Here is a 72,089-nt window from a genome sequence, read left to right on the forward strand (position 1 = left end):
TTTGGTATTGAAACAAAAACTCGACTATACTTGGAATGATTTGAATTCAACTTTAAAAGGTCAATCCGAGATCAAACCAACTCAATACTATATATATAATTTTTGAAATTTATTTATACCTAAAAAAAGTATCTTTGATACAATTCATAAATATTTCTTATATTGTTTTCATAGTTTTTATTTGTTAACAAAATTTTTCATAGTTTTGCATTGATTTAGAAAATTAAAATGCATAACATAAATTTAGTTTTGCTTTAATATTTAGTTATGTAACTAATAATTATTACACTTATTTTAACATGATTTAGTACTTTTAAATTACGATCATTTACATTATGAGTCATTTATTTCCAATATTTATCTTATGCAATTTCATTAGTATTATTTGTTAAATATTTTAGTATCATCACTTATATTGTATTTTTTGTATTTTCTTAAGAAACAACTTAGATTGTTATATTTTGGTACACTACAAAAGGAACCTCAATTACCAACAAAAAGTTCATTGGTAAATTGATCAAATTAGATGGCAAATTGCGTTACCAACAAAATGCCAACTTATATTAATCCGTTGCTAAAAAGATCGTTGGTAAATATTACCAACTGATTTTAATTTGTTGGTAAATTTACCAACTAAAATTCAGTTGGTAATCACCCAAAGATTTTGTAACAAAATTTTGAAATTTGGCCCTGAACTTTTCGTTGGTAAATGTACCAACTAAATTTTGGTTAGTATATAGTTAGTGTAACACCCTAAAATAAACTAAGGTGAACTAAAGCTTCGTGATTATTTCTTGAGTTAATGTTAAGTTAAGATGAGTTATATTGATGTTCTTAGGCAGTGTGTGAAGTTTGGTTAAGTTTGGAGGTCAAACGTTCGAGAACGTCCATGATGTTCGCAAAGTGTGCCTTAGAAAGTGCTTGTGTGTCTTGATGTGTTTGAATGAGTTTTACGTGTTCATTTTGTTTGAAATTGGTGAGAATGTTCCTAAGACCTAGAAGACTATGTTTAGGGGTTTAGCATCCGGGTACGACCCCACTTATGACCCACAAGGGGTCCTAGATAAGGGCCCAAGACTTGGACGCAAAATTGCCTAGGCAGTGTCCACCAAAGAGACCAAATGACCGCCAGTGCTCTAACCAACGGCTCATCTACTTGGTCCATTTATTGGACCTGCAGGTCTTCAGGTTTGTAGGGTTGCATACCCAACCAACAAACCCCCATTACGGGGCGTTGGTTGAAAAACAGTCCGTCTATTAGGACTCGTCGATGATGCCTGTGAAAGCTGCACTTTTTCTGACAAGGCTTGGGGTGTTTGGTAAATTCACCCCAAGTCTTTTGTGAACCTTGGATGTTTATTTTAGGGTTTACTATGTATATTAAAGTGTTTCAAACCCTAAGACCTAATTGTAGACTCCATTTCCTAAAACACAAAACCCCTCCCTCTTAAAAGACTCTCTCAAGTCACCACGAAAGCTAGAAGTCAAGAAGGAACTAGTAGGGTTGTTGGTCGAAGTTTCTTTATCAAAATTCATTGGGTTTTATTCTATTTGAGTTATGGTAGTCATCCTTGAACTCTCTTCCATTCAAGGAGCCTTTATAAAATATTTCAAAAAGATTGTTCCAACCCTAACTTCTTCTATCTTTCACTCTAAATATGAGTCTTGCATGAAAACGTTTTAAATGATTCAAATATGATGTTTCTAATGTTAGTTGGTGATTTTAATGCTAAAACTTCAACGAAATCATGTTAAAGTTTTTTTAATCAAATTTTGGCTTAAGAAATGGGTTGAATGAGCATGATATTGTAGTCTTTGAGATTTGGTTTCCTTTTATTTATATTGTTGTTTTGCTACTACCCTAAGGTCTATATTATTATGAAATGTTGAGTAAAATGTTATAAGTGATAAAGCTTGGATTAAAGGGTAAGTTGGTTATGTTGTTTAGCTTTAATTATGAAATGCTCTTGTGTGGTATGGTACACCTTCTTGGTGGCGGTGTTTACTTGAATTTAATGAATGTGTAGTTACTTGTGTATTGTGAATGATTCCATGAAGGCATATTATATTAAGAAAGATGAAAATGGAGTTATTCTTGTTAATGTGCTTTTATGAAGCTTGTTATGAGGAGTATGCTAAGGATTATGTCTAAATGACTTATATGATTATGCGAAGCATGTAAAGTGTGTGATGTGATGAATGAAGGTCTAAGTATGTATACAAGTTAAATGTAAATGAAATTATGCTTATGTGCAAGGTGTGCTCACATGTACACACACTCATACTTGAATAAATGAATGAAGCCAAGTTAAGTCAAAAAGGGGAATTTTGAGGTGAACACTCTTCGTGAGTTGAGATGAAGTGCTTAGTAGCAATCTCACTACATCCTAAGAGCTTTCTAAGATAGGTTGGAGGATGAATTCCCTTCGTGAGTTGAGATGTGGTGCTCATTAATTATCATTAACCTATAGTTTATAATATTGAGAATCCGTGGGGATTTATGCCTAGCACCGAGAGGATATGAAGAAGAGGTGGTTACACTTCGTGAGTTGAGATGTTGTATTTCAATGTACCTCTTGCGATAAGTACTCCTCGTTAATAGAGAATGGGTTACTTAGTAGCAATATCCTTATCCCTTAACTATGCGCCCTCATAGGTGTAGCTATTGGGAAAGCCATGTAAAAGCTAAAACAAAGTAAGACCTCACCCTAGGCAAGTGAAGGGACCCTTCTCCGATAAGGGAAGTAACGGAATTCCATGTTTAGCTCTCATGGTCTATGTCAGTTAAGTTAACTCGCACAAAAGTAATGAAAATGCTAAGTCTTCTAAAAGAGTGTACTACCTTGGGTAGGTAGTGGAATGAGACGCTATTTATCCATTGCACTAGGTAGGCATTCCGAAAGGGGAGTCTTGGTGAACCTTGTAAGAATTGAATGGACTAAGTTTCGTAAAAGAACGTACTACTTAGGATAGGTGGTGGAATGGGACACAATCTATCCATTGCACTAAGTATACCTTCCGAAATTGGAGTCTTAGCGCTAAGCCTTCTAAAAGAGTGTACTACTTAGGGTAGGTGGTTATGGGAGGCTATCTACTCATTGCACTAAGTAGGCATTCCAAAAGGGAAGTCTTGGTGTCTTATTTTGTTCTCCCGAGGTGAGTAAGCCAAAAGGGGTAGTCTTGAGGATCACTTTGGTGTGTACTGAAGGACGTGTATGTGCATTTCCTTCATGTCTTACTTAGTGAGTTTTAGGATAATCCTTAGTTAGGGAAACTCATAATGGAAATGAGTTCACTTCCTATTCGTTTGGCCTTTGAAGTTCACTATTTTTGGAATAGGATAGTTCACTGTAATGTTGAAGGAGCTTACTGTAAAATTTGGGTACTTCACTGTAAAATGCTTTTTTTTGCTTAAAATTATGGAAATTCTTCTTTAAGTGTTAAATGATGATGATTATGTTGTTTTACTTCTATATTCATGAATGATTTACTTAATTGGCATGAAAGTGTATTTATACTAAAATGTCTCTTTTTGCATGTTTCTGCATATGCCATACTTAGTACATTGTTTTGTACTAACCCCATACTTTTCTATACTCTATAAGTATATGTTTGGAAGCAAGGTTGAAGTCTAAAAGGCAAAGCTTGGGAAAGATTCTCTCAAGACAAAGTATGTCCTCATATATTCAAGGGCATAGTTCTTAATTCTTTAGTTTTATATAAGTTCTTATTATGTATTTCTTTCAAATGTAAAGGGTCGTGCCCCTATGATTTTGATGTCGTGTCTTTAAGATGGCTTGTGACAATGAGACTTTCTTAGTATTTATAAAAGATTCCGTTTTATATTATATGTCGTGAAAAGTTTTAATTCCGCACTACTTTTCATGTCTTATTTAATGAGCGATAGTTAAAAGGCTTGTACAAGACCCCAAAAGGTCAAGTACGCCCTGTCATGACCCAAGGGTTCTCCCTAACTTCTAGGGGGTGCTTGCGGATTGTGACAGTTAGTACCTTTACTAACGAATTGAAAAGGAATTGATAAATTTTTTTCTTCATTTTTCGATTCATACATTGATAATTGGTTGGTAATTTTAGTAATAAAAATTTTGTTTTTGTAATTTACCAATAAATTTTAAATATTTTTTTTAAATTTTTTTTTGGTTTTTCAATCGGTGTTCGTACCCACCACATTGGAGCCCGACTAAATCTGGATTCACACCGAAAAGTCTCATATTGGATGGTAAAGCACTCCCCAACAAAGATGATTATGTACCCAACGGGAATCGAACCTAAGACCTCTTGGTAAACGATGCAGTAGTACTTACCACTACACCACAACCCTTGTTTGTAATAATTAAAAATACTTTAGTAGGATTATTTGTTTTTCTAATAAATTTACTAATTGATTAGTAGTTTATTGGTAATATATCATTCAAGTTCAATGTTAGTTTAGTAATTGATTGACAATATGTCAAAATATTATTAACTGAATAATTATTCAATACTAAAATATTTATTAATTTATTGCATTTAAAAATCTAAGAACACAAATATAAATCCAAAAATATTAATCAATTTTGTAAATCATATTTGAATGAATCAATGCAAAATCTATGATAACAAGTTAAATTAATCTCAATATGACACATATCACTATATCAAAAATTTAATTTGAGCACGTTTACAAAAAATATTGATCAAGTATAAGTTTTGGCCAAAAGTTAAAACGCCTGACAAAACAAACTGAAAATGGAAGTCTCAAAACCTGAAACAACCATCTTGTTAGATATAAAAATGACCTTTCAAAACTAATCGAACTGACAGAATTTTCATCAAAGCACATTTATAAAAATTCTAAGCAAATCAATTTTTTTGCCAAAAGTTAAAAGTTAAATTACCTAACGGTACAAACTGAATATGAAAACCTTAAAATCTAAATCAATCATCCTATAAAGAGAAAAATGATCTTCCATAGCTAACTGCGATGACGAAATTCAAATTTGAGCATGTTTCCCAAAAAAATTGACCAAATTCAAATTTTAGCCAAAAGTGAATAGTTAAAACGCTTAACGACACAAATTGAAAATAAGTCTCAGATCCCGAACCAACCATCCTATGATATCAAAACTGAACTTATATGAATAATTGCGGTGACAAAATTTCAATTCGAGCATGATTACCAAAAATATTGACTAAAGTTAAATTTTGGCTAAAACTTTAAAGCTAAAATGCCTAACGACATAAACTAAAAACAGAAGCCTCAAAATCCGAAGCCTCTACCTTATTACATCAAAAAGGATTTTTCGCATCTAACTGTCTTATCTGGGTACGTTATCAAATATATTGACCAAAAATTAAATTTTTGCTAAAATTTATTTCTTAAACACCTAACGACACCCAACAAAAACGAAAGCTTTAAAACTCAAACCAATCATCCTACTAGATAAAAATGACCTTTGGAGTTAATTACGCTAACGAAATTCTCATCTGAGCACGTTCACAAAAATATTGACCAAAGTCAAATTTTATCGTAAACATAAAATCTAAAACACATAACGGCACAAACAAAAATGAAAGCCTCGAAACATGAACCAACCTTCCCTTAGATAAAAATCTTTCAAAGCTAATGACACTGACGGAGTTCTAATCTGAGCACGTTTACAAAAAATATTCAACAAAATCAAGTTTTGGTTAAAATTATAAGTTAAAATGCCTAATGACACAAATTAAATATGAAAGCCTCAACACTAGACGCTGATTTACCAAAAAATTAACTTCAATTGGTAATTTATCAACTATTAAAATATAAGTTAGTAATTAATAATTTATCAATAAATTTTATCAGAGTTGATAATAGTTACTATTCAATTAAACATTCATATGTAATATTACCAACTAATAATTAATATGTTGATAAATTTTACCAATGGATTAGTAATCGGTTGGTATATTACCAACTATTTTAATGATGTTAGTATTACTAACTACAATCTTATTTGTCGGAAATTTTTTTAACTAATTTGATGTTGGTTGGCAAGTTTACCAACAAATTACATTTCGCTACTAACTTACCAACACATTTATATTTGGTTGATAAATTTAGCAACACAATCTTGTCGTTGGTAAATGTTTGGTTAGTAATTCATTGGTAATATGTTAATAAATTATATAAATAATTTTTGTCATATTTACCAACCGATACATACTTCGTTGGTAATATTACCAACAAAAGGTGTGCGTTAGTAATATTTCTGTTGGTAATCCATTGATAGAAGGTTGCTAAATTTGGCACAATTTTTTTCCGCCGTATTTACCAACTAAAATACTTAGTTAGTAAGATTTATTTTGGTAATTTGTTAGAATTTCGTTGTTAAGTTTTAAAATATTATCCGGTTAAAAATATGTTGGTAATTTGCTAGTAGTATACTAACCAACTCAAGTTGTTAGTAAAATCCATTGGCAATTAGAGGTTTTTTTGTAGTGGTAGCGACAAAGAAATATTTGAAGTACAAGTTAATTATATTCTACCATACAAAATTGAAAGAATCTGAAAACTCAAAAAAAGAAAGTAAAACAAAATTAATTTTATTAATTTGATTTGATTTATAAATTTAAATCCAACATAAATAATTTGATTTTGTATTAAAAAAAAATCTGAACCAACTTTATTCATGTACACCCCCTAACACTATAAATGCAAAGAATGTAAGTCTCAATAATATTAAAAATCTAGCACACTTCATGAATATAATTTCACATTCATCATAAATAGAGAAGAAATTTTTTTGGGAAGAATCTTAATAGCATTAGTTGAATACCTAAAATTTCACCTTGTTGGTGAAGATTCAATTTCCTACATTGTAATCACTCTGTTGTTTTCCCTTGCTCTGTCCCCATTTTTTAAAAAAAAAAAAATAAATAGAAACATTCTTAAAATATACATTTCATTCACAAATACAATTAAGACATGTCACTCTACCATTGAAATGTTACATGAGTAACACAACCAAAAATTTATTTTACCAAATTAGAATTGGTTCAAGCATTATACAATATGTACTGAAATTACATAATCCTTTTGAACTGTAAAAAAAGAATGACGTTGACCAAGAGATGATGAAAAACAAACAAAGATGACCACTTTGAACTTGACAATTAAAAAGTTGTTAAGGTTCCAATGAATGCATCAAGAAAATTAAGTTTGATGTTTGTCTAGTGGATTTGTGATCCAGGATAAAAGTCCATTTTGAAAGGAGTATTTTTGAAAATGAAATGTGTTGATGTGGTGGCCTTCATATCTCAAATTTCTTTTTTCCTTTCTAGGTGAAAGGATGAATGCTTAAAACAATTAATCTAAGTGTGTTTGAACTTTTTTGTTGGTGATAAAGAACATCAGCATGAGAACATATTTAGATTATTATGTATATAGTTGAATATGTAGTGATGAGATATATAGATCATATTTCACTAATAATTAGTGGTATCTTGTAAATAAAATAGGTATAATACATAAATATATGTTTTCTTTAAGTTGTTTTTAGCTGACATCGATGTCTTTCAAGTTTGAGAATGCACAAGACGTACTTTAATTTATATAAAATTGAATAACTTAACATATTTTATAAAATATCAAAAACCAACTATAAATGAATGGGCATGAAATTTCGCGGGAACTCGTTACTGAGAGGTAATTAAGTTTCTCATGGGTAGTGGTGTGGGAAATGTGTATAAATAGGTACATATGTCAAGGCCTATGGGGTTCAATGAACAAAATAAATAATTAAGAGATAATTATTAATATTATTTAAAGAAAGTTATTTAAATATTGTCATGCGGCTTACTCGTGAATAAATTGGAAAAAATATTCCTTTTATTTTTGGGTTAATTTTATAAAAAAATTCAAGAAAATTCACAAGTAATTTACATGTGAAATTTAAATCATTAGGTAAATTAGTTGGAAATTTTGAAATTCATAGAAAATAATTACCTACGAAGATTTTACCTTTGGATTCTTTTATATAGAAAAATTCGTATGAAACTTATTTCCCTACTAATTTTTTATATGTAATCCCCAGAAAAATTCTCATGCAGTTCAGATTTTTCTTGTATTGTTCATTGTATGTATCATTATGCATGACAATTTTATATCCTATCCAATATCTTATGTATATTATATCATGTAGGATATATTTCTATTTATTTAATTTTACACAAATTAAAATATATATTTATATACATCCAAAATTAAAATAAATATATAGCAAACTAAAGTTGAATTAAAGGCAATCATTTAGATTGTATTTAACAATTGAATAAAAAGAATTGATTGGTTAGGCAACCACTCCCTTGGAATTTAGCAATGCCTATGAGTAGTTTTGTGTGGATAAGTCAAGTAGAACATTATACATTTGTCGTTAATATGTGATGTGAAGCCTTACCCCACCCCACCCACATCACCATTCCTTTAAAGATGGTTGGCCCAATATGTAATGCTCAATGCCATAAAAGGTAGGTAGTTATGTCCAACCTTTACTTGGCAAAAACAAAGGCTTGGTTTCTTCCACGCCTTTCCGGTCTTCTCTTTTTCTATATATATATATATATATATATATATATATATATATATATATACTTTTTCTTCTCTAGTTTAAAAAAAAAAAACTAAATAAATACTATTATTTTATATTTATTCTCTACTAAATAATTACAATATCTATCCCCAATTAATTTCCCTTAATTGATATTATGAACTTATTTGTTTGCATTTAATGGAGATCTGAAACTTAATCATTCATATTTATCTCATTAAGTGTGTTTATTTTTAGGATTGAATCTTAATTATTCAGATTTAGTGCATTAAATTTGTTCATTTTAATTTCTTATAAGTCTCATAATGAGTATGAATAGATCTGAATGAATCAGAATTGTACACAACCTTATCACCATTCAGACTCAAAAGTAAGATTTCTATCTTAATTCAACTATATCATAACAATTCATAAAAGTCACGTTGTTTTATTATTTAGTTAATCTTAATTACATGCCTACCGTTATAAGTTTCTTTATTCTTACATCTTAATATACACCTTTTACTTTCGTAAATTATTCAATATATTTGAATTGATCAGCACTATTATGGTATAATATTTGCATGGTTTTAGAAAATAAGAAAATATTAACTATTTGATTCATAACAATAACATATATCTGTTAGTCCCTTCGTTTAAAAAAGAATGACCATATTTCCTTTTTAGTTTGTTTAAAAAGGAAAAAAAACCCTTTCCTTTTTTGGCAACAATATAACTTTAACTTTTCATACGACATGTTTAAGACCACAAGATTAAAGGGCATTTTGGTACTTTCGACATAACTTTAGTTTATAACCACAAGATTAAAAAATCTTCTTTCTTTTCTTAAACTTCATTCCAAGTCAAACTAGGTCATCCTTTTTGAAATAGAGGAGTATAAAATAAAATGTTTACATAAACAATATATTACTACTCTATATAAACTATTTTGCATTGTTACATAAAATATTCAACATATTATTTTCAGTTTAAAATAATATTTTACTAAAATGAATAGCTTAAATTTCATATGCATGCATATTTAGATTGAAACAAACAATCCTAATAATTTAATGTTCAGTTTTAGATACAACATCTTATGTGTATTCAGATTTATGCATCTAGATCTTACTGTACATCTTAATATTAAAATGTTTATTCAGATTCATAGCTCTTAATCTTAATAAAAACAAATAAGGCCTAAATCGATAGCATATATTATATTAATAAAAAATGAATTCAATCAAATATGATTGAGTAAAATGATTATAACCCATTTTAATCTCCTAAACCAAAATATATTAAATCAAATCTATATTGTTAATACCTCAACCACTGCTACTCCACCCCACCCCCACCCACCCCTATATTATTATTATTATTAATTTTTTTCTATCATGTACCCCACCCCACCACCACCACCTCTCCACCCCCAAAATATCTTCCAAAAAGAAACTTAATTTTTATAAAAGTCTATATTTGTATGAGCTTGTAAATAAATTGAAGTTCATATCTAATTATTTAAGAAAATATGAGTGATTCATTTAATTTAATATAGGAAAAATTAATCAATTTTACTTAGATGGGCTTAGTTGAGTTGAGATTGTTTTTCAGAGAATGAGTATTTGTTAAATTACTTTGAATTGAGATATGAACATGTAATTACTTTGAGTTTTATGATCCATTTATGTAGTTTTTTGTAATGTGTTTTTTCTTTGTTAAATTTTTTATTTTTATTATATTTTATCTGTACCAAAAGCATGAGATACACTTGTTGCACATGCGTTCGAGAACTAATTCACAAAAATACATGCAGAAATGCAATCACAATATATAATTAAAGTCAAGGTTGATATTCAAAACAATAGTGTCTTTACTTCATTTTGAGATCCTTGCTTTTGTCGATCACGGCAAATGTACTCAATACATTTTGATATCCTTTCTGGTCTTATTTTGCTGCGTCCATGAGTTGATCATTTCAAAATTTAGATTTTGCAAATTAACCTTTAAAGTGCTTCACATTAAATTTATGTGGAATTATGAATTCAAAGTTATGTAACTTTTTTTTCCTCGAGTACTAACTACAAACACTTGCATTTTCAATATTAATTGGTCATTGATTTAATTTTTTGAAAAAGTAAAATGTACATAATTAGAAAGTAGATAATTGAAAAGTTTACATTTCAGTTTAGATTATTGCCAAGAATATTTCGAATTTTTTTTTATAAGTATTGTTTGGTAATATAACTTGTCATTATATTAGTAGAAATATGGAGTATATATTTTATAAGGTCATTCAACTTATATTACAAAGTCATTTAACTTTATTTTATATCAATAAATCACTTTTTTTTTTCTTATAAAATCACTCACCCAAGGTTAACATTAAATAAAATCACATAACAAAGTAAATTTTTTTTTTTTAATTTCATATATACATCAATCTTTAGTTTGACAAATGGTCCCATCTAAAATAAGATTTCAACTAAAACAGAATTGAAGAATTTATTTTTTCCTTCAAATAGCTAGTCTCGAAGATCTGCAAACTGGAGCAAAGGTCATGATGATATATTGAAGCCTTGATGGTAAAATTGCCTGTTTTCTAAAATAAAAATAAAAATATAAGGTTTACTGAATTTTATTTTGTTATAATGTTAGTAATAATAATTTATAAATTTTAAATTCTAATCCATTTATGTATATAATAATAATAATAATATAATTTTACCGTTGAGCTCACTAATTTTCATTAGTCAAAAGTAGTAAATAGTTATTGAGGCAATCAAGAAAAGTTAAGATATGATATTGAAATGAGAAAATAAAATAGGAATGTTTGAAAGTGAATAATAATTTTAATTATGAGGCGTAGAGATTTAGATCTCCAAGGGTTGGTAGCTTACGAGTTAGAATCTAAAAGTTGTGTGCCCATGGAAAGTGTTGGTGTGAGAGATAACTTGTCCTACAGATAGATCTTGATTGTTAGGTTGAGGAGAATCAGAGTCTTTAATTTTCCCTCTGCTCCAATTGGAGTTCCTATTTTGGATTCATTCATTAACTATTCTCATATGCGCATGTCCATTTCTTAGCCTCTATATCACTCTCCTCAGTTTGTGTGTTTTGTTACATATCTTAGAGAAAAATATGAAAGGTTGCAAATCAGGTGGCATTGCTAGTAGCTACGGTAAAACTATTCATAGTGACAGACTAAGTTCGTCCTTATGCCCTATATCAAAATTTAGTAAGTTAAATCTAGAGTTTTACTCAATGTTCCATGAATTCTGAGTTCTAATTTCTTATTATTGAGATTATACTACTTTATGCATTTTGATTTTGAATTGTTGTTCATGCCTATTTATTCACATGAATCCTACTTAGTTGATAAATGTTGAAAGCTTTTCCATAACTATTTTCAGTCATTGATTTTTAAATTAAAGTAAATTCAAGCATTTTAAGTGATCATTTTTTAGAAGAATTCTAAGGGACACCAATGGTTCCAAATGCATTATTTTGTATTGAGAAAAACATTATAAATTTAAGAAGAGCATATATAGTTTCAGAAGAAGTTTCAATCAGTAAAGTAGAAATTAGTTTTTCCCAAAGAGGCCTTTGAATATTAACTCAACATAATTATTATTATTATTATTATTATTATTATCAGGAGCACAATGCATGTTTTGAGAGTAGTATTAAACATCTATTTAGGTAAGAGCTTAAGACAACCAAACCCCATAAACAACATTGCTAGTGTATATAGGATTGTGTCGTTAATTTGGGCAATTCCTCACAAACCTCGTAGAGGAATTTTTAGATGGATTCATAAGTTGAGTTTTTTTGTGGTTCCGCCAACGTGGGCAAGACATTGTACCCTTACGAGACTCATAGTGATGGTTGTCATATATAGAAACTCTCCCAGAAAAGTAAAGTAATATTTTAGAAATTGATATGCATTACCCTATTTAAATGTAAAGTTTTTCTTTGTTTTATTACATTGTATGCTTTACTTTCTGTCAAGTTATTTCAGTATTCATTTAGTTCCTTTATTCAGTTCATTTGTTATTTCATTGAGTTTTAGTACATATCATATATTCCATGTACTGACACGATGTTGCATCATTTTATGATGTAGATACAAGTGTTTAGGATCATCAATAGGCGCTCCATTAAGAATACGTATTCATCAATTTCTGGTGAAATCTCCTTACTTTCAGAGGACTCCAGTCTTTATAATTTATTAGTACTTTTAAGGTAGTCGTGGATTTTTTCTCGGAACCTATCTTCAGTTAGTAGAAGTTTCACTAATAGACAAAGTTAGAGAGTTAATTTTCAGACAATTTATGAGATTTAGTTTATTATTTTAAATGCTCGCCCCCTTAGCTTAAGCTTTCGTATGTTGTTTTTAGTCTTTCTCTAAGTAAGGCAGGCCAAGATCTCCGCTTGAGGTCTAGCAATGATCTTCGAGTGTCGGTCACGTCCGGGGTGTAGGCTCAGACATGACATCAAGTTTCATGATAAGTCTCGGATTGGGGTTGAGAGTGTGTCTAGGGTCTCGAGTTGGAGTCAAGGTAAGAAATCAGGTCTCGAGCTAGGGTCGGGAGTCAAGTCTTGATTTTAGAGAGAGGGCTGAGAGATGAGGTCAAGATTGGGGTCAGGAGTGAACATGTGTCTCGAGTCAAATTCTTGGTCTAGTTGGGATGGTAAGGTTGAAGAAGAATTTTAAAAAATATTTTACTATATGAACAGAGGTCAGTATCCTTTTATGGAGGAAAATAAGTCAATTTGGAAAACATTTTCCATAACATTTAAGCCACCAACAAATGAGAAACTTTGATAGTTTTCTTTAAAATATTCTCTTTCCTGCCAAACGCACCCTAAATAGCTTATTATTTCGTAAAATATGTAATTTTTATAAAATAAAGCATGTGTACGTAGTAAAATAAAATGACAAGAAAGAAAATAAGAGAAAGAGAGAGACACAAAATAGTAGTAATAGTAGTAGCAGCAATAACTTTTCTCTATTATTGAATATTTTTCTTTCACTTACTCTTTCCTTATGTTTCCTTACTTTTGTTACAAGAAAAGAGGGATAAATATAGTTATATATTCTTGGGCACCAAGTGTGATTAATGAATATTTTCTTGCCATGTCTATACTCTAAGCACCAAGTATACCATATGCATGGTTAGGTTACAACACTTTGTTTATTGTATATACATTCATCTTACATGTAGTGTATAATGTGTACAAATATATTACCACAAAATATATGTATACATATGGACATCGATTTTACAATGTTTTATAACAAATTAACTTTACTAAAAGGACAAATGTACGGGAGAGGTGGTACTATAAGAGATCCAAACTTAAAAGATTCTCATTCTTCAATTATCATATCATAAATAATAAAATATTGGTTGGTTCACGAATTTCATAACCTCGAAACTATGGCTGCATACACAGAACCAAGCGAAAAACCAGTGCGTCAGCAGTCTTATTGTCTAATGTTGTTTTATTTATTACTTTCCAACTGTAGTTGTCACTTCACACGTCTATTAAGAAACTATAAATAAAAAAGTAATTTTATTATATTATTCTTTGAATATGCTCTCTTTCTGTCTTATTTATATGTTAATTTTTACTATATCACCCTTTGAATATACTCTCTCTGTCTCATTTATATATTATTCTTTTCTATAAATAGCTGGATCACAATACTTGTTTTTTTTTTATAAATTTTATGCATAAATTATCATATTTTGTCTATTATACCCTTGATAGAGTAGTTCATTAATTTTTGAAAATGTATTCATTATTTATCATAAAGTTGACTTAAGAAAATTAAATAAAAATAGAAGGATAAATTTATATATTTTCTTAATGTAAATACAAAGTAAAACGATGACATATAAAATAGATCAGATTAATTAACAAATATAATATCTTAAAAAATCACTATAATTAGTGATAAAGATAAATTAAAATTAAGTATAAAATTATTGATTGAATTTCATAAAATAGAGTTATAGTAGAGTGGATAAGCACTACGGGAGTATTATATATACAACTACAAGTTACAACTAAGCACAAGTTTTAAACTACCACTTTGGTTTCCCACGATTGGCAGTTCAATTTACATGCAAATTGAGGCTGGTGAAACTTAAACAAAATTAAGAAAGAAAGAAAGGAAAAAAAATAATAATATATAGTTACCATCAAGTCAACTCTTTTTGATACAATAAATCATATCCGACAATGTCATGCATGTACAACATAAGAGAGGCAAAAAGAAGTTGAAGAAAAATTAATTAACCAGATAAGATGAATCAGTATATATACAAGGAGCGGCGTGGTTTACGTACTTTTGTTAAGATTTATAGAAAAAAATGCTTGGCTTTGAGGCAATTAAAGGTTCTATTATAAATATGAAAAATTTAGTGTTGTGTTTACCTCTATACATTTAGTGTTTGTGTTCTATTTTCTGTTGTTTCCCTATTAGCAAACCACTTGACTGTTCTCCTTGCAATTGGAAGCCAAAGCTTCCTCCTCCTTTCATCTCGAACTGAAAGCTCTCGGTTCCTGTTGTTGAATCTTGAATACACTATTATTTCTGACATGGATCTCTTCTCATCCTTTATATTGATTGATTGATCTTCTTCTATTACTCTGGATTGTTCACAAGTTGTATCCATTGATGAGAATCTGTTGCTTGTTATGCCATTAAGCATTTCTGAATTCAAGAATATCAGGTCTGAAGAAGTGACATTGCTCCATCGATTCTTGAACACAACATCTGATACTATGATCCTATGATTGAACCTATCTAGTGCTTTTCCTTGTATTAGCAACTCTTCAGATTCATTGTCCTCCCTTTCAATATAGATTTCCATGTTTGATTCCTCATCTCTTATTGACTGACTCCGCAAGAATCTCAAACTACCTGAATAGGTAAGCAATGAAAGGTCTTCACAACTTATCTTATGCCTACAAAGAGGGCAGGTCGAATGTCTTTCCAGCCATTCATCAATACATTTAATGTGGAATGCATGTTTGCACATTGGAATCAATCTAAGAATTTCAATATCTTCAAATTTTGATAAACAAACACAACATTCAAGTCCTTGTTTTGATCCTCTTAGTAAAGAGAATCGAAAAATAGGGAGTGATTCCACCACAGTTTTATCAATACCTGAGGAATGAGACACTGATCTAACAAGCTGTCCCCCATCATCAGAAGATGTCCTATGACAAAACTTGGCATAGAAGAGTATAACAAAAGTTAGTGAAAACATGATGAAGAGGACAACAATAACAACAGCAAGACTTGGTTGGAAACTGCTAACAACATCTTGTGAAGAATAAGTTGGCAAATCTTCAGCTTTTACATTCAATGAAAGTAGTAGTAACATTAAAATATTCTTGCGCATCTCTTTATTTGTTGTACATTTGTGAAGGGGAAGTTTTAAAATTGTTGGAATTATGTAAATAAAGCGATGGAAATGTGGGAAGGCTTAAACATGACACATATATTATTCTGCTAATAAAAAAATATTATCATAGCCAGAAGTTTTGTCCAAAAATAATGGTGTGTCGATGTCAAAATAAAATAATATGGGTGTTCAAGAATAACTATGTCAAAATAAAACAATAAAGATGTCAAAGAATAATGGTGTGTTGTTGTAAAAAAAAACATACTATGCTATTTTGAGTTTGAATGCGAAAGTTCTTTAATTCAAATAAATATTCATTACTGCTGTTTTGTCAAAGAATGTCAAACTTTAAATATATATCCATTAGAATTTAACATTTATATAAGGATGTCCAGTTGGGGATGGCTATTAGCTACACCCCTGAATATCCACTTTCTTTTACCCCCTCAATTTTGACCACATCATCTCACTCATAGCTAGAGCACAACTAGCCAGGGCACAACTTTCTATATTATTTTCGGATTGTATTTCGAAACACAATGACTCGTCTATCAAAATAACGTTTTCTCAATAAAAAAAAAAGTCAGATAAAATGGTCCAAATATACACGTACGAAGTGTATCACTCTTAGAAGAAACAAAACGACAATAAATAAACAGAAAATCCGGATGGTTTTGTGCCAAAAGCACATGGATGAATGCTGAAGAGTAAAGAACTTTTTGCTTAGTCAACAGATAATGTATTGGTGCTTCTTTAATAATATAAGAAAAAAATAAAATTATTTTCTTGGGTTAGGTTGGATAACACATGATGTTAGTTAATACTCTTAAGCACGTCTTAATATGACACTAGTTGGCATATTGGTGATAGATTAATACTTTAGAATTGATATTCATAACAAGTATCCTCTCCATTTCATTTTAAAATAACAATGATGGTGAAGGTGGAGGGAGAATAAGTAAATGAGTTGACAACAATTCGACGGTTTTCTAAAGTTGACCGATTGATTGATGCGATAAGAGTTGATATTGAAAAGCGATATCGGCGTTGGCAGGGTATGCCATGCGACGTCCACCTCATTAATGTGTTAGTATTAGATGGACACCTTTTACAATGCTGATAGAGGGGTATATTTGAACCATTGAAATAAATGTAAACCTATTTATATACAAATAGTATAGTGGAGTTTCAAAACGGGATTAAATCAGACTCAAATGATTTCTTTTAAAATAGGTTAAGACTTTAACGAGTTGAAATTTAACTCAATTCAAATAACCTTAAGTTCAACCCTTAAAATTCAAATAGATTACATATACTTGGACTCATTTTTGACACAGGAAACAGTAGCCAGCCCTTGTACTTCATATCACCCTTCGGGATTTGGGTTATAAACCATTTGATTGCAAGGAGGCAACTAATTTAGCATTTCAATCAACAGTATATGCAATAACTTTCTGTTTCCTTTAATAAATAAGGGTGGTGTCCAAATATTAACATGCTTAGCACTTGTGACACTCCTTTAACTTGCACCATAATAACTGGAGCAACAAAAAAATGGACTTTCCTTGTCAATAGGCCTTCCAGTGCAATGAAATGGAAAGCCCCAAGAGAGTGCTTGATAAGCAAAAGGTCATAATTTTATCACAAATATTTGGCTCAGAGGATAGACTATTACAATTTAATGGGATATGTGCATATGCATATTAAGAAATCTGGACTCATTCATTTGAACTAAATAATATAAAGATGCTTCTGCTTCTTAAAATTTATATGGGGATACAATAAAAGCTTACTTCATTCTTCGACATATGATTTCATATACTAAATCAGCTTTGTGCAGAGGCAGCAGGATTGCTACTTGGAAACGATGAAACACCAGCACCACCTTCTTGACTAGTTTGCTCTTCGCTAGCATGCCGCACAAACTCTTCCGGTGACATGTGAGACCCATGACAAGCACAAACAATCCTGATTTGGGTGGGATTGTATCTATAAGTAACACCAGATATTGTTCTACCATTTGGACCTGGACCAGTTGTTGAAACCCATGGTAGATTCGGATAGGAACCAGATCCTCCAAATTTCAGATCTGCAGCAAGACCTGGCCTTATAGTTGCAAATTCTGAAGGAACTGCTTCAGCTCTCGGCTGCTCAGGAGGGTCTTTTGACCTGAAGCTTATGTTGCTACCTTTAACATTTTCTTCCACTCGAGAAGTGGAAGTTTCTTCCGCGTTATGCTGTCTCCCATTGCCTTTCACATGCTCCACTGCCCTCCCATCATATTGTACAGATTCAGAAGACTTGTGTGCAATAATCGGCAACGAAGCTATATAAACATACCAAGTAAAAATTCTTAGTCACAAAACTGGACAATTATTGAACTCAGAAATCATGCCAATTGATGCAGCAGTCTGCATAATATGAAATGCAATAAATTTGAAGTTTTGGGAACCTCTGGGCATCTCATGCAACAGATTAAAAGTTATATGAAATTTATGGTAAGGTTAAATCTATAAACTTCTAAATCAAAAGTTAAATTATGATAATACCCCTCTTGTCAACCTAAATACCCTACAATCTAACAAAAAAATGGAACAAAAATAATTCGTACTTGACATAAAGAGAAGTGACACATCTGTTCAAAAGGAACAAAGGGTAGTTCTTGTAATCAAACAAAATCACTGTTACTAAGTAAAAAACCAAGCATCTCAAATTTCAATCTCGTACTTTTCTCCTACCAATTTTACCTCTTTCAAGTATTCTTTCAGTTAAAGCTGATAAGTCAAATGTAAAAAAAGTTATCGGGTTTATCAATATGGGTTATCTATTAACGGTTTTCAAACAGTTTTGTTTTGTAAAAAGGACAACTTCATATATCTACAACAAATATAGCCATAATTTTTTTTACATAAAAAGTAGCCCAAAATCAAAAACAAAACGCGAGGTTTAGCCACGCGAGAACCGCGGCTAAATGGGAGAAAACCCGTGGGTAAGCTGCATTTTTTGTATCTCAAGGTATTTCTCACATTAAAAAAATGAAAACAACGTGATTAAACAAATTTCTAACTCTTCCATACATGTGAAAAAAATAATTTCAGAATCAGAGATTCTTCCTATACACCAAAACCCAATTGCCCCCATATTAATCACTGATAACCTTCCTCCATATAACCTATTTCTCTCAAGGAAATCTTCGCAACCACTTCATAAGTAAGCTCTAGTCATGGTTTCCGTTTTCCCAAGTTTTTTATTTCCAGGCGTCCTTCCTTTTTGCTGCTAACTAAAGCACTCTAGGCAAGACTCACCACAAAGAGTTTTTGAACTCTATCCTAGGACTTCTTCCTAAGAGCATCTCTCCCAACATTTGCACATTTTAACAGCTAATGTTTACTGCATAAGCCACCTCACATATCACTCTTTAAAAGATAGAAGTTCAAAGGTTTAAGTCATCTGTGGCCCATTAAAGTTGTCCGCATAGACACCTTAACTAGGACTATTACCTATTAGACACTCTAATATTAACAGATATATATCTATTGAACATAAAATAAAAACTTGCTTTAAAAATGTTATGTGTGTGATTCCCACACACTGTCTTAAAATAATCACAAATCAAAATACAACACATGGCACATGGACCCAATCTAGCAATAAAATATAAATTCTCAATTTTAAAAAATGAAAAACTTTCCAACCTTTATTTAATGTTCCACAAAATTAGTTGACAAGAAGATTTGAAAAAACAAAAGGAAAATCTCCCCCACCCCACCCACTAACCCTTTGCCGTTTCTTCCTTCTTCCCTGTGACCTCGCCAACTCGCCATCAATTCCTCCAGCGATAACAAACAGAACTAAAAGAAACAACCCCAGCTCAAATTCTTTCTCTTGTCACCCATTATTCTCTATTCCTTTTGAGATTTTTGTTTAAATGAATCGCGACAAAAAATTATTTTGAAATCTGCGACGAAGAGAAATCAAAAGTATATTGAATTTTTAATATCATTTTTAGTAATTTTAATGAGTGGCAATGTTTGTTCAATTGGAGTGATCGAAAATAGAGATGGACGAATATGGATCAATTCTTTTAACTTCAGTGTTCAAATTTTTGCAAATTAACTTAGCAGATTCAGATTATTTTTTACAAAAAATGAAGAAAAAAAACTGAAACAGAAGGCTGAGAAGTTAAAATCTTCAGAATGATCGGTGGAAGAAGATGACAACTGGTACATGGGTGTGGTGTGGTGTGGGGTGGGTTGTTTTCTTTTGGGAAAAAATAATGTGGAAATAATTTTATTTTTTTAATTATTTAGGTAATGCAAGCCAAGTATCAATATATAGGTACCAACTTATCAAAAAATAAATACAAAATAGAATCAGAAGATATTCACGCGCTTGTAGCAGTGATATACACATATTTTGCCACATCAACATTTTGTGTTTAATAGACACACATTTTGAACAATTTAAGTATTCGATAGGTACAAGTCTTAGTTAAGGTATCTAAGTAAATTATGCGGACAACTTTAAGGGGCCACCGATGACTTAAGCCTAGTTTAAAAATGTAGAGCATGCATAAGTCCATATAAAGAGCTTAGCTACACATGCGTTTTTTTACTAGTTTAATCAAGACATTAAAGTCGTTAAAAAGCTTACAAATAAAATATGGAGTTACCTTTCCCCAACATTCATGACCTCTATTGTCTTTTGTCCTAGTTATTGAATTCTATTTTTTCCCCTTTGGATAGAATCTGGTTGTGTTGGAAATATCCTTCTAAATGCAAAATCTAACTGAACTTAAGGCAAGTAGAAGCAAATAAAATATGGAGTTACCTTTCCCCAACATTCATGACCTCTATTGTCTGTTGTCCTAGTTATTGAATTCTATTTTTTCTCCTTTGGATAGAATCTGGTTATGTTGGAAATATCCTTCTAAATGCAAAATCTAACTGAACTTGAGGCAAGTAGAAGTGGTTGATTCTATAATACCAAAAAATTAGGATTACTACTTAATCCAAGTCACTAATATTTAATTTTAGTTTGACAAGGATAGTAAAAAGCAATGTTGCTCGGACTCTTAAAAAATATTGATAGGTATGTGTTGGATCCTCAATAGTATATACTTTAAGGATCTGACACGGGCGCGGCAACATTTTTGGAGAGTCCGAGCCACTTAAGTAAAAAGAGTCTCTTGCACAAATGTCCCTAGCCATACCATTTACCAGATGAAGCTGGGGGGATTTTCCATTTCATTAATCATGTCAATTTAGGATCTTGAGTAACACAATGTTCAGGACTACAACGTTTTTTTATAATTGTGGTGTCCAGGAAAGCTCGTGAGCACCAAATCCAATTACACGAGGTACCTGCTAGCTCCCACCAGCATGTGTTTTGGGTTTTGTACCAAGACTTGGACAGAAGAAATCACCTCTTTCTTTTTGCTTATAGTTCCCAACCCACTTCACCGACCAATTGGTCACACCTTTGGATGCCCCCAAGACTACAACTGGAAGCATAATACACCCAGTTGTCCAGGAAAAAATAATTGAAAGAAAGAAGGTTTAAAAATTACTAAATTTTTACTGAACCTAGTCTAGTGCCCATTAAAGGAAAATATACAGATCAAAAAGTATTTCAACCTCTAAACAATACACATCTAAATCCTTTGTTTTTCTTTGGGGAACTTCCAATACAGGACGGTCTCTCACAATGACTTATTGAAGTCTTCATGGACTTTGAATCCCTGAGGACAACCATAACGTGTAGGTTAACTAGGAGCGAAAATTTATTGCATATGCTACAAATATTACTGGGGCAATTTCAATGGAATGCAGATAGTTAAAAGACAACCTGAATTCCCCTCCATTTCCTAGGAACCCATCTTGCACTCTTAGCTACTAGATTTTGTCTCACTCATCTACCATCAAGGGAAATCATCAATAGGCGTATCTTTGCCTTTGCTGCAAAACCTACAAATACTTTGAACATTTTGTTGTCCTTATCACACGCCAATTTATGATCGATGATCTCTATGTAGCCATGTTTGGGAACTATACAGCAATTTCAACCGCTCAATTAACTTTAGTTCTTGTAAGGTAGGATATACTTGCACTTTTATATTTTAGTCTGCATTATATCCAGCTAGTATGGAACAGATTACTTTTCACTGTGCTTGTATAAACCATTTTTATTTTAAATTTTAAAGCAGTATCTTTCCCTTTGATTGGTAAAAGCACAAATGCATATATGGCTCTTAAACAGTATACAAAGAAGTGGTTTTAAAAAAGAAAAAAAAGCATAAACGTTGGTCCATAGTTCCAACAGTGTTGCTCACTGGGAGCAATGAAGTTGTCCTCTGATGAATGTCCAATGACCAGGGAAGATCTACAGGTCATTTAACCACACCTATTCACGACAGGGAAGCATCTCTTGAAGAGTTTCAAGGAAGTAGAATGGACACCTTAGCTATTTCCTAAGCAAAAACAGGAAATACACAAGATTCTAAGGACTGTGATTTGATTATTCCAAAAATCTTCTTTCTATTTTTGTAACGTGCTATGGGTCCTCAAATCCTCCTAAATAAAATTTAGCTCCAAGCAAATGGTAAACATGCATTGAAGAAGAAAGAAAATTAATAGAGTTACTAGGAAAACCTTGAGAAATATTTGGTCCATCTTTATGCTTGTCTGAGCCCAAGGAACCTCGTCCATAGGAAGGGTGAAGCTGCTGAAGATGAGAAGCTGCACCGCGGGAATTATCCTTCTCCAATGTTGGCAGCTGTATGGAAGAGTAGCCAAACATCAATGGCAAATTAGTAGGTATGACAGGCTGGGCTCCAGGTCTATCTCCACTAGTGGTAGCTATTACTTGCATCATGCCAGGAACTGCGTAACCAGTCGTACTTGCTGTATTACCAGGGTTAGAATCTCTCAGAGGCATAGAGTATGGTAGGTTCATGATGTTTATTGATTGGCCTTGGAATGGGGTACTGTATGGCGTATTACCGAACTTAACATCCTTTTCAGAAGAAATGGTAAACCTTCTCTGTCCAAGTAATTCTACACCACTTGAATCAGAAACACCACGAAGCTCCTTATGAACCTCAGCACTACTTCCAACAAATCTTTTAGAGTTCTCATCATGCTGCAAAATTTGCCTGGAAGTTGAACCCACAGTTTCAGAATCAGCTACATCATCATTTTCTGCAGTCGAACCATCATCTGTTGTTATTGAAATGTGTGATGCCCTTGTCTTGTCATGCATATCGACATGATGAGCTTCTCTCTCATGCTTCTTTTGTTGACTTGACTCCCGGAACAAATTTTTACGCTTTTCACCCACTTCAGTTCTCCTTTCTTCTTCAACTTCTATAGGTCTATTATCATTTGGAACCCAGAATCCTCCACTATTTAACTTTTTAGAAGCATCTGCATCAGCACTAGTGCTGGAAAGCAAGTTCCCACCATGTTTTGTTGAATCACTTCTCTGAGAACCGACACCACAATCATGCTTTTGGCTGCTAGTGCCTCCATCCAGAAAGTTCTTGAAATCATTAATCACTTTTCCATCTCTATCAACTTCCTCAACCTTGGAATCCGATGAGCTCCCACTTTTACTTTTCTCTGACGCAACCACCCCACCACAGGGCAGGCCCAAGCTTAGATCAAGATCATTTTCGTCCATTCTAATCAAACACAAAACACATTGACCAGATTCACACGTGAAACTTCAGTTCACTCTGCCACCAAAAAAGAAAGAAAGTTACACACTGCAATATTTTACTACTTATCTTGAATGGAAGAAACTTTATTCAGATAGAATATCCGTTGTAATATCTGTTCATGTGAACCTTGAAGTCTAATAGACAAGAATAAAAGAATCCCTTGGTCTTAATTTGCTTGACCTACTTCCCTTTTTAGTCGGCTTTAAAAAGGATGAACCTTTCCTTTTCTGTAGCACCTCTTTAATTTAAAGCACAAGATTAAAGGGCATTTTGTTACATTTTGAGATATATTTAATTTTAGACCACAAAATTCAGAAGTCTTATTTACTTTCTTAAACTCCATCCCAAATCAAAATAGGCCAAACAAACTGAAAAGGAGGGAGTATTGTTCATCAGTCGACCAAGGAAAATAGATATTAGTTATATGTCAAAATAAAATTTAGAAGCCATGCTAACATATAATAGTACATAAAGGCACAAAAGAAGAAGCTCAAAACAAAATGCAGAAAATAGCCTGATTGTTTTTTCTTGAAGTTCCGTATGCTGTGTCAAACCAACACAAGAAAGCTGAAAATGTTTGCATAAGTGGTTTATGTCTCAGTCTATGATTATTTAGTTTAAGCAGACCCATTAAAACAAGTGAGATCAAAACTCATCTACTCACACTTGCTAGGGTAGCATTGCAACTCCTCTAAATAGGTAATGACCAAAAATCCAATCTAAAGATGGTGAACTGATGTTTAGAAAGAAGTGGAATTCAAGAGGACAGGATATGTTGAAGATAGAATCAGTCAAAATAGGAGACCTCCTTTCAAACTAGATTGGAAACAAGAAGGTTATCAAGGAAACCATAGCAAAACAATCAATAAGGTAAGAACATGAAATAAACCAAAAGTTCTTTAGCTTCTGTGGATCATCCATATCTATTCCACAGAATTTCGGGAACTACTTCTTTGGCCTTCAACCTACCATAACCCGGAATAGAAGTACTATTCCGGGAACTAGTTCGTATTTACACCTACCTAAACCTTGAGAAAATCATGTAGCTCAATCAACAGATCTCAATTCATCAACTAGATCTAAAAGTGGAAGTAAAAGAAACAGAAAGCCTAGAAAGAAGAGTTAAACTAGTCATCTTTAGGGACAAATAGTAACAACTCTATCTACATATAGATCTGCCTCTAACACACGTTTTGCACAAAACCACTAGTATAAAGATTTACTCACTGAAAGCAGAGATACAAAGTAGAAACCTAACAAACTAGTTCAAATTCCAGATGATGCACTAAAAATACTTGGAGAAAGCTTCAAAATTTAGAAAAAATTATGGGAATTCACATACAAAGGATATATACCTGATGAATAAAACTGTGAACCACAGACGGAGCTGATGAAAGTGGACGTTGCCGCCGCGGTGAAGACGAGTCGACGGCTAGCAGTAGGTGGGATGTGGGCGGAGTGACAAAATGTGTATGCGAAGACCTGACTCACCAATTTTTTTTCTTTCCAATTTAACACATCGAGAGCACGTGGTTGATATGTAACTTTAATTTACCTCACTTTCCATCCTATGCTATTTCTTCCACATGTTATATTCACTACTCAATACTTCATACTTGAGAAAAATGCAAATCAAATATGCTAGTAAATTTTATTATTACTAAAATGGTAGATTTGTAACTTTTTCTAAAATTTCTTTTTCTAAAAAAAATAGGTTAGTTTTATTATTCTATTAATTTTATTTTACGTATAGAAATTTGATATCTAATTGTGATGTCAAAAGTTGTTGCTACAATGTTCAATACGTGGTGTTTCTAATAATTTATTGTTGCAATACTTTTATTAGATTATCTCTAATTCAATACCAAATTTAACACCAAATTTTATATTTGGTGCTTTGAGCTCCAACGCATGCCATATTAGGTGTGTGAATAATATTACCCGAAATTTAATGTGATACTATTCATCACACTAAAAAACTTTTTGAATATTATAATATTATTTCATTATACAAATTTTTAATTAAACATAATACAAATTGTAATATTATAATATTATTTCATTATACAAAATTTTAATTAAACATAATACAAATCGTATGTTTTAATTAAATATCTTGTATATTTAATTATTTTTATGTAATATTTTATAATACTAATTTTAGATATAAAATTTAGCTTTTTTGTAAATTAAGTTTTCTATCTATGACTTTTTTTAAAAATTAAATTTATGTTAATTGTACTGTAAATTATATAAACTACAATTAACCTTCACAAAAATTAAAAATGCAAACATATAAATTTTTAGACAAATAATACAATTGAGGAGTGTGATCTTAACGCACCAATTCAAGATGTGCCGGAAGGTTCAACTCCGACCGTAGAAATGACAATAGATGAAAATTATCAATTTTAACAATTTTTAGCTCGATATAAGAAAATAAAGGACAAAAGCTCATTTAAACTACGTAATGCATTGATAGAGCATTTATGGAAGCACCTTAGTGAATATTTATGTATAATTTAAAATAATTAATTATGTAATATTTATCTAATTGTATTTCATTAATGATTTGACTTTTATTTGTATTATTCATTATTATGTATAACTATAATATTTGCTAGCAAATTATATTATTTAAAAAATTATGATAAAAATAATTTTATATAAAACGATTATAAAAGGAAATAATATGAAGCATATATGATGAATGTTTTGGAAATAATTTCTTTTTATGAAATAAGAAAATATAAATAAAATAAGAAATAATAATATAATAATGAAGAGATCTGTAAAATTTGGTGCAGTGGGTTGGAGTTGATTACACAAAATTTGGTGTTGACAACAAATATGATGTTTGGATTGGAGATGTCCTTATAGCCTTGATTCGGTCAACAAAGGGTTGGTTGATCAACTTATCCAAGATGGCATGATGCAACAATCGTTTGATGTAGAAAGAATGTTGTTAGATAATATGATCAAGATAAACCGACCATCGCACACTAGAGAAGATTAAGTATATCCTCTTTAATGGAGTATGAGTAAAGAACAAATGGAAAAGAAACATGACCAGATAAAAATATGACCAAAATGATGATACAACTCGATTTTCTATCCAAATATGTCATGGGAGGAGGTTTCAAAACGGTAAATGAAATTGAAACATGCATTGGTTCGTGTCAAGAAAATGTCAAATTTGAGGCATTGTGTAATGAGAAAAATAAATTAAATGAGGAACCAAGTAGGAGGTACTCATCTGAATTATCTATGGTTGAGTAGGAACCAAGATTGGAACAAGGATAGGAATAGTGATTGGAGAGATAGAGGTGGCAATAGAAAGATCGTGAAGATGAAAAGGATAGATACATCCTACCTAATTATTGTTCCAAGTTGAAAGATGTTAGGCCAAAAGGAAATCGAACTGATGATATGCTAACAAGGATCTTTAACAAGACTGAAGGGACCGATGTGGTGTTTAAGGATTTGAAAAATGATTTCTCCACTTTGACACAAACAGTTACTTCTTTTATGTTAATCAAGCAACTGGAGACTCAAAGTGCTAGATCTCTGCCCATTTAAATCCAAGGCAAAAGAGAATTTGCCTAGTGACGCTATCCTTAACTCCAAAAATGATTATTAATGGGTAAAAAGTTTGTTGCATAACGTCGTTAATTAAAGTGTTGCTTGGGAGGCAACGCAACTTTATTTTTTTATTTTTTTTCAATAAGGTGTTGATGGATTAGTTTTTTCTACTATATTAAGCTTTTACTTGAAAATTGGATACAACCTTCTTGATATTGAAGGTTTTGGGGATTGAAATCTAACAATTTCAAATAAGTAGGTATTAATAAGGATAATAACTTTGATATATTTGTATCACATTATGTTATGAGCAGCTTATCTCCCTATTCTTAAGAGTGTGCAATGTATGGATGATTAATTTGCCGATTGAATGTTGTTTAATTGCTTATTAAATGTTAAATTGATTTGTGTTCAGTATCTCTTTATGTTCCATCTACAACTTGATGTCACAAACTCTTAATTACTCCATATCTCTAATGTTGCTTGTGAAAGACCATTAAAATGAAAGAAATTTTGTACTTTTAGTTTTAAAATTTTTATGACATTACATTTATAATATTAATCTTCTTGTTAAATATGCAATTCATGATGTTTGTACTTTTAGGGGTTGTTTAGTGGAGTGTATTATCAAAATTAATGTATGTATTAGCTTTATGTATAGTGATACCTTGTTTGAAACACTTTTTTCATGCTCTAATGTATACTAGAGAACATATTCGAGCTTCGCATGATGATTAATAAATATGTATCATGATATTTTTTTTCTTTTGGATTAATTATATGATATTATTATTTAAGGAAATTATTATCTTTTCATTTGAAATGATGATACTTGATGAAACCTATCAACTTTGTTATCTATTTAATAAGAATAATATACTATTAATGAATAAGTCAAAAATATATGCTCTATTAAAAAAATACTTTCTTTTTATTGCTTAAATATATAAAGATGTACATAATTAATGGCAGTTATTAGGCTGATGGTTAGAGAATATATTCTGTAATCAGAAATTGTTGTATCTCCTTATTACGTAGAAGTCAATACATATAAAACGTCATATCATTCTTTGTTGGTTTTATCTTTTGAAGTTCGTCTGTATGTATATTTTTTCAACTGTTCTTGCTTCTTTCTCAAATATGCAATTCGTTGTTGCATAATATTTTCATACACCAATTTAACCGATTTGCTTGAGTCTTCAATTGTATTTGTATTATAAAATAAATATTTAGAAGAAGAATTTAATATAGTTATGAATATTATCATGAATATTTTACCTTGACAATTTTATGGACTGATTATTTGGGGGAGATCCTTATTTGTATTATCCATTATAGTACTTCTATATAAGTATTTGTCAAAGTGAAAGTGAGGATAAAGTATTGCAATAAAAGGTAAGTTTCATTGAACATTGAATACCATTTTCAATTAATCAGTATGAGCAGATAATGACTATGAAGATAAATGGTGTATGTGGATGTTTATAAATTTTTTGTGGTATTTATACAACCTTTTTTCATTAATTGGTTGTGCTACCATTAAATTTTTTAAATGATGAATTAATTCTTACAATTTTTAAATGTTTGTGTGAAGTTTAGTGTGAAGATTTTGTAAATAATTGAAGGATTGTTGGGGATTTGGATTGAATTTGTTTTTATTATGATAGATATGTTATGAATTTATTATGGAGATCATGTAGATTAGGTTAAATATTTTAAAATTAAATAATAATTGTACAACTTTTTCCATGGTTTATGATGTTGATTTAATTCTTTTAATTAATGTGACTATTTTTTAAGTGTCAAATTTGTATGTAAAGATAAGTGTCAATCTAAAATAAGGCATAAAGTTTAAATTTTCTATTTGTTTTAAGTATTGTGAGAGAGCTTGAGAGTATTTGTAAGAGGAGAATATATGAGGTGCATAGTTGCTTGTGTTGTTGATTTGATAAATAAATAAGGGATAATGCACAAGTACCCCGTCAACCTATGTCCGAAATCTCAGAGACACACTTATACTATACTAAAGTCCAATTACCCCCTTAACTAATTTTATTAATAATTTCTACTCCTTTTCAGCCTACGTGACACTATCTTGTGGGTCCAACATTGGTTGACTTTTTTTTCAAGCTAGTGCCACGTAGGCCGAAAAGGGATAAAAAATTACTTATAAAATAAGTTCAAGGGGGTAATAGGACTTTAGTATAGTATAAGCGTGTTTCTGGGATTTCGGACATAGGTTGAGGGAATAATTGTGCATTTCCCCTATAAATAAAGGGAAAGGTGGACTAAAATTGCTTAGTATGTGTATATAAAGTAATCCATACACATTAGGACATAATATGACGTTAAAATAAGTTTTGAGATTTAAAATATTTTTTTTATAGATAAAATGTTAAATACTACTAAGATTTTCAATGATATTCGTGGATGTAGTTTAACTTCAAGCATTCATCAATGAAAACTCCAACGATAGGAAGTTAACTCGAGTCGATACCATCATTACTATATGTGAATAACCATGTGGATTGACCAATTTATAACATGTTTGTTCTGCATCATGGTTGAGATCTTTCTTTCACCTGTAAATCCAGCCACCTACATGAACATTATTCGGTGGAAGAAGCATATCAGTACCTTTACTTTGTGTTTCAAAAGGTGGATTCATAACCATTGTTTCAATAATCTGACCTACATATAGTGTAATATTAATAAGTCGAGAGAGAGGGAGTTTTTTTTTAGCTGAAAAAGTGAGGTGAAAAAGATACCTTTCCATTTTAAGTTGTTGATGTCACTTTGAATAAATTCCATGTCTAGTTGCAGATGAAATAGTCTGAGAAATGAATGAAATACAAATTAGTACAAGTGAAATTATAAATGAAACGCTACATGTATTAACTAAACAATGTAAAAACACCCACTCTATGACACATGTATTAGTCTATCCACTATATTGTCTGATCCACTACATTATAAAGTGTTTCAGACAGTTATTACATATGAAGCTATTTCAATATATTCATCCGCAAACTGATATTTATTCCAAATTTCAATAAAAGTACTTATACAAATACTGATATCTGATTTATTCACCTCATCATTTTGCAAGTCAAAGAGATAATGTTTAAAGTCATGTGGAAGTGCCCGGAAAGCAAAATTTCTACCTCAATCCTCTTTAAAATGCGGTCAACTGGCTCATCCAGATTAGTAGGCACACAAACTAAGTTTGCAATACTTGAAATCTGTAATTAGTTTCAGCAAGATTGCTAAAATAAGTATGTGATCTTGCAGTGAAAATTATACACGACACTATGTATCATAAGAGAGCAATGAGTCAAATACAATTTAGGAGAACACTCAATAAAGATGGTGTTTTCTCCAATATGATCCCATCAGCAAGTTGGATAAGGTTATAACATTCCAAAAATCAAGATTACATCGAAGAATGAACTCAAAAATAAATCAGTGATAAGATATTCGAGTTATAAACTAGATGCTCTTTATTAGTATTTCTTAAAATTTTAACTTGGAAAAGCTTCTCCATGGTTAAAGATACAATAGAGTAAAAAATAATTGTCTGTACCAGTTAACTTTTCGTAAAACTGCATTATTATGCTTTTTAGGTATACAACTACTGGCTACGACCCAAAGGACCAAGGAAAATTTAGCTACTCACTAATATTATTTTTGCTATTTTGGCTGCCTTTAAGCATAAAAAATGAGCTTCAAGTGCATGAAAGTCACTGCCTGAATTCCATTGAAGAAGTACTTGATAAAGAAAATGAAATAGGTTGAAGAATGAGGAAGTTACTATGTGCTACGAATACAGTGGTAGTCTTTTGGTTGTTGACTATTCCATAAAGACAGCTAGTGAAAGACAATTATCACTAACTAAGTCTTTCTTTTGAAATTTATGTTGTGAATGAGTGTAAAGTTTCATTTCACATATGTTTATAAATCAAAATATTTTCCTCTTCAACAACACAAATCGAAAATTGATTGTAACAACAAATACCTCTATATGTTAAGTTCTAGTCGTAAAGATAACTATGAAAGACAATTATAAGAAACTAAGTCATCCATTAGTCTACAACCACTTGAAGCTATTCCTCAAAGGCAAATGGAGGAAGACAATTATAAGTAACTAAGTCATTTTGTGTGGAACTTATCTCGTTAATGAGTGGAAAATACCATTTGATAGGTGTTTAAAAATCCAAAGCATCTCCTCTTCAACAACAGTAATCTAAAAGTGAATGTGACATCAAATACCTCTATGTGGTAAGTTTTAGTCTAAAAGGAAACTTATGAAAGGAACTTTTAAGAAACTAAGTCATCTGTGGGTAATTATCCACTTGAATTATATATCCTATTTTAGTATTAGTGCAATGTACGATTTGACATGTGGTAAAAATCTATAAGCTTCTTATCTATAACAACACAAATCCAAAGTTGAATGTAACATCAGGTAGGTGGATGAGTTAAGTTGTTAACTTAAAGGCAAGTTATGGAATGAACTTCATAAAGTTGGGAAAGTTGAATAAACAAAGTATAAAGAAGTTGAATAGACTATAAGATGTAGAGTAACTATAAAGGAATTATAACTCCAGCTGATAATATCCATGTTCGCAATGACTTTCAATAGTATGTGAATATCTGAAATGAGAATAAAACATCTCTTTAATATGTCAGACAATTAATATGAGTTAAATCGATTCAACCCATTTTGGTATATTTTAAATAGAAAATGATTTGTCATGTAGTATTTTTTGATGTTATTAACTTGCATTTGCACTACCTTTTCGGGGTGTTTATGAACCACAAGATTGTCCTCATCAACAACACAAATTCAAAATGTACAAAGTATATATGTTATATGAAATCATGTTGACTAGATTCCAACTCTGAAAGACAAGAATATAATAAGTGATTGTTAGAATGGATTTAGAAGTTACATTGAGAAGGAAAATTTGGGAAATTATATGGAGGAAATTACCAAATAGATCATGTTAACACCTTAATGTTATCATCTCAATAGTTATAAAAGATGTGCAACTCTATAAATTCTCCTGTATTAACCTGAGAGCACATAATCTCAAAGTAAGTTGACATATTTGTTCTATTTCTGAAGGTTTTGACTGTAAAATGAATAGTAGGAAAAAGAACAACTCCATATGTACGACTAGACAACAAGCACCAAAGGAATGAATTGAACAACGTGAAAACTAATATAGAGGTGCATGAGAGAAGACGAAGTAGATTCAATCTTGTTGACAAAGGCTTCGTATGAAAATAACCAAATAGATTAATAATATAAATTGTCTAAGTTTGGATAAAACCATACAAGCATGAATATCATCACTACGAACAACATGCACCACTTATTAAACTAAACTTGAAATGGAAAAAGGACGAAACAACTTAATTATGATCAAAGGTGAGTAGTTATTATACTAAACTAAAAATTATAAATGAACGATCAACTAAGCTTAGGTCAAACAATAGAAAAGAATTAGAAGGAACACTAATCTCTCTACTTCTTCAACTTATTTGTGTGAACACTTATTCCTTATCATTTATGACTAACACTAATTCCCTTACTTCTTGACCTTATATGTATCTGCAACACTTAATTCCTCACCATCTGTGATTAGGTTTCTTTCATTTTCTGCTCTTAGCAACATTAGTGACATGCAGTTTATTCTCATGATCTTCCAAGTCAGTCAACAACACATCAACATATACCTGATTGTTCTGCAAAAAGTAAATTTATCAACATATTTATTAACCATGTTAATTTTTAAACTGATTTGAAGTTGCATATTAATACATTAAATGTAATTACCATCTCTGTGGTTAATCCGTTGGTTCCCTCATCTTTTGGGGTGGTTTAATTGTTGGATAAGTGCTTTTACCTAAAGAAGAACAGTAGGAAATTACTAAGTAAGCGTAATTGTAAACTAAAAACTCATAGTCTATATTGCAATACTTTTTCTTATTTCCTTAGTTTGTATTGTACTTTCAAATTTTCATCTAGAATCGAAAGCTTTGATATTGTACAATTCTCAAGCCCTTCTTTTGAATTATAATTATTTTATCTCAGTTTAAAAATAAATTCTTTCTCGGAGAGGCTTTGGACTTGGACATACACATCATTGATAGTCGTGGTAAACTTGTTGAACAACTTGTGAGTTGATGTATCAATGAGTATCTCAGCGACAACACTTTATAGGGTAAAAGTAGTGTCTCTAGTCCTATCTGTCAATTTTAGGTGTATCTTGTACCTATTTTTAGATATTAAATTAGATTCATTCACAACATGTAAAAACCTAGTTCAAAGTCCTTCACAAATTCTTACTTGACTAAAGGAAACTTGCAATCTTTATTGCAATTGTCACATCGGTGATACTATTTGTTGGTTCAGTCTTCTTAGAACACACATTGCATGAATTGTAGTACCAACCAAAATAGTTTTTATTTCTTTTATCTTTGTTGGAAACCAAAAATCCAAGAAGCATAAGAAAAGAACCTATAGTTCAAAGCTCCATTTAGCCTCCAAAAACTCCTTAATGTCCATACGGTTTAAAAACATCTTTTCCTTAATAGGAAGACTGTTCACATTAGACTTTTGATAACTTGAAGTTCTGCGGATATGATAGAAAATTTTGGAGTCAAAGATCTTATGTAATCTATATCAAGATTTACATAGATTTTGCTTGCATAAGTGGTGGAGACGCTAACTTCACCTATTATTAATGTATGCGTTAAAATTAAAAGTATGACATGTATTTGTAACGTTAGTAGTTAAATTCCTAGTATTTATAACTAAATACGAAACAATTATCAAAAATTTCTTTCACCATTGTAGAAGTCACTATCACTATACATGGGCCAGCATTATTGTTATACAAATAAGGAGAAAACTTGTCCCCAAATTCTTCCCATAAGGTAATTTGTGCTTTAGCCGAACTATGCAGACAAAACATAAATCAATAATAAAATAATTCTATTGTTAGGATATAATAAGGTAAAGCAACTTAAAATTAGATGAGTGACTTACTAATCTGTAAGAATGTGGATATCCCTCTTCTTCCATTTTGAATCAATTCTCTCGATATCACCAATTTCATATAAACAACCAACCACATTCATGAATATTAAAGAAGATTCGGATGTAAAGGTTGTATTCCAATAGTTTGGGCAATTGGTTTCCGTTTACACATATATAAACTACCCACCAACTACATCTATGATTATTGAAGATGAAGAATCATATGTAAGACTTGTATTATAAGAGTTTAGGATAGCATTAAACATTTACACATCACTTTGAGGTTAGAGAATTAAATTATAACATGATAGACACCGATTAAATTTGAATAGCTAGTTTAGCCCTATTCTTTCTTTTCATTCTGTTTCTCTAGAATATATGTTTTTGAATGATGAAGTTCATCCTTTTTCAAAATTATAAATTTTATTAAGTATGTGATAGAAAATTACTGATATATCAAGAATAGATGATATATATTAGAAGGAAAGAAAGAGAAACCAATATCAAGTCATGAATGCTATCATGAGTTTATCTTAGTAATAAATTTTGCAGCTACGTATAACTAATAATATAATTGGTAAGAATTTAAATATAAATATAGACCTGATAGATAATGTTGTTATTCACCCTTGAGTCAATCATATCTGGATTAATAAATTTAAAGTTGTTTATTGGAATTTTCACAATATCTTCAGACAAATTTTTCATTGCAGTTGAGGCAAAGAAAATGATTTTGAGTTTTAAACAAGACTATATCCCCCAAATGCTTTCAACAACTTTGAAGTTTTTGATAATAAATACAAAATCTTCCCTCAACATGTCTTTGAACTTGTTAACCTGAGTTTCCTAATCATACCATGCATCACATTACCTTGATAGAAGAATAAATTAGTAAGCATTTTGAGAATCCAATTTTTCAAAAATAATATGTAATTGGGAGAATGAATCAATGAAATACGTACCTTTTGATCAATAAATATCATATTCATACTGGCAACTCACTATTTTTGGGGATTAATGTCATCCCACATTCTACAAAGTTTTACTATTATTGTAAAATCATGTCAAACAATAACCAAGTCTGAAAGGAAAGAAGTCATCATTGTAAAATCTCAATTACAATGAATAGAGACAATGTAAATTTGAATATGAAATGATTCACTAACCATATATATATATATATATATATATATATATATATATATATATTACAAGAATAACCGTTATGAAATGAAAGAATAAATCAGCAGAGTAATTAGCCGAGCAATTATTACAAGATTAATACACAATTTAAGACATTATAGTTACAAATAAGGAAGATGAAACAATGAATTTTATGAAAACGTGCCTCACAAGTTCTTGGGAGAGAGAAGGTCGACAGTAGATTTAAAAAGAACGGTTCTTGCGAGGGAGGAACTCAACAGTAATTGTGAACGTGTAAATGTTAAAAAAAGGCTGAACTAGATCATTATAGTCCTGTATATTAAATTGGATAAATATATTTGTGTACATCGGTTGAGCTTTACTGTAATTTAATATTTTCTATATTTAAGGTGACATGTGGACTGGAGCTAATCAATTATATTGTGAGGTACTTTTTATGTGATTTAATTATTTACCTAGAAAACAATATCATCATTGGTAAATATTTATCCAAAAATGAGAAAATGCAAACACTATTTACCTTTGAATATAAATAGCATCTAAAAAAGAGTACAACTAAGCCAACAAAAAGCATACAATAGTAACATTATTTGGAAAAAGAATAGATCTAACTATCTACCCAGAAATCAAAAAACACAAATACTATCGACCTAAAATAATTCAAATAGCATCGTAAAAAGAGTACAACTATGTACTACCCTAAAAAACAAACAATATTATCATCATCTGACATTAAGAATTGAACCAAATATGTACATAGAGAACGCAAACAAAAGCTACACGGAGAACACAAAGAACATCATAATGTGGGAAAATAAATGCAAACGACTTTTTTCATATTAATATAAGTCATATGAGGTTAGAAATTAATACACATTAAGGAGTTTATTGAATTCGTTGTTAAAAGTTTTTCAACATGTCAACTCTGCAGGTCCTACAACTGTGAGTCAATGTAGATAAATGTTGTAAGACAAATAAGTATGATATAAATGGTAATGAAATAATATTAATTGGTTCTTATATGAAATTTTTTTAGTTATACAGTATTTGTATCAGTTCCTGGTACTTCATCTACATCGTTAGTCTTCAACTGTAGACCTTTTTGTCCCAAAATAGTGCATTGCTAGCTGAACACTTATGAACTTGTACATCAAAATAATATTATGGAATGAAATAAAGAAATATCTTGATTCTATTTCAGCTAGAGGACATATATTTTGAAATACTTCTCCGTAACTAATATTTTTAATGAACATAGAATCGTCCATACCATCAATAACATTTAGTATAGTTAAGCCTTATTTTGTTGTTGCTCGGGATAGCTCAGAAGATACAATCCAACATGGTTTAGAGACTGTCTTTGACTTTTATTAATTGTCATAAGGAAACATGTGCTACAAGAAGTTGTCGTCTATTAAACTTGAATACCACTTTGAATCATTATGAGACACAATAATTCTTGGTATTATTGCTTTCGAGCCAATGTTCTTTCCGGAGATGATATTTGCGCTAATAGACCAGTTACGAAGATGTGTGACAGTCAATCTTGTTCCATTGCATAATCCTTCACTTTGATTTAGATTTCTTAAAAGCATAACTGGAGTGTCTACTTTCAAGTGAATGTCATGATTAAGAATTTCCTAAAATCTTAAGCTATTTAAAAATTTATTGGGTACAAAAGATCTTATTCATTAGTGTTGACACTTGCTTTACACATTGTCTGAGTTAAAACACGTTCTTCATTCACTTAAAATCACTTGCATAATTGTATCATTGAATTCATGGACCATTTTATTTTTAGGAGTAAGTTTGCTGTTTCTTGTAAATATGATTGGTCATTGTACTTCTGCAAGAGAAGTGGGTAAACTGCCTTGACGATTAACTCGATTGGATCATTGGATGCCATTATACATATATTAGTAGGTACTTTATAAGGTCATTGTCAATATCACTACAATCGGATCCATCCCCAATTTGTAACAACCATTTATCGAAAGTAATAATTTCAGCGGCCTCAGAATCAAATACTCTTCCACATTAAAGTCACATATGTTGTTTTAGCTCATATATTATAAAGAATGACCACAAATATGAGGAGTTAAGTGATGCATCTAAAATATCAGCTTGTGTTTCTTTTATAATCACTAGTAGTATTTGACGAAAATCACCACCAAATATGATTGTAAGGCCTCCAAATTGTTTATCGGAGTTGTTTTCACATTTCACTCGGAGGATATCTCGCAAGGTCCTATTTAAGGCTTCAAAACAAAACATATTTGACATTGGTGCTTCATCCCAAGTGATTAAAAATGTTCTTTAAAGTAGTTCGACTAACTGACTTATTTTTCTTATTTCACAAGTTGATTCTTCACTAATATCAAAATAAATATGAAATCATGAATCTGATGTCCTACCATTCGGTAATAACAAAGCCATTGTTTTGGAAGTAGCAAGTGCAAGAACTATTTTTTTTATTCTGATCTCAACTTGGAAATTATTATATTCCATAAAATGTCTTTTCGGTACCACCATGTCCATTTATAAAAAATAAGCAGTTTTCTTCATTTGCAATTGATGTTATTATTGATTCATAAGCTATCTTTTGGCAATCATTTAAGAGAGATAATGATTTTTCATGCTGTCACGGCTCGAGCTACCCCCGAGACGCGGACACGGGACCTAGGACCACAAGTGATATCAAGCTATCCCTGCTGGCATGATCATGAACATACTAAAGATAATAAACTGATGCGGAAGCTAAAATCATAATTTAAAATGAAAAGATGGGGAAATACCCTTATATTATAACTGAGATATTTAAAAACTGTGAGTTTAATACAAAGAAAATATTAACTCAATGCTAAGCTAAAACTAACTATTTCTGAAATAAGCCTTTATTGACTAGAATTTCTTGGACAAGCCCCAACTAAGTATAGCAAAAACTGAAACTAAATGACTAAAAGACTGAAATGAACTAGTGACTATTGTCTTCAGAGAATGAGGACTCACCACTGATTCTGCTGAACTAGAGATAAGGAATCGATCTAAGCGTGATCTGGATGCTGAGAACTTGAACCTACATCACGAGAGATGTAGCGCACGTATGTGTCAGTACTTGAAAGGTACTGAGGATGTAGGATAGTGTAAAGCTGAAATAGAACATAACTGTACAAGCACAAAAACAAGTAAAAATGTTTTAAACATGATAGACTTAATTCTGAGCTACTGGATCCAATGACCAAATTTAAAACATGCTAAGACTGAATACTACTGAACTGTAAATATGGTCAATCCAAGAGAGTCTGACTGAACTGTGGGAGCTACTAATAACCGATAATAAAATCACATGATCTTAATGTGGAGTCCATTTATACACCCCATCCAGAGGACTCAATATACCCTGCCAGAGGTATAAAGTCTTGCTGGCGTGATCACTAAACTGATGCCTACAAATGGGGACTTACAATCGACCTGGCTAGGTGTTCTGGGACTATTGGTACGTTCAACCATGGTCCAACTCATATTATGTTACTCCCAATGGATTAAATGATTAACATATTATGACTAAATTTATTTAAATACTAGATAGCTGAAAACTGAACATGCAAATTAAGAATGCAACAGTTAATTTGATAATGATGCTTTAATAACTAAGGCATGTATATCAACTAAAATATTTGACCTAACATGTGTAATTCAAGAACTAAAGAAACACATAGCTAGGGTTCTGAAATTCATGCGATATATTGAATAATAACTTTACAATATGATTTGGAACATATATTTAACTAATGTGTGATGATCTTCTTTAAATCTAGAAACCCTAAGTTAAATCATGATAAGAGAATCAAGAACTGACTGAAAATTAGGGATCTAATGGGTGAAAGAAACCTTCTAGTGAAATTCCACATACCTAGTGATGGAATTCACGGTGAAATATTTAGATTTTGGGGCTAGAACTGATGTCCTTGACCTTCTTCCCCTTTCTTGCTTCTAATTTTCTAAGTTTTGATTTATAATTTTGACTTAGGTAAGTTCTTGTTATGTTTCTAGGCTTAAATTGACTAAAATCTTATGATTTACGGCTTAAATAATGTATCTTAGGGTTTAAACGAAGTAGGAAAGACCAAAAGACCCATGAAAATTTTGTTGTTGGACTAAACGACGACATGTACTGGACATCGTTCTATCGACGGTCCGTCATTTAGGTATGCTCGACATGCCTTTACTAAAACGAGCAGAACATTTTACTCGGAGGTCTCATTTTAGAAAACTCGATGACTATGGAAAGATAATTCAATTATCTATCATTTTATAGGTCATTGGACACCTAATTCATTTTGCTAAGATTTATGACCATTTGAAGTTGAATCAACAAGATTTATCCCTAACTGACTGCAAATTTTCACCTATGGTCCGTAGATCGAACGACGGTTCGTGCTGGTCAATCGTGGTTCTTATCAGAGGCTTGTGTAAATGGGGTCTTGATCCACGGATACAGACTACGGACCGTAGTCTGACTTACGGACTGTAGTTTGACTTATGGACCTAAGGTTTGTCCGTGGGTCGAGACTTAGCCAATTTTTCTGAACTAAGTTTTGGGAGAGTTATAGTGGCAAACAACAGATGCGCAATACGGGCCGTAGATCAGACTATGGTCTGTAGATAGTGATCGTCGATTGCACCTGCAGATTTCTGAAAAACTAATTTTTGGTTTGTTTTGGATATGGGGTGTTACATTATCTCCCCATTAGGAACATTCATCCTCGAATGAAGACTAAACTTGTTGAAATAGAGATAGAGAGCTGCAATCCCTACTACTAAACACTGGGGACTGAGTTTTTGACTGAATTAAGTTCTAAGAACATGTAAATACGCTAAAAATACAAGTACAAACTGAAGGAACATGATGCTAAGGATGAATTCACTCGTGAATGACTGAAAAATTGAAGAGGAACTATTACCTCAAGCTAGAGTGGAATCGGAAGGAAAGAGGTGAGGATACTTGGCATTAATGGCTGCTTCTGCTTTCCAAGTATTTCCCTCTACGGACTGACTCCTTCTCAAAACCTTGACTGATGTGACTTTTTGTTCCTCAACCTCCTAACCTGACGGTCAAGAATCTCACTGGGTACATCCTCATATGAAAGGCTATCTTTAACAGCCACACTCTCCAATGGCACTACGGAGGATGGATCATCCACACACTTCTTCAAAAGTGAGATGTGGAAGACGTGATACATTGCTGCTAGTTCTACTGGCAACTTTAACTCATATGCCACCTTGCCAATCCTCTTCAAGATCTTGTAAGGGCCTAATATCTAGGACTGAGCTTCTTTTTCTTTCCAAGAAAACCCAATCATCAACTTGAAACTCTAGTTCCCTTCTCCTTACTTTTGCATAAAATTTCTGACAACTTTGGGCTGTCTTAAGTCTATCTCTAATGAGTTTCACTTTCTCCATAGCATGAAGGACTGAATCTAATCCTATAAAAGCTACTTCACCTACTTCTAACCAACCAACAGGAGATCTACATCTATTCCCATACAGTGCCTCATAAGGGGCTATCTGAATGCTGGAATGGTAACTATTGTTGTAGGCAAACTCAATCAAAGAAAGGTGATCATCCCGACTACCCTTGAAATAGATCACACAAGCTCCCAAAATATCCTCTAGTATTTGAATGTTAGATCTGCTTGTCCATCTGTCTGCGAATGAAATGGAGTGCAAAGGCTAACCTGAGTACCAAAATCCTTCTGAAATGACTTCTAGTAATGAGAGGTAAACTGAGGACCTCTATCTGAGATGATAGAAAAAGGAACCCCATTAAACCTCAAAATTTCAATAATTTAAAGCTTGGCATAGTCCTCTACCAAATATGTAGTCTTTATCGCCAAAAAGCGAGAAGACGTAGTCATCCTATCAGTAAGAGGTAACCATGTGAGGAAATCTATATTGATCACTTCCCACTTACAAGTAAGAATGTCGATCTCTGGAGTCATACCCCCATGATTTCTGATGTTCTACCTTGACTTGCTGGCAAATGGGGCACTTACTTACAAAATCTCATATATCCCTTTTCATGCCATTCCACCGGTAGACTTCCCACAGACCGCGGTACATCTTAGTGGCACCAGGATGAATAAAATATCTGAAGTTATTGTCTTCTTCAATAATATGCTGTCTCAACTCACCCACATCAGGAACACAGAATCTACCTTGGTAGCAAAGTACACCATCTCCCCTTTGGGAAAAAACCTCAACTCTCTGATTATGAACTGCACCCTTAAGTTCAAGCAAGACTGGATCACTATCTTGCTTTTCCTTAAACTCCACTACCAAAGAAGATTTTGCCCCATTATGAACTATTACACCACTGTCGGATATGCTCATAAGGCAAACTCCCAAACGAGCAAGCCTGTGAACATCCTTCACTAGATCCTTCCTTTCTTCCTCAACATGGGATACATTATCCATATATAATCTACTAAGAGCATCTCCTACCCATCCGCCTTACCAGTATGGTATTGAACAATGATATGATAATCCTTAAGGAAATCAAGCCATCTCCTCTGGAGAAGATTTAAATCTTTTTGGGTGAACACATATCGAAGGCTTTTATGGACAGTGAACACATCTACATGAACACCATACAAGTAGTGTCTCCATATCTTGAGTGCAAACACCACTGCTGCAAACTCGAGGTCATGAGTTTGATAGTTCTTCTCATGAACTTTAAACTGTTTGGAAGCATATGCTATAACCTTATCTCGCTGCATCAAAACACAACCTAAGCAAACTCTGGATGCATCACAATAGATTACATAGCCATCTGAACCCTTTGGTAGATTCAAGACAAGAGCTGTAGTCAATATAGTTTTCAATTCTTCAAAGCTTTTCTCACAGTCATTTGACCATGGGAACTTGATCATCTTCTGAGTCAACCTAGTTAATATTGAGGTTGTGGAAGAAAATCCTTTCATGAACCTTCTATAATAACTTGATAGGGCTAATAAACTTCTGATATCTGTAGCAGAGTTAGGTCAGGGACATTGTTTCACTTCTTTTTTTTTTCTATGAATCCACTCGGATCCCCTCGCTAGATACAATGTTACTAAGGAAGCAACAGATTGCAACCAGAACTCATATTTGCAAAACTTTGTGAATAAATGCCAATCCTTGAGAGTCTGCAAAATAACTTTCAGATGACTCGCATGTTCTTCCCATTTTTAGAGTAAATAAGGATATAATCAATAAAGACGATAACAAACAAGTCCAAGTACTGTTTGAACACTCTATTCATAAAATCCATGAAAGTTGCAGGAGCATTGCTTAGTCCAAACGACATAACTACAAATTCGTAATGACGATATCGAGTTCTGAAGGATGTCTTTGGAATATCACTATCTCTGACTCTAAGCTGATGATAACCCGATCTGAGGTCTATCTTTGAGAAATGGCTAGCACCCTTAAGTTGGTCAAACAAGTTATCAATCCTGGGGATGTGATACTTATTTTTGATTGTGACCTTGTTCAATTGTCTATAGTCAATGCACATTCTGAGAGAACCATTTTTCTTTTTTTATAAACAACACTGGTGCACCCAATGGAAAAATACTAGGTGTGATGAAACCCTTATCTAGAAGATATTTCAACTGCTCTTTCAATTCCTTGAGCTTTGTTGGAGCCATTTTGTAAGGAGGAATAGAAATAGGCTAGGTATATGGAAGGATATCAATTCCAAAGTTGATTTCCCTTTCGAAAGGGAATCCGGGAAGATCTTTTGGAAATACCTCTGGTAACTCACAGACTACTGGAACTGACTCAAGAGTTGGGGTTTCAGAGCTGGAATCTTTAACCCAAACTAGATGATAGAGATAACCCTTATAAATCATTTTTCTGGACTTAAGGTAAGAAATGAATCGACCCATAGGCGCTAAGCTACTATCCTTTCACTCTAAGATTGGTTCATCTTGAAACTAAAAATGAACAATCCTAGTTCCACAATCGACTGAGGCATAATAAGAATGTAACCAAACCATGCCTAGAATGACATTTAAGTCTACCATTTCTAACTCTAATAGATCTGCTGATGTGACTTCTGAGAAACTGTTACAGGGCAATTTCTGTATAGCCATCTAGCTATAACTTGGTCATCAACTAGATTACAGACTGAGAAAGGTTATAGAGAGTTTCTTGACTAACACTAAATTGGACTGCTATGTAAGGAGTCACAAAGGAAAGAGTAGCCCCTGGATCTAACAATGCATAACATCAAGGTCAAAGAATCGTAACGTACCAGTGACTACATCAGGAGAACCTTCCTAATCCTAGCGAGCCTGAAGAGCATATAACTTGTTTTGGCGTTGACCGCCATCGCTACCAGATGAGTTACCCTATCGAGGTACTCTCCTAGATGGTTCTTACTACACTTAGGGCAAGTGGGGTAAGTGTTGGTGCCTGAAACGCTTCCCTGAGACTTATAGCCTGGTTCTCTAACCTTCTGGTCATACATGTTCTTGGGGGATGGAACACTATCTAACGAAGGGGCTGGGGCTGAAAACTTTTGCTGACTCTGCGAGCAATTTCCAACACCCGATTTCAGCTGAGAATAGTCATAGTTCTGATTCCTATCCTTCTTATTCTCCTTGTCCTGTTCACTAAGATTATCACCCTCAACTTGCTGAGCGTGAGTCATAAGCCTAGAGATATTCATATATCCTAGTAACATAGCATTTTTACACTCAATTTTTACCAAATCTGACACTCCATACAAGAACTTATTCATCTGATCCCTGGAGTCAGCAACTATGTGAGGAACAAACCTGGAGTGTTGGTTAAACTTGAGCCCATATTCTTGGATCGTCATGTTTCCCTGCCTTATATTCACGAATTCTTGAGACTTTGCTTCTCTCAACTCTATTAGGAAAAACCTGCCCAAAAAGGTCTCACTAAAGCACTCCCACGTAATAGGATCTGCATCTATTTTTCTTCCACCGAGTGTACCTGATATGAGCCATTTCTTTTAACTTGTATGATTCCATCTCAACCCTATCATTCCTAGTGACCTACATCACCTCAAATATATTCGTGATCTCATCTAAGAAATTCTGGTGATCCTCACTAGTCTGTGATCCTAAGAACTCAGGAAGATTCATTCAAACAAAGTCACATACCCTGGATGCTATTGAGCTACCATTCCCATTCACATGAGGTTGAACCCACTGATTGTTCTGGTTGGCGACACTCTAAGCCAACATCTGAATGGCATTCCTGAATTTAACATTGGAGACTTCCTGATCTGGGACTGGAGGAGTTGCGTTTGCATTCCCGGCATTCACATACCTAGGGTTAGCTCTACAAGGAGGCATGATCTAAAACATAGAATGTAGATTTAGAATGGAATTAGATCATGCCTTACGAATGATAAGAGTGACAAGAAAATGAATTTTTTCCTAAAACACTTCATATACTCCCTTTCATTAAATGTGGTTGTCATATCTAGGAATACCCCCTAGACGTAACCGTCGTTGTCGTTCTCTTTGAGGACTAAGACTAGCCTCTTAGCTTACATCATTACATTCATAGGGAAAAATTAGTGGACATTTAAACCTTCTTACTACTTTTACATTGAGGTTTACATAGACCTCTAAATACACATAGTATAGTTATATCGAGTATACATATACCCTTCGTATAGGAAGATTACTTAGTTTTATATTTTTATTGCACATAGATATATAGAATATAACATAGTCTCAAATAGTCGTCTCATTTTTTAACCATCTAACACGAGTATAACAACTTGGGCCCAACCCATATATTAAAGTAATAATTCCTCATATGGGCTATGCAATGCTTCGTACTAAATGGAAAATAAAGAAAAATGAAAGTCTTAAACTTAAAACAACTCCATTCGCTAGACAGTGGCATCACCCTCGAAAAGTGAGGACCTACCCCAATTAGATTATTAAGAGATCCAAGTCTTCTTCAAGTCGTCTCCAAAAACCCTTTCATGACCAAAACCTAAAATGTTGGGGGAAAATAAAAAATGGGGTTATTTCTCCAGTTGTACTAAGTATGAGACCATATGCACAAATAATATCAAATCATGCTTTAAAGGGACATTTCATTAAGTACGCAATTCACTTTGAAAACCTTTTATGCACATACAAAGAGACCATACCAATCACTAAGACATATTCATTAAGTCATAGTCATGTACATCACAAGACCAACAACATCAACTCAAGTCAACATGCATATCATATATTTGAATACATAGTCAAGTTACTCTATCATCAAGTCATAATAACCACAAACATGAATAAGAGTAAATTTCAACATAACCCAATCATACCATTACTCATGACCCTCTTGAAGTCCACTTGTGCAATAACTAAGCAGAGCACCATAACCTTACTTAATCAAGTAAACCTATCAAGAACCATAACCAATGTCCAACCTCACATAATCATAACCTTAAGGTGCATTATATCGTAGTTTAGCAATATAGACCAAGTACACGTTCATAAGAGTAATTAAAATCATATTGTGCATTAACATGCAATATCATCACATACATATCAATTATTTTTATAAGCATATACATACGTAAGAACAACCTCCTAAGTCTTCCTTCAAGGCAAACTGGTGCAAGGCATAGGTAGAGTCCCATACCCCTACCTAGGCTATGTCAACCCCTCAAGTCACCCTAGTTAGTTTATACTTCATTAATTCATTTTAGTTTAGGGAACACTTGCCTCAACCGATATAGACCACAAGAGATAAGTGTGGAATCCGGTGTGTAAAACCTTACACCGAAGGAACGTGGTCTATCAACAAAAGTAAAACCAAACATAAACGTAGCTTTCTAGGTGGATCCACTAGCTAGTCTTCCTATGGGGGTTACATAATTCAAGAACTAAGAGATAGGAACAATCCCTCCACATACAACTTGGCAATTGGGGCCTCCTCTAATGGGAATCCAATGGATGATTATCCCTCATGGGGATTCAACAACACATATGGAACTATATAGTGAATCTTTTTCTAAAGAAAGTCATCACCTCCTACTGTCAAGTTTACTCGGTGCTAAGATAAGTCCCCTTTTGAAATGTATTTAATGTCTTTATTAATCATCATTAATTAATGTAGGTCATAGGGTATAACCCTTGTATAATCATCATCATCATCATAGCTCGATAAGAATTGAATGAATATAATACTTTCATTACAATTCATATAGGTGAGCTTAAAATATTTACCTATCACTTCATAATAAGTCACATTGGTAAATCATTCACCATCCTTATAACATTTACATATTAGACAACAACTCATAAATTATAGTCAAGACATTTCAATTCAACATCATACCAACCCTACAAATCCTAATACAAGGCATACTCCAATACAATATCATGACTTAATCACAATTTACCATAATTGAAGTAAATAATAGGGATCACAAGACTTAACAAGTATCCTTTATAATTCATCATCAAGGTCTTACCATCAACCCTTCAAATCAAGTCATATCATCATTTATTAATATCTAACATGATAACAAAGTCAACTAAATCACTATATCACAATTCATCACTAGTTCATAGCTTAAGATAAGGTACTTAGGTCAATTCAAAACATACTTCATCACCTAGATCAACTTTTCATAGAATGATAGGGAAGTAACTCATCCTAATTTAGTCATTATTTATACAAAGTCATCTTAGGATATTAATTCAACCAATAACCAGTTCACTTGAATCAACATTACTCAATTCATATCAAGATCACAACATAGGGTTAAGGGGAATTGGTCATTTTCTATAAACTAGACCAATTCATCAAGACATAAAATAATTGAGTTAAAATTCATGTTAATCTATCCATAATATCCAATATAAATCATAAAAATAGAAATTCAAAACATCGATTTTGTATTGGAAGAAAACCCACTTGAAAACCCATCTTTTGAAATCAATTTGATTGAACCCTTTTAGGAAAGAGGTCTCAAAGGTTAAAGAGATCCCATACCTTACTAATTTATGAAGATTGATGGAGGAAACACACCTATAGCTTGGTCTTCAATGGGGATTTCTTTGGGAGAGAGAAAGAAGAGAGAAGGAAGAGAGTTTTGGGTTTGGGAATTATGAGAGTTTTGGTTAGGCTCATTAGGTTAAGACGTTATATAGGAGGTTAACTAAATTAATTAGACCTTCCCTAAACCTATTTAAATTCCTAAAAAATACAATTAATAAAATGAAATAATTCAAAAAAACGTGCAGCAAAACATAGGCCTCACAGACAAGACCACGATCGACAGATCGTTGGTCAATCAACGATCACTGCTCCCTCCGTGCTTCACATCCGTCTCTAATTTTAGAGAGTTGTAAAAATTACCCTTTGGACAAATTTACTAAGTGTTCATCGACTGAGGCAATTGACGCCCTGTCGATTGGACCATGAGCCTTTTGTGGCATCCGTTGGTGACACTATTCGTTCACAACTTTTAGTCATTTTTTCAAGGGTCCTCCTTAAGGGCCTTTGGTTGGTCCTTGGAGAGTCGTGCCCGGACGTTTCAACTATGAACTAACCTAATATGTTTTAAACAACCTTCTACCAATTTTCTTAATTTTGCGACTCCTAAAAGCTAGTCAAATAGGCTAAGGCACGCTAGCATCTCATTGACTAGTTTTCGGACGTCATGAACATTCTTGGATGTTTTGATTTCTAGACTTCCTAAATGACTTATATTCATTAAAATAGACCTTAAAACAACGTCTAAACGTTATTACACTTATGTTAGGCTCTAGAATACGTCTTCGATTTTCGAAGTGTTATAGTGGTGCAATTCATACCCATGAAAAGGACTCTACTTAGTGCGGTTTTTCAGACATCTTAGGAAACTTAAACCTAGTTCTATGATACCAAGTTTGTCACGCCCTGAGCTACCCCCGAGATGTGGACACAGTACCTAGGACCACAAATGATCCCAAGCTAAACTTTTTGGCATGATCATGAGCATACTAAAGATAATAAACTGATGCGGAAGATGAAATCATAATTTAAAATGAAAAGATGGGGAAATACCCATATATTATAACTGAGATATTTGAAAACTGTGAGTTTAATACAAAGAAAATATTAACTCAATACTAAGCTGAAACTAACTATATCTGAAATAAGCTTCTAAATGACTGGAAATGTTGGGTCAAGCCCGAGCTAAGTCTAACAAAAATTGAAACTAAATGACTGAAATGAACTCATGACTATTTTCCTCGGCAAATGATGACTCACCACTGATTCTGCTGAATTGGAGATCAGGAATTGATCTAAGCATGATTTGGATGCCAAAAACCTGAACCCACATCACGAGAAAATGTAGCGCACGTATGCGTCAGTACTTGAAAGGTACTGAGCATGTAAGATAGAGTAAAGCTTAAATAAAACATAAGTGATCATGCACAAAAGCAAGTAAAAAAGTTTTGAACATGATATACTACATTCTGAGCTAACTGGATGCAATTAACAAATTTATAACATGGTGACACTAAATACTAACTGAACTGTAAATATGATCAATGCAAGAGAGTGTGACTGAATTGTGGGAGCTATTAATGATCGATAATAAAACCATATGACCTAAATATGGAGTCCGATGTATATGCACCATCGAGAGGACCCAATATAACCTTCCAAAGGTATAAAGGCATGATGGAGTGATCACTAAATTGATGCCCACAGAGGGGACTTACAACCTACGTGGCTTGTAGTTCTAGGAATATTGGTACGCTAAACCCTAGTCCAACTAGGTATTATGCTACTCCTAATGAATTAAATGACTAACATATTATGACTGAATTTCTGTCTAAATAACTCAAAACTGAACATGCAAACTTAGAATGCAACTATTAGTATAATAATGATGCATTAATATATGATTCATGTATATCTTAATTAACTGAAATATCTGATCTAGAATGTGTAATTCAAGAACTAAAGAAATACATAGCTAGGGTTTTGGAATTCATGCGATAAATTCAATAATAACTTTACAATCTGATTTGGAACATATATTTCACTTATTCTAATGACCAGCTATAAATCTAGAAACCCTAAGTTGAGTCGTGATAAGAGAATTAAGAACTAACTGAAAACTAGAGATTTAATGGGTGAAGGGAACCCACTAGTGAAATCCCACATACATGGTGATGAAATCCACGGAGAAATATTTAGATTTCGGGGCTAGAATTGATGGAACCTTGCTGCGTTCTTGAACTAGGGTTCTTGACCTCTTCTTCTTTTTGCTTCTAATTTTCTATGTTTTGATTTATGATTTTGACTTAGGTAAGTTCTTGTTATGTTTTTAGGATTAAATAGACAAAAATCTGATGATTTAAGGCTTAAATGACGTATATTAGGGTTTAAATGAATTAGGAAAAGACCAAAAGAGCCCTTAAAATTTTGCTATCAAACCAAACAACGACTTGGACTGATGTGTTCTTTTTGCTATCATTTCATTGGTCATGGGACACCTAATTCATTTTGTTCCAAGAGTTATGACCATTTGAAGTTGACCAAGCAGAATTTATACCCTAATTGACTACAAAGTTTCACCTACGGTCCGTAGATCAAACAACGGTCCGTGATGGTCAATCGTGGTTCTTATCAGAGGTTGGTGTAAATGTGTTCTTGATTGACGAACACAAACTACAGACTGTAGTTTGACTTACAGACCATAGGTCTATCCATGGATCAATACTTAGCCAATTTTATAAACTGAGTTTTTGATTGTTTCAGTGGAAAACAACGGATGCGCAGTACGGGCCATAGATCAGAGTACGATCCGTCGATAGTGACCTTCGTTGCACCTGTAGATTTTTGAAAAATTGATTTTTGGTCTATTTTGGATATGGGGTGTTACACATGTACTTCTTCTAAGCAACCTTTGTCATATGCTTGTTCCTCATTGATTAGACGACTCCATGTGTCGTTAATCAAAGTAGAATCAGGAGTAGTATTCATGTATGCCTTTCAAACTTTTTCCCATCTTCATAAGTATGGTTTATATCTCAAATAACGTATATGATTCAAAATATTTTTCAATTAACTGTAAATCTTCCAATTTAAATCTCTTTCGTTATAATGATGTTATATCTTATGATAAAATTTCATAGTTGCTCCTCCAAAGTTTAGATGAATCAAACACATGACAATGAAATATATCGTCACAAACAGATTTTTCAGCTCATATCCTGATGCCTAACATTCATCTTCAATCAAGCAGTTATTCCATTCTTTATCATCCTCCAATAATTCCAATCTGTAGCATGCCTCCTTATAATTATCATACTAGACTCCATTAATTGTATTATGCTTTGAAAGGAAGTGCTTCTTTTCACAAAATTAAGTAACATTCTCACGTAAAATCGTTCTCCACATGCAGAATGCGCGAAGTAAATTCTACCAATTTACTTCCCCTTTTTTCTTCTAGTTCTATTTTACCTTTTGCATCCCAGTGTTAGTTTTATGATGGTCCATCTATGTTAGTTTTTATGGCTCACGTTAATATCGTTTTGTTTTAATATTTAATTACTAACTGAATTCAAATTCTAATTGGATAAGTGGAGAAATTACTTACATGTGTGGAGAAGTGGGGAAGTGGGAAGTTAATCCAACTACCAATTAAGTCTTTCACTTTACCCATTACCTCTTCCAACTATCCATTAAGTGGGGAGTTACTTGGTAGTTTTAAAACTACCCATTATCTCCTCTAATAACCAAGATGGAAATGTGGGAATGATGTTAAACACACTCTATTTAAAAGGGTCCTCTCTCTGCCATAAAGATATAGTGTTATCCATCAAAGCAATTCATAAAGTATAAGGCAAGAGAGAGAAACAACTTTTGAAGAACCAAAAGAAAATGGCTGATTCATGTATATATTCATGACTGAATTATTATAGTAATATACTTATGTGAAAATCATATAGTTCAACGATCTTGAATTAATTGATAGGATCTTTGAATGCTTAGATTGTTTATGTTTTCAGAATCATTAAAATCCTTACACCCATAGCCAACACGTAGGAAAACTGAATATGTTACGTCTCTCGCATTCTCATATTCCTTGTTCACCTCAAATCATTCCGTGAATTTTGTTTTTACTATATCAGGTCTGTTTAGTATGCTTTCAGGATACCTTTGTTCTTGAAATACTATGGTGTTTTCTCCGAGTAAATAGAATGACAAACACTCAACTGCTGACACTCTATAATGTATGTCAAATTTAAAGATCCTCCACCAAGCTTTTGTAGTTGATATGTATCTACAATATAGATATATTTTGATCTCATCATGTTTTGTGGTAGTATCTAATCAATCTCTACCGATTTTTGCTCTATCAGAACCCTTATTGACATATTTAAATAGATACTTCACCGATCTTGAGTGACTTCATAACTCGTCATTTATAGGCGCATAAAATTTGACAATCAAATTCCTATTATAAGGGAAGACAATTTGTTATCTAAAAAGAAATTATTTTATTGACTTTTGTACCTGTGTTTCTTCTCCTATAAATTGAAAACCCATATGCATCAAAAGTTGTTTGATTGTCGAACTTCTTTGGGAAATGCATGCTGCACTTTCCCTGTTTCATACATGGGCATCCTGGATTGAGGTCTCCACATAGTCCGTGCATCATGTAGTTTTTCACAGCATTATAACCATCATGATGGACATCCATATCAGGTATTTTAGCTGTTATCATTGTGTTTATATGATCTATAGATGAATTTTTTAATGTGGGATGCAAAAAGAGCAATGTATGTGCATGAGGTAAACTTTTTTTTTGAAGCTCAATTATATATGAACCTATAGAGTTAATGGTATAATGTGTTTGTTAGGATGCCAAAAAAGTAAGCATTTGTTTTTAACCAAAATGGAAACGCTTTAATTAATAACTGATGCATTATGTTAGTATGTTTAAGTTTGAACCTACATGTGATTATTTTTCCAAAATGTTGTTGCCTTTTCAAATCTTGCATCAGTTGGAATAACTTGATTTGGAACATTCTTCATATGATGTCCACCTAGTTATCGTCATCAGATTGGTCAATTAAGCAATTTTTTTTATTTTGGGACACTTTGAATTGTATGTGAAAGTGAGGAACAAATCTAGATATCCAGCCCACCTACAAATTGCCATTTCATCTTGATAATTTTGTGCCTAAAAGCGAGGTCCTCCAATGTGAGATGATGGCAAGATAATCGTTTTTCCTATCAGTGAACAATATGAATCACCATGAAGAATGACATCCATTAAGCAAGAGTAAAGAGCAACACTGAGTTTTGTTTGAGTATTTTGAATATAACGAAAGCTTTCTTTCTTGACTGTCATGTAATTGTCAACAATGTATTGTTGTAATAGTTTACTAGCTAGTAAGAGAGTCTTACCCTCGGTAAGCCTTTGTAGTACTCTAAAGCAATAGAACTATCTCATCGATAATTTTTGTCGCTTGTAAGTCTTTTAGATCACATTTGTCACATTTATTCCAAGTCTATATCCATCTTTGCCATATGGGTGTATTAAGGGGTATGTCATAGGCATAAAACTTTGATGTAGATTAGTAATTTTTTGAAGTCTATTTTTTTTCCGTTACTTTACAATTATATCTCGCTGGAAATTTTCTTCCGTAAGATCACCTACTATTAATCTAGCTACTTTAGAAGTTGTGGGTATATTATATTGCTGACCATCTGTTATCCTGTTAGATAGGATACATAGGCGAAATTCACATTCAGGATGCTCTTGATATCTATCCTTTGTCGTTCAAAATTTTTTACCAATATATTTTACTCGTTCAACATTTAATCTAAGCCATGAACAATTTTGAGATCTATGTCTCCTTGAAATAGACAATTCATTATTCTGTTTATCTCATTTTTTCAGTATCATATATATACATATATATATAGCTGAGCAAACTGCCTTTTTTATATTAATTTCAGGCAATAAAGATTCTATACGATGATAATTTTGATCGCTTATCTTGAAAACATATGGTCCCTTTGAGCGATTGATAGATCCATCAACTTGGTCACCGATGGATGTAAACACAAATATTGAGTTGTAAGCCTTGATATTTTTTCAAAAATTCATACATAGTTGTCCTGATTTTGTACCCAAAAGCTACATGAGACAAGGTGGAAGTTTGCTCAATAAAAGAAGTTGTACACGACCTCCTTCCATAGAACAAATGAGAATTTCAATTTTGTTGTTTCTATAGTTTTTGTTGTCCATTATTCATACTATAAAATAACTCCATTATATTGACATGTGTTTGGGGGCCAAAATTTGTTGTGTAATGGCATGTCAAAATTGATCATTTAAATATAAGCATAGTCATTCTATATGTAATTAATAATTTATTTATTTAGTTTCTGATATGAACAATAAGTTGAACTTTGAAATTTAGTTTACAGATAAATGAGGATGTATATTAACTTGATGAATGGGAACATGTCCGCTTGAAAAGTTTGTCAACTTTCCCAACTCTGTGAATCTATTCACAAAACGTATCATCTAGATTATTAATTTTTTGGAATGTTCTTGTATTGTTTTTCAATTAAACCAACCTTTTTCTTCAATCTGGAATAGTTGCATTTGTTGTTTTTTAGAGAGGCCACTTCTTTTTCATTCCACTACACTTGTTTGTTGATGCATTTGCATTTTCTGTTAGTTTTAGCATCTGTTCTTGACAAGATAATTCTAGTAGTAGCTATTGTAGGAGGTTAATTTCTATCAAAATATTCACTGAGCCACTGTATTATTTAACAATAACATATAACAATTCCATTGAACCTGTTAAAATTATTTTGGTAGAATAGAATATGTTAAAAGAATTTTTTTTACCGTAATGAGTATATTAGTCACTGTAAATCAAAACGCTCACCCGAGATGATCTAAAATAAATTAAATGGAGTTCAATGTGTAAATCTACTGTTGCATTAAGTTTCTTTAATTATTAAAAAAGTTAATAAATGTCTCCCCTTCCTTGATCTTGTGCTCTATTTAATTTGAAAACGAAAATTCAATAGATGATCGAATGATCTTAGAATTTGAATATGTTGATGAATAATTGGACGACTATAGATTTTGAGTGTAATGAATTTGAATATGAATTTGAATTTGAATATAGGGAAGATATTAAAATTTTCTAGCCATTTAATAGAAATGAGTTGTATTTGATTTTTTGATAAAATGTAACTGAATAAGATTGGGAGGAAGATTTGGGATCATCTCCCAAATCATTTGGATGGGTAACTGATATAGATGTTAAATATGTGACAGTATTTTCCGGAATAGAATCTCATTTGAAAGTCAATATATGTTCTAAAGAATACTGTTCAAGTTGTCATGCCTCGAGCCTACACCTTGGACGTGGCCGTCACATAATGACCATTGTTGGCCTTGAGCAAACCCTTAGTCTAGCTTGCGTAAGTCACCGGAAGACTTAACTCAATAGTAAATCAAGTAACCTTTATCATAAATTAATCAAATTAATGTCTTGGCCAAACTGACACTTAAGTCTCAAAATAGAATATCTGAGTGCAAAATAAAGAGAGACTCCAATCTGACAATCCGACTGACTACCTGTCTATGAAGACTTTATAATACTAAGATGAATTTTGAGACAGACCCACAACATTCTAATAAATAAAAATACCGAAAAACATACAAAAGGATCCTCCGAAATATAAGAAGGCTCACCAATAACTCTTATTGCTCAAACAAGATCAACGAGACGCTGGGTGCTGATCCTCGTTTCCTGCGTCTGCATCATAAGACGATGCAGGCCAACTAGAATCATTACGTTGAATGTACGAGTATGCGAGTTGGAAAGCTAAAGAAGACTTAAGCTTGAAAAAATAAGATGAACTTACTTTGGCTTTGCTCAACTCATGAATACTCAACTCAATGCATATATATATATATATATATATATATATATATATATATATATATATATATATATATATATATATATATTTCTATACTTTGTCGTCACGTAGAACTCCTTAACTTAGTGGATACACTAGCTTAACTTACGTGATAATCTAAAAAGTATGACTTGCTAATACCCATGATGGCTCCATGGTTTACATGGAGTCTGAAGTTAATATTAACTCTCATCCTCACATCTGTGCTCAATACTACTCCCAAAATATACTTTAGGTCATGCTTTTAAAATAAATTCCTTTATTTGGGTTGAGATAATTTGCTCAATACTTTAGCTTTAAAAAGCTCTCTTGGAATCAATGTTCCCTTTTCATGTTAAAAAATTTATTGGAAAATCTTAGTTTCTTCTTAACTTAATGTAAAAACATTTATAAATTTCTAGAAATTACTTAGTTCTCTTATAGATTTTGAGAAATGAACTCAACTCCTTACTCTTTACTTGACTTGAAACTTTTTGATCCTAATCGACTCTTTAGGGAATATTTAGTTCTCTTATACTTCCTTGAAGGAGAGACTTCAAATTTTTCCTTCTCTTTAACTCAAAGCTTGAGCCTTAAAATGAAGTTAAAACGTTTCAATAAGACTTTTGGAAACTTTAAGAAACTTCACTTTGACTTATTTCTTAACCTTTTAAACTTAACTCTTAACTTCTTAGACTTTGATATTAAGTTTCCTTGAATTGGATTATGGATTTGAGGTTCATTATTTCATGTTTATGGATGATTTCATGATGTTTAGATGTGCCTTAGAGTGTTGGAATCAACTAGGAATTTTAGTACATCACTTAGGAATTGGTACGAAAAGATGGGGCGAAAATGGGGTCTCCGGGCATCCGTAGCTCTCTCAGAGGCACAGAGCGCCAAAGCTTGACGAACAAAATCTGTCCTGAGGCGATCTAGCTAGTGTTACACGCCAAAGCCTAACGGACAGAGACTATCTTGAGGGGATCTGGTTGGCGCGGCGCCCAAGGTTCTGTCAGACGGTATTTTCATTTTTTTTCTCCATTTTCAACTCTGAACCTTCTAAACTTCCATGGATCTTTCCCCAATCACTTAGGATCACTAATAACCTCAATGTTTAATAGATTAGACTCTATAAACAACTCGGAACAACAGATCAAATTAACGAAAGTCATACTACAAGTAAATCAACAAGAAATCATCCATTGTTTTCAAGAACTTCAATGGTCATCATTCAAACTACTCAAAATTTGCTGAATTTAACAAATTGGTGTATGGGTGAACTAACCCAACATGGAAATATCTTACATACCTTATTAGGGATCATTCCCGACAAATTCTACTTGACGATCTTGGCTTCTTGATGAATTTTTGATCTTTCTCCCTTCTCCTTCTTCTATTTCTCCCAAACCCTAAGCTTGAATAACTTTTTGAAAACTGACTTAAGGCTTAGTTGTTCCCCTAATTAACCTTCAAAATGAATTAGAAAATAGTTGGGTGAAATGACAAGTTTACCCTAACCAAAATCAGGATTGGGACCCTCTTCAATCCAACAATCCAACTTCTGATAGGCATATCTCGATCATATGATATTGAAAATTGACAAACTCAACGGCGTCAGAACGATTTCTCCAAGGTATTTCCAACCATATAAATAACTAACTCTAAATCATCCTGAGCTAGAAGTTATGGCCATCTGAAAATGACCAAAAATCAACTTTTGAACTTAGGAAAGTTTCCAGATTTCCCTTTTTCTTTCCTTAAGTGATAATTTTAGTTTCTTAGCTATTACTAGTTACGAGATGTTAGACAAGTAGAGTAGAAAAGAGTATACGAACCATTGAAAATCAAAAGCCTCACTAGAGATGATCTCAAAGAAATTGAATGGAGTGCAATGTGTAAATCTACTGTTGCGTTAAGTATTACTTTAAGATAGTAAATGATACAGTAATACTTTGTTCTTACCATTATATTGATGGATCGTATAAGCTGATTGTCATTTAAGGCTCAAGATGAAGGGATTCATGTAAGAAACATTAACCATGAATTACACAAATAATTTATAATAGAATGAATGATGTTGTCACCTTGGTACTCTTAAGAATGCAGATCCCTGTTTTATTATTTTGGTAAGAATTGTAACACCTTAAAAATCCAAGACTCATTGTAAATCCTAACATAGGTTTCATAAAGTCTTAACACTATTTTTGAATCCATTTTTAATGAATATAGTCATTTAGGAGGTTAAAGTACGTCCGAGAAGTTGGCTCAAAGGGATGTTAGTGTGCCTTATCCTTTTTGACTAAATTTTAGGAGTCGAAAATGTACGAAAATGGGTGTAAAGGTAGTTAATGGGTGTTTGAGTTGTTCCATGGTTGAAATGTCTGGGTACGACTCCCCAAGGACTAACAAAGGGCCCTTGAGGAGGACCTATGCAGTTTGATGCAGCACTGCCTGATAGTGTGTATCGACGGGGTAGATCATGGCCCGTGTGTGGATCGACGGGGCGTCAATTCCACCATCGTAGCACACTTAGTCTTATGGAGAAGGTCCCTTCACCTGCAGAGTTTCTTGAGTTATCGACAGAATACGTAGGTGCAGGCTATGGTCCGTGTGTGGATAGACGGGGCGTTGATGCCACCGTGATTCCACACTTAGAAAAATGAAGAAAGACCCTGCCTGCACCAGTCTCTGACCGAGATTACAAATGTGCAGCATGAACCGTCGATGGACCAAAGATCCGTCGATCGTGGTCTCATCGATGGGGTCTGCAAATTCCTGCACGTTTTAAATTAAATTCATTTAATAAAATAAGTTGTTTAGGGGTAATTTGGGATAAAGGAAGACTGATTAAGTTTATTTAGTCCCACTATAAATACCTCAACACTCACTAACCTAAAGAGAACTCTCAAAATAAACTCTCTTCCTTCTCTCTTATTTCTCTCTATACATGAACTCACCTTTGAAGGCTAGTAAGACCTAGGTTTGGGGGTTGGAAAGGGATGAATTCACCATCAAATTGTTGACAAATTTTTAAGGTATGTGTTTAATTTACCTTTGATATCCTTTCCTCAAAGGATTCCTTCATAATATATTTCAATAAGTTGAGTTTTCTTATGGGTTTCATCCAATTACGAAATTGAAGTTATGGATTGAGTTGTTAATGAATTCTAGAATCTGTATCTTTACTTCCAATTGTAATTAATTGTTGTTAAGTCATGATATTACCTTTGGAGTATGCCTTATACTAGGATTATAGGATGTTATGATGTTGAATTGAAATTTCATGACTATATTATGAGGTTGATTAAGGTGTATGTGATATAACTATGGTGAAAACTATCAATATGCCTTAATATGTTATAAAATGCTAATGTGTTAAACTCACTTATATGAATTGTGATGAAAGGACTTATAATCATACAATTCTTATTGAGCTATTGATGATGATTATACAAGGGGTAGACCCTATGACCTAAATCATGTTATTATTGATAATTAAGGTCTTAAAGACATTTCAATAAAGGGACTTAGCTTAAGACCGAGTGAACTTGACAATGGGAGGTGATGACATTCCATAGAGGAAGTATTACCCTATAGGTCTATAAGTGATGTGGACTCCCCTTTGAGGGATACTCATCCAATGATTCCCATGAGGTGAGGCCCCAATTACTAAATGGTTTGTAGAGGGAATACCTATCTCTTTGTTCCTTAAACTATGTTGCCACCATAGCATACTAGCTAGTGGATACACATAGAAAGCTATGTTTATATGAGGTTTTACCTTGGCCGGTAGACCACTTTCCATCGGTGGAAGGTTTTATGACATCGGATTGCACATTTAGATCATGCGGTCTATGTCGGCTAAAGCGAGTGTTCCCTAAAGTAAAATAAAAGAATGAAGCATAGACTAACTATAGTAATTTGAGGGGTTTGACTTAGCCTAGGTAGAGGTATGGGACTCTACCTATGCCTTGCACTAGCTTGCTTTGATGGGAGCTGTGGGAAGTTAATATTATGTATATGGATGGTTCTAAATGTAAATGTTTTTATATTATGATTATGACGCTTATGAACATGCAAATGGTCTCAATGGTCTTAATAACTAAATATATGAATTTATGAATATATGAGGTTATATTGTGTGATGTATATGGGAATTTATGATTTGTTACCTTACTTTGCTATTTATGTGATTAATCTTATTCATGATTATGATGATATTACTTGGTAATCGAGTATATAATATTATGGGTTCAAGCGTGTTGATATACATTTGACTTCCTTAACTATTGGTTGTGCATAAGATCTCATACTTAGTACATGTGGAGTACTAACCCCATTTTCTTCCCTTTTCCCCCAAACATTTTATGATCCGGTTGTTTAAGAGTTTTGGGAGGAATCATTATTGAAGACTTGTATTCTTCCTTTCATCCAAGTAGGGTAGGGCCTCAACTCTCGAGGGCAATGCCATCCTCTAGCTTTGGATTTTGCTATGAACTTATTAACTCTATCATTCCTTTCCTTGTTATTTGAATATTTTACTTTTGTACGACCTATACATGGTCTTGTTGAATTTATGTAAGGGATATTCTCACATTGTGATATTTGTTTAGATGGTATAAGATGAGACAATCATTGAGACTTTATTCCATATTCTTATATATGTAGGTGTAATAAAAGTAGAAGGCTATGTAACCTTCCTATATGAAGGGTCTATGTATACTCGATATGAATATATATTATGTGTATGTAGAGGTCTATGTAAACCTCCAAGTCGTAATAATAAAAGTTTTGAATTTTTCCATATTTTTCAACCTATGAATGTTATGACATGAAACTAAGAGGCTAGTCTTAGTCCTTCAAAAGGACGACGATGCCGGTTACGTCTAGGGGCGAAACCCAGATTTGACAAACTTGGTATTATAGAATGAGGTTGAATATCGTTGAGTTATGTCTCTCTCTCTCTACCACATCTATGTAGGTTTGTATTCATACTTGTGAATCACGCCACACTTATGAGTAGGAACCTATATGATGCTTAGGAATCACTCTCTTTTTTGGAAATCTTATATCGTGCCAATAGAGTATACTTATGGTGTGCTTTTGCATCTAATAATATTGTTGTGCTTATAGGAAACATGAACACTCGATGAAATTTGGCTCGAAGACTTTGAGGAAGTTGCTAATGCTGGAGCTCCTCCCAATGATGATCAAGTTCCTCTACTTGAGGAGAATGCTAATGTTGATCAAGCCCTGGATAACCCTGCACCTATGACGGAGGCGGATATGAGGGATATTCTTTATCAAATGGCTCAATCCATGACTACTCAATCACAAGACACGATAGTTCAAGCCCAAGTATGACGACCCAAGCCAATCGGAAGGTTGCACCTAGGGTTCATCAACACGTTTCTACTATGGCTTCCTGACTTAGGGACTTCACTCGGCTGAATCCTCCTACCTTCTATGGGTCTAAGGTTGATGAAGACCCCAAAATTTATTGATGAGGTATACAAGATACCTTATGCTATGGGGGTGTCTACAAGTGAGAAGGCTGAGTTGGCCACATACCAACTCAAGGATGTAACCCAATCTTGGTTTGTGCAATGGAGAGATAACAGAATGCTTTGAGGAGGACTTGTGACTTGGGAGATCTTCAAGAAGGCATTTCTTGACCGATTTTTCCCTACAGTGATGAGAGAAGCCAAAGTGGTCGAATTCATTAACCTCCGCCAAGAGGGTATGAGTGTTAATGATTACTCCTTGAAGTTCATCTAATTGGCTAAATATGATCCTTCCTTAGTCTCCGATCCTAGACGAAATGAGTTGATTTATGACGGGTGTATCAGATGACTTACAAGAAGAATGTCATTCGGCGATGTTACATTACAATATGAATATTTCTAGTCTTATTGTACTTGCTAAGAGGGTGGAGTAGTCTAGAGATAAGAGGAAGGATAGGGATGCAAAGAGGGAAAGGTCCTTTGATGGTGGAACTACAAAGAATAGGCTTGAGATTCAAGACAAGCCTAAATTCAAGAAGAGATTCTCAAATCATGTTCCATCCAAATTTCCTAAGGCTAGGGATGAAAAAACCCCTAGGCCGAAAGTCCAAAAGGGGAAGATTGGGAGTTCGTTCAATGAGAAACCTACTTGTGACAAATAAGGAAAGGGTCATTTTAGTGAATGCTTGGTAGGAACGGGGATTTACTTTGGTTGTGGAAAAATGGCCACAAGGTGAGAGCCTTAATTCTAAGTGGCAAGAGAAGGTTGGACAACCAAGTGGTTCTAGTGATGCTCCAAAGAAGATAAACTTCTATTTTCTTCGTTCTAGGCATGAGCAAGAGATCTCTCCCGATGTTGTGACCGGTATGTTAAAAATATTTACTCTTGATGTGTATGATTTACTTGATCCGGGTGCTACATTTTCCTTTGTTACACCTCTAGTAGCTAAAATGTTTGATACTTTACCCGATATTTTGCATGAGCCTTTTCTAGAGTATACTCCGGTAGGAGAGTCGGTTGTTTTTAAAAGAGTCTATCAAAATTGTCCTATTGCATTGTCCAATAGAGTTTCTTATGTTGATCTAGTAGAACTCGATATTCTTGATTTTGATATTTTATTGTGTATGGATTGGTTGCATGCATGTTTTTCATCCATTGACTGTAGGACAAGAGTGGTGAGGTTTAACTTACCAAATGAACCCGTTGTTGATTGGAAGGGGAAAAATTCTATTCCTAGAGGTCGTATCATATCTTATCTAAAAACATGTAAAATGATATCAAATGGTTGTCTCTATCACATAGTAAGTGTTCAAGAATTGGATTTCGAAATTCCTCCTACAGAGCCGGTCCCCGTAGTGAGTGAATTTCCTGAGGTTTTTCATATGAACTTCCCAGTATTCCTCCCGAACGGGAAATTGATTTTGTTATCAATTTGCTCCGGAAACAAATTCCATTTCAATCCCTCCATATCAGATGGCTCCGGACAAAATTGAAGGAGTTGAAGACTCAACTCAAGGATTTGCTTGACAAAGGCTTTATAAGGCCTATTATATCTCCATGGGGTGCTCCAATGTTATTTTTCAAAAAGAAGGATGGGTATTTGAGAATGTGTATTGATTACTGCCACTCAACAAGGTCACTATTAAAAATTAGTACACTCTCCCTCAGATTGATGACTTATTTGACCAACTACAAGGGGCGAGTTACTTTTCAAAGATAGACTTGAGGTCGGGAAATCATCAACTTAGGGTGAGAGGGGAGGATGTACCAAAGACGGACTTTCGGAATAGGTATGGGCATTATGAGTTCTTGGTCATGTCTTTCGGTCTCACTAATTGTAACAACCCTAAAAATGGATATGTTAAGTAGTTCTTGATGTGTCTAGAATGCCTACAATTAGACCGGGTCCACACAGATTGATGCGCGTAGAAACAGACATCTGAACCCTTGCGACATACAAGCCAACTAACTTGGGGAGTTATTTAATCTAGTAAAGGTTGGGTCCAGCCATGTAGGCTCTCGAATATGAAGATTTACTCGGATGAGCCTTTACCAGACTTAAAAAGGGGAAATCTTAAGTTTGGAGGGTCTAAGGGTAAAATTGTCTTTTTTAGGATAAGGGTAGTATGTTAATTACCCTAAATATGTAATTAATTATTTAATTAATAAGGTGGAGGGGCATTTTGGGTAGAAAGGGCCGAAATTGCCCATTGAACAAAATCTTGCTCCACCCGGTTCAAACCTAGGTGGGAGCAATGATTTAATTTGATTTATTTTGTTTGGTGAATTAATTTAATTAATTAATATGTAATTACTTATTTAATTAAAGGAAAAATCAGATTTTGAATAATAATATTAATGATATAATAATAATAATAATAATAATAATAATAATAATAAATAATTTATAATGAGGAGTCCTAGTTTAACTAAGTCTTCAGCTAACTCTCCTAATCCGAATCCACTCATTCTCACGTGTTTCTCTACTCCTCTCTCACTTTCACGCTTGTGCATTCTGTAAAAAAAGAAGAGAACAGAAATAATAAAGTTCACTAAGAACTTAAATGCTAAAAAACTCAAAAGAAAAGTTAGTGTAGAAATGTAAAACAAAACAAAGTTCTTGATGGGACTGTGCTTGAAGTTTCGGTGGTGAGGCTTGGTTTCGTGTGAAACTGGCAGCATTTAAACAAGTGTCGAACGACATTAATGTATGGGTTTCTCTCCTAGACTCCTTTATCCAAGAGAATTTCCTTTCCATGAATTCAACGAACTTTGTAACTAGGATTGTTCCCGTTCTTGTCAAACTCCTTATCCCTAGTATTCTTTTGATTTCAATTTGAAAAGGTTTGAGATCTTTTTTTTGGTATGTTTGTTGGTAGTTTAAGTAAGAAGTGTCATTTTAGTGATAATATGTTCATGATTATGTGTTAGAAATGGTAAGCATGTTAATTTATGCCAACCGAAAGTATGTGAAAAGTGATGTTAGTGTACATGTTTGTGTAAATCATTATGTGCAAAAGTGGTGTAATGTTGATGGATTTAATGGTAATAATTGGCGAATATAATTATGAAAAAAATATACTTAAAGATGAACCAAATGATACATGAAACGTCCTAAGATTTAATGAACAAATGATGATAACAAGGAGCTGAAAATAGTGAAAAATTTCCAGCATTTGGTAGGTTGGGTTCGGCCATTCAAAGTGGTATCAAAATGCAATGAAAAATGAATCTAAAATAAGTGAAATCACTAAGGATTGAACCCAAGACATCATTATATGAAAGATACAAAAAAATAAACAAAAGATTAAGACAAAAATGGTTTGGAAGAGACTAAATTTCTAGCCTGCTAGAAGTTGTCGTCTCGGCCAACTTTTTAAAAAATGAGCTTCTTTTAAATTTTTTTTATAATGTGAGGTCATTGGGGATTGAACCCATGACTTCACTAAATGAATCGTTCGTGAGAAAAATTCAAGAAAAAAATAAATGTGGTGAGTGGGGATTGAAACCACAACCTCTTGCATGGATGAGAGAGTTAGGAGAACAATAAAGGAGAAAATAAATATGGAGAGTGGGGATTGAACCCACAACCTGTTGGATAGGTGAGAAAGTTAAGAGATAAATTAAAAGAAAAAAATGAATCGTGGGGGATTGAACCCACAACATTCTTGATTTAAATGAAAAAGAGGAGGAGAAAAAGAAAAGAAATATTATGGGGTTGATGAGGATCGCACTAGGGTCCCCCAAATATGAAAAATTAAATTATCAAGTTTAGAATAAGATCAAGTGTTGTCCAAGGGATTCAAATTTGGTTCCCTTTCCCAATTTCGTATTTACACATAAGTCATACATAAGTAAATATTTGATGAATGTTGCCTCTAAAGATCGAAATCAATATCTTGGCATAACTACAAGATGCATAAGTCTTGTAGCACATAATCTTGGGTAAACATAAATCACTTAGACAAACTATAAATGAAGCCTCATGGCTTGTATGTGTGGACTCATAAGTCTAGCATACGTTTAAAAGTAGGTGAGCCTAAGATGTATGTGATGAAATGATGTAACCCTAGAAGGGTTAAGTAAGAGTGTGAAACACAATAAATGGCCAAGTGTATTGGTATATGATGAAATGAACATTCATGTGAAGGGGTGAGTAATTATGAAAATCAAATGTGTTAAAGTTAATAAATGAGGTGACAGTATGATAAGAGGTTAATGTGAAAGATGAGACCAATCTCAAATGAGCATTAGTAAATGTTACTAAAACGTACTCACCTATGAGAGTGTAAAGCTAATGAAGAGACCAGTCCCTGTGAACACTCTAATGAAAGTATTGAAGTTAATGCACACTTAATACTAATTATGAGATGATAAATCATCTAATGAGATATGACGTCCTCATGCTAGAACCAACTTCCATGATGTATGAGTTGAATGTAATGGAACTTTATACTTAGCACCGATAGGCTAGCTATGAGTGGTGATGCCTTCCTTCGGGAAGGGTGGAGGTTCTCGTAACTCCATTGAGATGAGATTGTCCGGCATGCCAGGTATAGGCCTCCTTATATATCCTAGTCTTTGAACCTATACTGCCAATATAGGGATCTAGCATGGTTCAATTCCCTACATAAGCTAGCATGTTTTGGTTCACATTGGTCGGTGATTCCACCTCTTTTCGGTGTGGGGATTACACACTGGATTTCATGCTACTCACATGATCTATGTCGGTTAAGGTTAAAGTTCCCAAAGAAAAAATGAGGCCAGCCTCAACGAATGCACATAATGAAATGAACGATACGAAGATGTTAGGATGAGATAATCAAGAGGTGAGCTAGACTTAAGTAATAACACTAGGTTATTCTTGGTCATTTCACAACGAACCCGATGAGAGTCTTAAATACATCCTAGGTAAGATTGGTGGCTGCACTAGTATATGAAAGAATGAAAATCAAGTACGTATGAATGAATGAAGCAGACTCTATGCTTGTTAAAGAAGGCTCCCTAGTTGAGGTCCCATATGTTGAGCCCTTATTTTGGGATGTCCTAATGTCAAGTCCAAGATTCCGAGGTCTCATGGCATATGAAAGAATGATATGAACTATGTGATATGATATGTATAATATGTTATGTGCTGTTTGTAAAATGATAAGTATGATGATGCATGTTACTCTCATGGCATGACTTTCCTAATCCGAAATTGGCAAGTCCACTGAGTTGACTTTCCATAATTTATATCGATAGGAGAGAGATCTTCTTAATCATGCATGTCTTTGGTGTCTGCTTGCATATACCTTAGTACAAATGTGTACTAATCCCATACAATTCTATACTTGTTGGTGCAGGCACATGCGGACGCGATAGCTTATAGTACGACGTTACAGCTATCCGGACGTGGTGCATTCATCCGGATTTGGTAGGCCCTCATGCTTTTGAGGATGTTTGCCCATTATATTCTAGCTTAGATATAGAATTGAGTTAGTAGAGTATGTTCCACTAGCATTTCTTTCTTATCTTATTTCAGACATTGTATTGGTGCCATTTTGGCAAGTATACACTTGATGTAGTATGGAACTATTTCTTTCATTTGATTATCTTAATATTAGATTGGTTATTTTGAACATTTATGGTTTTAAGTAGAATGTCTTAAATGAATGTTAAGTAACAAAAGTTTCAAATTTTCTGCTAAATTAACCTAGATGAAGTAACGGTAACGTATGTAGGCTTGTCTGCGACCTTTGAGAGTTCAACAATGCCGATCTCGTCTAAGGTCTAGACTCCGGTCGTGAAAAAGTTGGTAATAGAAAATTAGTTTTAATTCCTAGGATAATAAGTTCATATCAACCACATCAATTAGTTTCTATGTCATGGTAGTGAAGTGCACCACTTTCTTGAATTAGAGACTGCATGATGTGTAGGAAAATTCCCTTCTTCTGATCTTATCATGCCTTATCTAATGCCTGATTTCTTGCTGTTAAAATCATATATAACATCAACTCTTGAGATTCAGAAAGATGAATATAAGGATAAACGCAGGCGGAGAGATTGGAGGAGCAGCTACCGAAGTAAACAAAGTTCCTCCCTAGGGTCCAACTGCTGAAATGGAGATACCTGTTAACCTAGCTTGGTTGACAGATGGAGAAGTAAGGAAAACCCTGGTACAGATGGCCCAAGTAATCACCTTATAATATCAGGCTATGAAAGCCGAGTCAGAGCAATAAGGTGTTCCCAGGAAGAACCCACCTGCCAGCACCATGGATAGTAGGTTAAGGGACTTCACGAGGATGAATCCTCACGTTTACACTAGATGTAAGATTGCTGAGCATCTCGAGGAGGAGTGTAGGGAAGTTATGTTGCATGACAGCATGGACCTTTCTAGGCTTATGGTCCATGTGCACCAAGTGGAGGAAAGCAGGAAGAGGAAGCACACTAGGGCAGGTAACATGTAAAGGCAAACTGAGGAGAATTTTTCGAGGAAGAGTAGAACTGAAATCACAGATAATATTAGGTTTATAAAGGGACTCTCCCACGAAGGGGAGTCAAGTTTATTCAAGGGTCGCTATGATAGGGATTTCGAGCCCAAAGTTAAGAGAAACAGTGAAGTAGATACACCTCAGGAGAGGCCACCATGTAGGAAGTCTGACAAACTACATGGAGGAGAGTGTATGATGGGATCTAACGCTTGTTATAGTTGTGGAAAACAGGGTCACATGATGAAGGATTGTTCGAATAAGAGAGGTCAAGAAAATAAGAAGGAGAAAGTTCAGCCTAATAGTCCAAGTGAAGAGGCTCCAAGGAGGCAACGATTCTTCGCACTCAAGTCTAGGGGTGCAAGGGAAGGCACTTCTGGTGATTTCTCGGGTGCATAGCCTTTATTAGTATTTCATGAGTTTGAATGTGTACGATTTTAAGCACTAGTATGAAGTTAATATGTTTGGGTCATCGTGTTGGTTGCTGATTTGTGTGACTTATATGTTTACTTGTGTTGTATCCTTGGACGAGACTAGTTTAGGAAAGAGTTCCTTAGTATATTAATGTGAAGCTGCTAGTAGGTTTCAAATATGTGCACCACCATGCTAATAGTTGAATCAGATACTCACCAATAAAAAGTAATGAATTGCTTATGTATACATATGTTCAATAGAGGAATGACTTGTTGCTAGTAAAGAGTTGTGTCATTCGGGGACGAATGTTCCTAAGGGGGGATAATATAACAACCCTAAAAATTGATATGCTAAGTAATGCTTAATGTGTCTAGAATGCCTACGATTAGACCAGGTTCACACGGATTGATGCGCGTAGAATCAGACCTCTGAACCCTTGCGACAGCCAAGTCAACTAACTTTGGGAGTTAGTTGATCTAGGAAAGGTTGGGTCCAGCCATGTAGGGCTCTCAAATATGAAGATTTACTCGGATGAGTCTTTACCGAACTTAAAAAGGTAAAATCTTATGTTTGGAAGGTCTAGGGGTAAAATGGTTTTTCCAGGATAAGGGTAATATGATAATTATCCTAAATATGCAATTAATTATTTAATTAATAAGATGGAGGGGAATTTTGGGTAGAAAGGGCCGAAATTGCCCATTGAGCAAAATCTTGCTCCACCCGAGCTCGAACCTAGGTGGGAGCAATGATTTTATTTGATTTATTTTATTTGGTGAATTAATTTAATTAATTAATATTTAGTTACTGATTTAATTAAAGGAAAATAATATTTTGAATAATAATAATAATAATAATAATAATAATTATATATAATAATAATGATAATGATGATGATGATAATAATAATAATAATAATAATAATAATAATAATAATATTAATAAATAATGAGGAGTCCTAGTTTGACTTAGTCTCCACCTTACTCTCCTAATCCTAATCTACTCATTCTCACGTGTTTGTCTACTCCTCTCTCACTTTCAGGCGTATGCATTCTGTAAAACAAAAGAACAAAACAGAAATAATAAAATTCATCAAGAACTTGAATGCTAAAAAACTCAAAAGAAAAGTTAGTCTATAAACGTAAAGCAAAACAAAGTTCTTGACTGGATTGTGCTTGAAGTTTCGGTGGTGAGGCTTCATTTCGTGGGAAATTGGCAGCATTCAAACAAGTGTGGAACGACATTAAGGTTTGGGTTTCTCTCTTGGACTCTTTTTTCCAAGCGAATTTCCTTTACACGAATTCAGCGAATTTTTAAACTAGGGTTGTTCCCATTCTTGTCAAACTCATTGTCCCTAGTATCCTTCTGATTTTAATCAGGAAAGGTTAGAGATCATTTTGTTAGTATGTTTGCTGTTATTTTAATGTGAAGTGTGATTCGTGATAATGTGTTCATGATTATGTGTTTGGAATTGTAAGCATGTTAATTTATGCCAACCGAAAGTATGTGAAAAGTGATGTTTGTGTAAATGTTTGTGTAAATCATGATGTGCAAAAATGGTGTAATGTTGCTGGATTTAATGGTAATTCTTGGCTGATTAACCATGAAAAAAATATACTTAAATATGCACCAAATGATTCATGAAACATCCTAAGATCTAATGAACAAATGATGATAACACAGAGTTGAAAATATTGAAGAAATTTCCAGCATTTGGTAGATTGGGTTCGGCCAATCAAAGTTGTATCAAAATGCAATTAAAAATGAATGTAAAATAAGTGAAATCACTAAGGTTTGAACCCAAGACAACATTACATGAAAGCTACAAAAAAATAAACAAAAGATTAAGACCAAAATGGATTGGAAGAGACAAAATTTCCAGCCTGCTAGAAATTGTAGTTTCGGCCAACTTTTAAAAAAATGAGCTATGTTCAAAAAAGTTTTAAAATGTGAGGTCACTGGGGATTGAAACCATGGCCTCACTTAATGAAAATTTCATAAACATTCATGAGAAAAATGCAAGAAAAAAAAGATGTGGTGAGTGGGGATTGAAACCACAACCTCTTGAATGGATGAGAGAGTTAGGAGAAAAATACAGGAGAAAATAAATGTGGAGAGTGGGGATTGAACCCACAACCTGTTGGATTGGTGAGAAAGTTAAGAGATAAATTAAAAGAAAAATAATGAGCTTGTGGGGGATTGAACCCACAATCTCCTTGATTTAAATGAAAAAGAGGAGGAGAAAAAGAAAGGAAATATTATGGGGTTGATGGGGATCGAACTAGGGTCCCCCAAATCTCAAAAATGCAATTATCAAGTTTAGAATAAGATCAAGTGTTGTCCAAGGGATTCAAAATTGGGTTCCCTTGCCCAATTTCGTATTGACACACATAAGTCATACGTAAGTAAATATTTAATGAATGTTGCCTCTAAAGATCGAAATCAATATCTTGGAATATTAAGTCTTGTACCACATAATCTTGGGTAAACATGAATCACTTAGACAAACTATGAATGAAGTCTCATGGCTTGTATGTGTTGACTCATAAGTCTAGCATACGTTTAAAAGTAGGTGATCCTAAGATGTATGTGATAAAATGATGTAACCCTAGAAGGGTTAAGTAAGAGTGTGAAACACAATAACTGGCCAAGTGTATTGGTATATGATGAAATGAACATTCATGTGAAGGGGTGAGTAATTATGAAAATCAAATGTGTTAAAGTTAATGAATGAGGTGACAATATGATAAGAGGTTAATGTGAAAGATGAGACCAATCTCAAATGCCTAAGTAAATGTTACTAAAATGTACTCACCTATGAGAGTGTAAAGCTAATGAAGAGACAAGTCTCTGTGAACACTCTAATGAAAGTATTGAAGTTAATGCACACTTAATACTAATTATGAGATGATAAATCATCTAATGAGCTATGATGTCCTCATGCTAGAACCAACTTCCATGATGTATGAGTTGAATGTAATGGAACTTTATACTTAGTACCGATAGGCTAGCTATGAGTGGTGATGCCTTCCTTTGGGAAGGGCGGAGGTTCTCGTAACTCCTTTGAGATGAGATTGTCCGGCATTCCAGGTATAGGCCTCCTTATATATCCTAGTCTTTGAGCCTATACTGCCAATATAGGGATCTAGCAGGGTTCAATTCCCTACATAAGCTAGCATGTTTTGGTTCACTTTGGCCGGTGATTCCACCTCTTTTCGGTGTGGGGATTACACACTGGATTTCATGTTACTCACATGATCTATGTCGGTTAAGGTTAAAGTTCCCAAAGAAAAAATGAGGCCAGCCTTAAGGAATGCACATAATGAAATGAACGATACCGAAGGTGTTAGGATGGGATAATCAAGAGGTGAGCTAGACTTAAGTAATAACACTAGGTTATTCTTGGTCATTTCACAACGAACCCGATGAGAGTCTTAAAATACATCCTAGGTAAGATTGGTGGCTGCACTAGTATATGAAAGAATGAAAATCAAGTATGTATGAATGAATGAAGCAGACTCTATGTTTGTTAAAGAAGGCACCCTAATTGAGGTCCTATATGCTGAGCCCTCATTTTGGGAAGTCCTACCGTCAAGTCCATGATTCCAAGGTCTCATGGCATATGAAAGAATGATTTGAACTATGTGATATGATATGTGTAATATGTTATGTGTTGTTTGTAAAATGATTAGTATGATGATGCATGCTAGTCTCATGGCATGACTTTCCTAATTCGAAATTGGCAAGTCCACTGAGTTGACTTTCCATAATTCATATCAATAGGAGAGAGATCTTCTTAATCATGCATGTCCTTGGTGTCTTCTTGCAAATACCCATACTTAGTACAATTGTGTACTAATCCCATACAATTCTATACTTTTTGGTGCAGGCACAGGCGGACGCGATAGCTTACAGTACGATGTTACAACTATCCGGACGTGGAGCATTCATCCGTATTCAGCAGGCCCTCATGCTTTTGAGGATGCTTGCCCATTATATTCTAGCTTAGATATAGAATTGAGTTAGTAGAGTATGTTCCACTAGCATTTCTTTCTTATCTTATTTCAGTCATTGTATTGGTGCCATTTTGGTAAGTATACACTTAATGGAGTTTGGAACTATTTCATTTATTTGATGATCTTAATATTAGAATGGTTATTTTGAACATTTATGATTTTAAGTAGAATGTCTTAAATGAATGTT

The 72,089-nt window shown here is 33.2% G+C and overlaps 3 protein-coding genes across 4 annotated transcripts; 1 reads left to right on the plus strand and 2 right to left on the minus strand.

Annotated features, from left to right (window-relative positions):
- Positions 1-10,868: 10,868 nt before the first annotated feature.
- Positions 10,869-17,443, minus strand: LOC104647381 (putative RING-H2 finger protein ATL12). 2 transcript variants are annotated; one of them, XM_026031148.2, is made up of 2 exons: positions 15,015-17,443; positions 10,869-11,169 (listed from the first exon to the last, which is right to left on the minus strand). In XM_026031148.2, the coding sequence occupies exon 1, from the start codon at positions 15,989-15,991 to the stop codon at positions 15,017-15,019; it is 975 nt and encodes a 324-aa protein (XP_025886933.1). In that variant the 5' UTR covers positions 15,992-17,443; the 3' UTR covers positions 10,869-11,169; positions 15,015-15,016. The 2 variants fall into 2 exon arrangements, with proteins under 2 accessions (XP_025886933.1, XP_010321061.1); XM_010322759.4 differs by lacking the exon at positions 10,869-11,169 and having other exon boundaries at positions 14,748-15,504; positions 15,754-17,443.
- A 170-nt stretch (positions 17,444-17,613) lies between these two features.
- On the minus strand, positions 17,614-25,352 carry LOC101266219 (ninja-family protein mc410). The gene is made up of 3 exons (XM_004239221.5): positions 25,070-25,352; positions 22,645-23,729; positions 17,614-18,320 (listed from the first exon to the last, which is right to left on the minus strand). The coding sequence occupies exons 2-3, from the start codon at positions 23,672-23,674 to the stop codon at positions 17,821-17,823; spliced, it is 1,530 nt and encodes a 509-aa protein (XP_004239269.2). The 5' UTR covers positions 23,675-23,729; positions 25,070-25,352; the 3' UTR covers positions 17,614-17,820.
- Positions 25,353-67,259: 41,907 nt separating this feature from the next.
- On the plus strand, positions 67,260-67,874 carry LOC138348697 (uncharacterized). Its single transcript, XM_069298270.1, has 2 exons — positions 67,260-67,443; positions 67,540-67,874. Exons 1-2 carry the CDS (start codon positions 67,260-67,262, stop codon positions 67,872-67,874), a joined length of 519 nt encoding a protein of 172 aa, XP_069154371.1.
- Positions 67,875-72,089: the final 4,215 nt, after the last annotated feature.

The sequence above is a fragment of the Solanum lycopersicum genome, chromosome 5 (genome assembly GCF_036512215.1).
Source record: "Solanum lycopersicum chromosome 5, SLM_r2.1".
NCBI lineage: Eukaryota > Viridiplantae > Streptophyta > Magnoliopsida > Solanales > Solanaceae > Solanum > Solanum lycopersicum.

Bases quoted from the DNA above. Each gene is read 5' to 3' on its own strand.
- LOC104647381 (XM_026031148.2), bottom strand. From the start codon at position 15,991: ATGCGCAAGAATATTTTAATGTTACTACTACTTTCATTGAATGTAAAA.
- LOC101266219 (XM_004239221.5), bottom strand. From the start codon at position 23,674: ATGGACGAAAATGATCTTGATCTAAGCTTGGGCCTGCCCTGTGGTGGG. The intron at 18,321-22,644 runs GTTTTCCTAGTA...ATGTTTATATAG, and splicing joins TGGACCAAATATTTCTCAAG to CTTCGTTGCCGATTATTGCA.
- LOC138348697 (XM_069298270.1), top strand. From the start codon at position 67,260: ATGGATAGTAGGTTAAGGGACTTCACGAGGATGAATCCTCACGTTTAC. The intron at 67,444-67,539 runs GTAACATGTAAA...TCTCCCACGAAG, and splicing joins GAGGAAGCACACTAGGGCAG to GGGAGTCAAGTTTATTCAAG.